The sequence below is a fragment of the Salvia hispanica genome, chromosome 5, assembly GCF_023119035.1.
Source record: "Salvia hispanica cultivar TCC Black 2014 chromosome 5, UniMelb_Shisp_WGS_1.0, whole genome shotgun sequence".
Classification (NCBI taxonomy): Eukaryota; Viridiplantae; Streptophyta; class Magnoliopsida; order Lamiales; family Lamiaceae; genus Salvia; species Salvia hispanica.
The window spans coordinates 4,331,301-4,399,690 of NC_062969.1; the positions used below are offsets into that span (position 1 = coordinate 4,331,301).

Below are 68,390 nucleotides of genomic sequence, written 5' to 3' on the forward strand. Positions count from 1 at the left end.
TAATTCAATTTTTTGGGCCTGATAATTAATTTTAACTGTGGGGACTTATTTATTTAATTTTAGAATACTTCGAAGGGTGAATAATTTTAGCCCAAGTTCGAAATAATTTAATTCGAGGGATCTTTTGTGAGAAATTAACTACGCGCTTAGTAAAATTTTGGAATCTAATCCTACATCGTGGAGGAAAATACGAAGAGTCAAAGGAGGAGTTTATGGGCGCAAGGGCCCAACTAGCGTCGCACACGACACCTTAGGAGGCTGCCGAATAATAAAAATACGCGAAAATCGAGAAACGAGATAAAACATTTTAATTAGGGTGCATGCATTATTAGTAGTTTTTTGCACTAATTGTTGTGTTATTATTTTATTTATCTAAAGGAAATTGTTCCATGAGACTCTAAGTTCAGAACGAGAAATATTCAAGTTGCGAGATCTATTTAAACGCACGAGGTGGGCTTTCTTTTAATTTAAGAAGTACTACCATTCAAGAAATATTTTGGGTTTTCTTCCCCTATGATAATTAAATGTTTTTACGTAAAATGAATGATTGTTATGTCATGTTTTGGATTTTGTGGAATACCTATCTACCTTGGCTTTTTGTTGGTTGCCTGGATTGCTAGATGTTTAATCGAATTCAGGTCTGAGTATGGGCCGCAAACTCTGCTTAGGCTAGTGTACACCATATGGGGACCGTGAGCTACTTGTCTTGTACCGAATGAGTCATGTCTTCACACGTGATATCATTTTGAATAATGTTACTTTTGGTTTTGAGATACATTGAACTCACTACTCTGATTCAAGAAAAAAGGCGTGGTTAATAGATCTCATTATCATTATGTAAGTACTTCCTCCGTCCCTCCGTCCCATAATAGATGTCACATTTTCCTTTTTAGTTTGTCCCACAAAAGATGTCCATTTCCATTTTTAGAAAAAAATTTCTCTCATATTAATATAAAAATTATATTTTCTTTCTCCATCTAACACACAAAACAAAATCTTCAAAAATCTCATGTCGTCTTACAAGTGTGACATCTTTTATGGGACAGAGGGAGTATAATATTTCAAAATATTGTCTTATGGATTCATTTTGCTAGAATCCTTTATTTGCATAGATGATTTATAATATTTCAAAAATACTCTCTCGCGGTGGATTCATTTAGTTAGAATCCCTTATTTACAGAGATCATTACTTTCTAAAACACTAAACTTTATATGACAACCGTGGCAACAAGACAAAGATCGATCTTCTTATGCAGTGCTGATCCAGGCTTAGCATCCAAATCAATATCCTCTTCCTTCATTCCAACCGGCAATTCCCAATTAAATTTGTATACAAAATTTGCTATCGCAAGTTCCACCTCGACCATCGCCATTCCCATTCCCGGACACCCTCTCCGCCCGAATCCAAACGCTACCAACTCCGGAGTCTGACCCTCCAAGAACCTCTCCGGCAAGAATTCATCTGCGTTTTCCCACGCGGCAGGATCTCTTCCAATAGCCCAAAGATTCATATACACCATAGTTTCACCATCTATTTCATAACCATTTACAGTACACTTATTAGTAGTCTTTCTTGGCACTGCTAGCGGACCTGGTGGATACAATCTCAAAGCCTCTTTTATAACTGCCCTCAAATATGGAAGTTTCTCTATGTCTTGTTTATCGATCATATCTTTCTTTCCGGCCAACCGTCTTATCTCCTCTTGCAACTTCTTCATCACCAAAGGCTTTTTCATCAACGCCGTCATTGTCCACACTATAGCATTTCCTACAGTGTCGCTGCCTCCCATTACCATATCCTACGAACAAACTCGTAATTAATCACCTAAGCAATTGTTTCTCAACTTATTATATCAAGATGTAATTTCAATATAAAATTCATTACCACTAGTACACCTTTGATGTGGTTTAATGTAAGAGGAATGGAAGAGGATCCATTTTCTTTAATCTTTAACAAACTATCGATGAAGTCACCTTCCATGGATTTAGGCCTATTTGGATTCATATGCTCTTCAATGACTTCTTGACAAAATGAATCCAGGCTGTGAAAAACCCTATCAAGCGCTGCAGCCATTCCAGAGAGGCTATCAATCCATCGAAACCAAGGCAAGTAATCCTCCACAAAAAAGCCCGAATACATGATCTGAGTTTTCCTAAGAAGATCGTTGAAACGATCACCTCCATGAATCCCAAACACAAGTCTGACCATGATATTACCTATAAGCGACTCCGTCGTCTCACTGAAATTGACGATAGTGGAAGAAGAGGCATCTCTAGCAATCTTCTCCATAATATTTCTCACTTCATCTCTGAAAATGGGGTAAGATGATTGAACTTGCTTCGGGCTGAAGAGATGGAGGGTGGAGATCTTCCTCAACTCCCTCCATGTGTCGTTGTAGTCCGAAAATCCGACGTCTATGCCGTTATACGACAGCTTATTCATGGCGACAGGAATCATATCCGACCTAAATAAACCGAATTACAAATTTACATTCTTTAGTGTTATTATGGCAATTATGAGTAGGTGAAAAGTTGTAAATTCTATATAGATTCATTTAGTATACTTTCTTACCATATTTTCTTAGCTTACCCCTATCATATAGATCTTTGTACTAAAACTTGTTACGATTATATCAAAAACAAGTCCACGGCCATAGCTAAGAGAAAAAAGTAAATATATTGCATAATTTCCATGCCTCTTTGTAATTAATGATAATAATATTTACTATAGAGCTATTAAATAATTACGGCTCCAAATCATACTTGTTAGGCCATTATAATTTTACAAAAGAAACTTAGTCTCATAAAATTATCTAAAAAAACCTTGGTCAATTTATTTGTTTCAATAACATTAAACACAAGTTGCTTGGGGTAGCTAAGATTAAAATAAATGCAAATAGATTTCCCAATTCCCACGTTTCTATAACTAATGATAGTGACAATTAGTATAGAGCTTTTAAATAATTGCGGCTCAAAAATCCACTTCCTTTATCTTATTATAATAATACAATCTGCGAAAATATGTATCCTATTTATGAGAGTTAAACCCATCCTAGACAAAAAAGAGACTTCTTGCATGTACTTAATTTATAATTGAGGACTTGCATTAAATAAAGATTGATAATAGTATAGAAGTTTGATTCACTATTTTTGTCACGCCCGCATTTTCTAAGCATGGAAAATACGGTTGATCGCGACTATGGAAGAGTTAAAGAAGAGGGGAAGAAAAGAGAAAGAACAAAATATACACGACTAAAACAAAAGATTAACCAAAAAACTTAAAACAAACGTCAAATACTGTCTCAACAATACTAACTTCGAATAATAAGACCCAACGATAAAACAGTCAAAGGAATTTAGAATTTTAGCGGAAGCGTCAAGACATGGAAAAATGCCGAGTATGAAGAACCGACAAATCCAACAACTAAATAAGACATAATTTTCCAATGACTCTGCTCAGCATCCATCACATTCATCGCCGCTCAATCTGCACATTAAAAAAACAATATGCAGGGTTGAGTATATGATGCACTCAGTGGACACATGCCAAAATACAGTTTGTCAAGCCATAAACGAGTGATCTTGGGGGTTTTAATTAAAAGAACCCAAGTACACTAAAAATATATTTTCCGTAAAGTTCGGTTGCACAACCATTTTCCATCCACATCCACCATCATCATACCATATCTGAACATACATGACCAGGAACGTGACCACAAACCAAATCACTAGACCGCCCAACTCCAAAGAGATAGCACACGATCTACGGGATGTACACTAGGCCGAGCAGAGTTTGCAGCCCTACTGGTTACCGAATTCGATTAAACATACATGGCATAACCACTTCAGATAGATTCATTCAAACACAAAATATGGCAAGACAAACATTTCCACCTCCTTTCACACAAAAAGTATTTAAGACATAATCCTTATTTAAAAAGAGAGTATACCTCAGTCGCTTAACTCCTCAGTAGAATTATTCTTCGTTAAAACCAATTCATCAATCAAAACACAAAAATCCCAAAGCATACTTTAAAAAAAAAAAACTAATCATCCAGCATTTAATATTATTTAAACCTAAAGGAAAAGTCAATAAAATACTCCCAACCAAAACACACGTACATACACTTAATCCTAAAGGAAAAGTCAATAAAATATACTTCCAACCAAAACACACGTACGGTACATACTCCCTACTCAACTCCATACACCATACTGCCAACCCACTCAAACAATTAAGCTGGCTCACTTCTAAACAAAAGCCCCGTAGGCCTATTAAACAAAAAAAAAATTTAATTAGAGGCCCAAAATTTGTAAGTAAATTAAATGGCCAAGCCATTAAACAAATGAACTAAAATATACTCCCAGCCATCATCAACGTATCTCTCTCCCTTTTCATTTTAAACAAAGCAATAAGGAGGAGGTTCATATGAGCTGGCAGTTAGATAGAGTTAGTTGTTAGTTAGAAGAGAGCTGATCGTGTGTGATCAACTCTCATGCACCGTGTGTAGCTATCTTTCTCAAAAAATAAATAAATAAATAGCTAGCTATCTTTTCTGTAACTTTTCAACTTGCGATAAATGAGAAATATCTTCTCTTGCATTTCTTCTCTATATTGAGAATTGATATCTTTCTTTCATGCTCCTTCCTCCATCCAACATAATTTGACTCAATATTCTATTTTGGATCGTTCCATATAATTTGATACACTTCATTTTTATTATTTTTGGTAGTGGACCACATATTGCACTGACTCATTCCTACTCACATTTTATTATAAAATAATACTTTAAAAGTAGGACCCACATCCCACCAACTTTTTCAACTCACTTTCCATTAGATTTCTTAAAATCTGTGTCGGGTCAAAGTGTCCCAAATTATGTGGAACGGAGGGAGTATATGTTTCCTTTCCATTTTCTATACTCTCTCAGTTCTCCCCTTTCAACAACTGTGATATCAAGAATTTGAATTGTGGGATCAAAAAAATATGGAGGTTCCTATTCATGGAATTGAGGAGAATTTACCTTTGTGTGGAAGAGAAGGAAACTGCACAGAAATTGTGAAACGGCAGATGCTAACCGATGAGTTTGTAGGGACGGATGTATAATGTAGAGATTTGATTTGTTTGTTGGAGAGATTTTTGGGAGTGGAGGTATTGGTGAAGAAACCGTGTAGATATTGGGATTAGGAGAGGAAATTGACTGATAAGATAAATAGGTGAATTAAGAATAAATTGCTAGAATAAGAATAGCTTAATTGAAATACTAGAACAAGATAGATAAAAGTGATAGGCCAAATATTTAACTTAGAGAGTGATTAAATTGTGGTGTTATATTTTAGTACTTTGGTGTTAGGCCCAAGTACTTGTAGACGGACGTCCCAATTTAACCAACAATAAATCAAGCATTCACTATTTTCAAACGCAACCAATTAATAAAGACGGTATTTTACTCAAGGTCTATCATCCGTTCGTACTCAAAATAAAAATCTTAACATAAAAAAGTAATAATAAAGCGGGCATTACAATTTTATTAGCATTACAAATACTTGCAAGTATAACAAGGTAATTGTAGTATAGCCAAAAGATAAGCACACTGTTATCAAAGTGAAGGAAAACTATCACAAATTGGCTATCAAATAGTAAGCTTCTATCACTATTTGGAAACACAAAAGGGTTTGTTGATTTAATCGCCAAACAAAGTACTAGTAAATTTTAGTGCTTAAAGAGAATAGTAAACAATCGTAGTGTATTTGAGAAGACAGATGGAAACAAGGGATGCACTTTCTCAATTATAGTTTACACAAAATGCTGTGACAAAACCTATAACACTGTTCATACTTAATTAGAGCGAGTCACATAAGTATTGCTCATGCAGTACAAAGTAGATTAAACACTAAGGTTGTCGGGCTTAGATTATTAACTCCAAACAGAACTATTGCACCTTCAATAAGTTATCACTCTCAATTAACAATACATTTTTAGGGGAAATTAATTGTAGTGTTAGCTAAATACGTCTAACATGCAAATCCTCCATAAGTAACTTTAAATGCCAAGAGTTCATCATAAAATGTGTCACTCAAACATGAAGCATTATCGAACAATTTAAAATAAAGTAAACAAGAACAAACGGATACCAATAGCAGGAATTATATAAACCAAAATACTACTTCCTCCGTCCACGAAAAATAGTCTGATTTTGCCATTTTTGGATGTCTACAAAAATTAGTCCGATATCTTAAAATGAAAAGTTTCTCTCTCATTTTTTTCCACTTTTTCTCCCACCTATCATACTTTACCTGTTTTTCTCATGTCTCTTTTATCCTACTTTTTCCATTTTTTTATCCCACGTCTCTTTTTCTCCCCTCTTTTTCTCACATCTCTTACTTTACCGATTTTTCATTAAAACTCATGTCGTCAACAAATAGACAAATTTTTATGGACGAGGAAGTAGTTACTAGCACACTACTCACACACAAATATACTAACCTCATAGTTTGTAAAAATATAGAAAATATAAAAATAATAAAGACAAAACCCAAGGAAAGAATCTTGTATCTTTTATCTCCTCTTGAATCCAAGCTTCAAACTCCAAGTGTGGTGGAATGATGTAGACCGATGGAGAGGAACTCTCAAATTATTTCTTAAATATATAAGAATGCAACAAAAGGTTCTTTGATGACGCTTTAGTGGGTATTTATAGTCTTCGAATCGTGCTCCTTCATATGGTATATCTTCTATCCCAACAAGGTAAGTTTCTGAGAGAAAATAAGTTAAATTATGCGCCATCCGATCTTAGGTTACAGTGGGCCGCTGCCAAGTCGCTGATCTCTTGGGACAATGGAAAGTCGTTGGTCGTGTCTTCTTTCAGGCGTGAATTCCGAGGTGGACCGCTGCTTCATTGGTCGTAGATGGGCTCCGCCGTTGGCTGGCTCTTTTTTCCGGACTTCTGGTTTTAACCTTTTTTAGTCTTTTGAGGCTAATTTGCACATTTCTCATAAATCACGTTAAAATACCAAAATATATAAAATGTGCAGTAAACAGACATGCAATGTTTTGACACTCAAAACAGACTAAAGTAATCTTATAACTGTGCAAAATCCGACCATATCAATATTTATGCATTTTTATTCTTATTATTAAACTATATATCCCTTTCAATCTCCAATCTTGACTATATATTTCAGAACTCCCAAATCCCACGCAGCAACTAACTTACTAAAGTTCAAATATTTGCAATTAAACTATACAATGAAAAATCATCACTTGTAACTCAAACATCTCACTAGCCTTGTCCAAAGGCCTCCCCTTTCTGTTAGAACAACAACATCAGGATCCATGAACTCTGCCTCCTCACTTAGCTCCTCAAAGCAGTCCACCACAATCTGCAGCCTCGCCACGAACTCAATCAACAGCGAGGCGAACGTGGCAAGTGACAAGGCGCTCGCGCTCTTACAAGTCTTGGCCTCGCCATCTCCAATCACTACCGCTCCATCACCTTCCAAACAAAATGAGGAAGGCCATGGCACGAGCCTCCTCACATTCCGCGTCAGAGGCTTTTGTATATAAATCGAAGTTTCACTCAAAGACTTTTGGCAAAGATGGTGTTGTGGAAGATCATCAAGTTCTTCTAGATCCTTCCTGTGGCTGCCAACCTCCCAGCTCTCGGAGTTCACTAGAAGGAATGATCTCTGGTCTATCTTCTTCTGCAGCTGCTCAGCCGCCTCGTGCACTTGTTCTAGAATGTTCTTGACTGCTCCTAGCTTCTCCATCTTCTCTATCTTGCTTCCTAACTCGAGCAGAACTCTTGATCCCTCGGCACTCACCTGCTGGAGCTCGCTTAAGAACACCCTCCTTTTATCCGGTGGCGCCTGAGATCATGAAAAATTATAGTAACAGGCTTACAATGTTGAAACATAACAACAAAAGCAACCGAAAAAAGAGTTACATACCTGAATTTCTGACATAATGCATCCATGGAGTGCCATCACAGTGTAAGCACAGTGCCTAACCGCATTGCTCGTCTTCACATACATCCTCCACGGATAGTGAAGCTTTCTGTAGCGGCCATGAGGCGGCTCCCATATTGCAAACCCGAACTGCATATGTTTTGGACTTATGTTACCATCTTGAGACACTAATTCATGAACAAAGTTTTAAAAAAACATAACATTTTTACCAAGCTTTGCTCTCTGCTTGCAGATTCTATGACTGATTTGTAGCCAATCTGATCACTGGATGCTTGAGCCATGAAGCGGCTGCTCGTTCTTTCGTAGTTGACACTCCTCAAGTAGCCATTCACACAACCTGATTAACAGTTCAAATAAAAAGAAAATGTGAACTTTTTGGGAAAGAATGTGTTTTTTTGGTATGAAATAGATATTGACCTTCCAAAGATGTGGCAAGCTCGTTGAAATTATTCACCACGAGGCGATGCAGATCGTCTCCAGACCAGATAGGGTAGACACAGATGTTAATGGTGAAGCAGATGCAAGCACCAAGAGCAATCAGAACCAATCTAGTTAGAATTGCCAACACATAGCCCCTATTTCTGTTCCCAGCCACCATTAAGATACAGAACGTGAGCACAAAAACGCGGTATCCATAGTCGTACGGTGCCATAGTAGGGTAAAGCCTCAAGTACGACCCACAACAGCCTGCAAACCATTATCAAACAGAGTAAAAAACCAGTATTATATGAAACAGTGAAATCTTGATTAATCCCATTTCTTGAAACGAAGTGAAAACCAGTTTCATAAGCCTATTCAAATTCATTTAACAGACAAAACAAAATCTTGATTAATCCCGTTTGTGAAACAGAGTGAAAAGCAGTTTCCTAAACCTATTTAACCTCATTTTAACTCACAAAATGAAATCTTGATTAGTCCCATTTCTTGAAACAGAGTGAAAACCAGTCTCATAAAAATGAAATCTGGACATTTCTTGAAACTGACCAATGATGAAGAAACTTATAACAATCACAATCTTTTCCCCTGGTCCAGCCAAGACTGACAGCCCTGCAAATAAAAAGGCCAGCATTCCCGCGAAAAAGGTGCCTAAACCGCGGTTGAATCCCTTGATGAACGTCGCCCCTACAAAACATAACAAGCATTAGTGTTGGGTTTATCAAACAAGAAAACACGGTGTGGCGTACCTATACTGAACTCGAACATCACAACGACGGTTAGGATAGCCCAGATTGAATACTGGGACGCATCTTTAATAGGCATTTCCCAAAATAAAAGCAATGAAACAAGAGCCAATGCAGAGCCCATCTTGAGAGCATACACCACTTTTCTTGGATCCTTTCGCCCCATCTCCACCGCATTCTTGGCGTAATCGCAAGAATTGCACCACAACTGCTTCAATATGTTGCGCACTGAGGAGAGACATGAGCTGCGGCTAGTCTCCTCATCAATGCTACCTAATGAAAGCAGGCTATCTTTGCTCATGTTTGCTTATCTTTGGAGATTGATTATCATTCTTGAGAGAAACAAGACATTATATAGGGATTTAAACGTCATATTTAATAACTGTGAACTGACTTCTTCACTGTGACTATGACAAATTTTAGGCGTGGGATCAAATGTGGAGCTCTATCATCACTCCAAAGAGTTGCACGATTTAAATTAAAATAAGTCGTAACTTAGGTACCATTTATTTGTAAACGTCATAATTGACTGATAAATCATTAACATTTAATGAATTGTGTCAATATTTCAGGATGAATTTTTTATCATGATTGAAATTTACATGCTGTTTAATCCTAAGTGGACTTAATATAATCTTGGGTGGTTTGTGAGGGTGATGTCAATCAAATAAGCATATGTTTTCGGATTCACAATTATGAATTATTTGTGAAGTGTTCAACTAGCTATTATTCTGCAATTCCAAAAAAACGTTCAGTACAATTAGAGTAAAAATTAAATACAAACCTTGTTGTCATTGAATCGAGTGAAAATTGATCAGTAATTTGATATCTCGAAAAGTGTCATACGTTTATCTTTTAGTGGTTATTATCTTTGTCTCATATTGAACTTCAGAACTTTAGCTTTCACTAAGCAAATCCAATTCTGATTTATTGTTTTTTCAGTACGATGGTGCAAGCACGTGTCGAAAAGTTTTGAACTAGATGCATTATTTTTGCGTTACCGTGGATTTCACATGATTATGTTATGGTCACATATTGCTTCGACAACCTTAAGGTTAATGATTGCAGTGGTATCATCCGATAATTATTAGAAGCCTGTCGGAAAAAATCAATTTTAAAGAGAGGTGGAAGAATGTTTTGCTACCAAAATCAACTTTTTTGAGGAGAGGTGTAATAGTGTTTTGTCTCTATAAATTTTAACAACATCAACTTTGAAGAGAGGTATAAGAATGTTTTTGCTCTATAAATTCTAACAAAATCAACTCTGAAGAAAGGTGTAAGAATGTTTTTTGCTCAATAAATTCTAACAAAATCAACCTCGAATCAAATCACTTTTAAAATTGCTAAAAGGGTACCATATATTCCACCTTATATTTTCGGCGACCCAATTAGAAGCTTTCACGTTTGTTGAATAATTCATTTGCATGAATTATTCACACATGGCCCTTCACTTCAAAGATCACATTTTTTTCAAGTAGCTTTTCATGGATTTGGAGAGGGATAATGAAAGATTTTTCAGCGCAATCTAAGTCATTGTCTGCATTTAGTAAATTACACATGGCAGCTTGGCAACAATCATACAATGTATATTGGTGGACTTAGTTAATATGTGTCATTTTCTTATATTGAGTTCATGAGTCCTTTTGGATGTACGAATTTATTAAATTAGATGATAATTTATTGAGCACAAGAAACAAAACAAAGAACTTGTCACATTTAAGATTCGAGCTCATATAAATTCATTTGTAAGATCAATAAATGATTAGTAATTAGTTACAAGTTACAACAGATTCAAGAATTGCATACGTCTAAGTTCAACAATGAAAAGAACTCATAACAAGGAGACGCTTTGATATCTCTCTCTATATATGTAGTGTATGTAATAATAGGAATATTCAAATAAAAACCCTTGGAATAAAAAGTCTATAATCGGAATGTTCAAATAAAAACCCTTGGAATAAAAAGTCTATAATAGGAATGTTCTAATAAAAACCCTTTTGGAATAAAAAAATCATATTCAGTTTGTCTTACTCCATATCTTTGGTGTCCTTTGCTAGCTTACATAGGAGTATTATTTTATGAAGTCGTTTTGTAAGTTTGTGAGTATGCATGAATTTATATTGACTTGCTCCAGATTTTCGTATGACATCCTGTAATTTATTTATTAAGTTGTTGGCCTAACATTTTATTAGTCAATGGTTAAAATCTGCTTTTCTGCATTAATGTTTGGAATCTTGATATATCAATCTAATATTCCAATCCAAATATGCCTTCCGTTGATACACCGATAGGCAAAAATAAAATTATTCTCTAAAATTAATTCATTTTGTTCACCGAAATTAGTCTACTTCTATTTTTAAAATTATAAATTATCACACATTATACAACTTATATTACTTCAATTATTTTTCTCTTGCTTCTGTATTTTCTCAATTTTATATTATAAACTAGTGAGATATAAAAAAAGAAATATGCATACTCATATAAATGGGAAAGAAAGGCCAAAGCCCACTTATTTATAGTGTTGTGGGCGTAAATCGTAGAAGCCCAATAGTCCTCTCTATCTTCTAAGATTTGTACCTTATCCAAACACACTTGTATTGTGTAGAATGAAGTTTCAGAGCTTAATCAAGAATCTGCTATATCGCCTCCAGTTACTCTACCTCCAGTTGGTCCAGTTTCAACTTAACAGATTGGGCTCTATCAGCCCATGTGCAAGCCTTTTAATACGGCGTCGTTTTTAGAACTGACGCTATAACAATTACTCTGCGAAGCAAGCTTTTCTCCCACGGAAGGTTTTCCCGCTCATACCGATGGCTCCCAAATCGGATAGCGCTGAAGGTCATCATCTGCATACACTTTTCTTATACAATTTCCATTTTCTCTAGTAATTGTTGGATTAATTTGTTTCGTTTTGTCCATACCAGGAATCGTCCTCAACTTCGTCAATGAGGTGAGTTTCCTCCCCTCCCTCTCTACTTCTACCGTCATTTCGGTTTTTGCTTTGTCGTTTCTCGGTATCTCACATTTTAGCTTTTAATTATACGAAATTGCTTCCTGTTCGGAGATTGATAGTTCATTTGGCTCAATTGGTTTTTCTGCTTCCTGGGAAATTCTGTGTTTATGCTTTAACATATGATTCGTGATTTTGATACTACTTTGGAATTTCCCCTGAAGCATCCCTCGCATTTTCTTCATATTTAGTTTCATTTGTGTAGTTAGTGGCTGAGTATGAAAATTGCACTCCATGTGATTGGAAATTTCTGGGTTCTGTGCAGCAAAATAGGCCTTTGAATTCACAAAATGTGGCCGATTCCCTGCAAAAGTTTAATCTCAAAAAGGCTGCCATACAAAAAGCCTTGGATAGCCTTGCAGACGGTGGTAAAATATCATTCAAAGAGTATGGCAAGCAGAAAATATACATGGCTAGGCAAGATCAGTTTGACATCCCAAACAGCGAAGACCTCAACCAGATGAAAGAGCAGAATTCGAAACTCCAAGAACAGCTTGCTGAAAGAAAGAAAGCCATCTCTGAGGTTGAAGCAGGTATAACTATGATTCTCTTATTGAAAATAGTTATGTTTCCTTTTTGAACTGGGGTATTTTGAGCTGGTTATGTACTCCAGTCTTCATCGTTAATCTATGCTCGATAGCAATGTATGTATGCATTGTATGATTTTGAAGGAAATCTAGTAGAATCAAGGTTACTTGAGAGAGTTCATGTTGAATTTGATTTGAAATTGTTCAATGTCAACAATACTCTAATCTGATCTGCCTGTACTAATAAATGGCAGAGGTCAAGGCACTGCAATCAAATTTGACACTCGATCAGATACTAGCCAGGCAGATCCAACTGGGAAACGAGGCAAGTCAGATGTGTTAACAAGCACATAGCTCGGATGTATTGCTTATGAAACCATAGAAATATGCAGGTTAAGCAGATGGAGGATAAGTTGACTAAGCTGAGGCAAGGGGTTACTCTGGTGAGTCCAGAGCAGAGGCAGGTCGTGGAAAAGATGTATATGGAGATGATGAATCAGTGGAGACGACGCAAGAGGATGTTCAAGGATGTATGGAGTGCCATCACAGAAAACTCACCCAAGAACCCTAACGAATTCAAGGTATTTTCATTGTCCGGTTCATTTATGATTCCTTCCAGCAGCACGGGCTCCTTCCTTCACCACATTTGTTCTTGTTGCAAAAGGAGGAACTTGGTCTGGAGTACGACGAGGATTGTGGTGTCAGCTTGCAGTCCTTCGATGAACTAGGGCAGGGCATAAACAAGCGAGCCAAACGCAAATGAGCAATCTAAAAGAGAATTTGACAGAAACGAAGCTATTCTTGGTAACAAAGCAGTGGAAGATTCACGGATAGGATGGCGTTTTATGTATTACACTTTTTCTACTGTTAAAAAATGGAGTAATAGAATAAGCAAGTAAGAGCCCTACTGTATTATTCTGCTGCGCTTGTATTCACTGTTGCGCTTTCATCCTTTTCTTAAAGTAATTTTTCATCTACGTACTTTGCCCAATTCTTTTTATATGATGATGGAATCTATTTTAAGTAAGGATATTGGTCTTAAAATCTTGATTGAATAGGAAAGAGGAGTATGAAAATCCTTGTAATCCAATATATCATGAGGATTGAAAGATACGTCAAAGCCATAAAGCCTAGCTTCACTCAACCTTGGCACCAATTTGCCGGAGATATGAGCTCCCATCACCTTCTCCCTCTGAAACACGACTGGGAACTGTGAAACAGCGCTGACACTGCCAACAATCCTCGACAACTGATACGTATGTCTCCTTCGTTGTGCTCAACATTGATAATGGTCAGATTGACATCGTCACAGTTTAGTTAGAGCTTGACCACATGCCCTTCTCCACAGGCGCCACTAGCTTTCCCAAATTCACAGCACCAGCCATGAATTTCTCTGCCGGATATTTTGTCACTGGACGGGGGAATGGCATATTCACCAGCATAGGGGGAAGCAGATCCAAGATGCTATGCTAGTTCGTGATAATGAGATTCGAAATCTTGACTGAAATTTTGGGCAATTTTATTGTTGTAATATCTATGGATACTTTTATATAGGAGTATGTTACTTTCAACGTGAATAGTTAAAAAATTTGGATATTATGCTAGTTCGTATGATGAGATTTCAAAATCTTGATTGAAATTAGGGCAATGGTGGTGTTGGAAGAACATGATAGATATGACTTGTTTTAATTTTCATTAAATTGTACTCTAAAAACAATCTCATGTAAATTTCAGCATGTCCACATAAATAATTCAACGTGCCACATCTGATTTTAACTAAGCCAGAAATAGAAGAATCAAGTCAGGTTGGTGAAATCCACAATCCAACGAATAAATGAAATTTAGAACTTTGTTGTGAATTTATGGAAAATACTAAATTTTGGCCAAAACTCTTAACAAATATCGCTTTATATAAGTCAAAAATGCATGGGACTAACTACAAGATTTCTTAAGTGTAAATGCAAATACATAGAAACTGAATTAAAAAAATCAACGTTGAGATAACAAGAAGAAAATGCTTCTGGGATTTAATAGTACTTAGACTATAAACAAGTACACATTATCAACTTTTACCAAAATCAACCTATCCCCTTACATTTGCAGTAAGCAAGCAGTAAATGATCACAACGAAAGTAATCTCTACGAGAATGTTAACAAAACCAAAACCAAGAACCTGTCAAGTGTCAACTCCACATCAACAAGCATCCTATAACAATCTGAGCCATAGGCTAGACTTCTTCATAATATTAGGTTTACAGCAGAATTATGTAGATTTATCGCCCATCATAAGTAGCCACTTACCAGCAACTGGAACCAATATAATCACCAGGATACAACATGAACAAAATGTAAAATGAACTTTACAACTCTGCACCATATATCGTCTTACAGCGCGCATTACTCTCTCAACACTTGGCAGAACAACATTAACCAATATATTTTTAAACAGAAAAAGTTTCATTGTTTTTTAGTATAAGAAACACAGTTATAGAAGGAGAAGTGATGCACAGGTAAAACATGTGGCATGGCACTTCAATCTCATTACATTTAAGTACGTTGTGGCATGTTGACAGTTGATCAAGTTAAAAGACATGGAATCACTGCTTCAAGAGACAGATATACCTTTACATTTGCCCATTCCATCCATGTAATAAGAGAATGCTGCTTCACCAATACTGAGCTCTCAGCAAATCTTTCTTTAATTATTTATTTAAGTAAATGGTTTACCTAATCTGAAGGTTATTTCAGTACACATCAAATTCATACAGTATTTATAATTTGTGAACCCACCTTAGCATCATGGCTCTTAACATGGTACATGTGCAAATCATATTTCCATTTAACACAACATCTAAAATTGAAAAAAAATCTCAACCCAAACATTAATGACAGCCTATAGTTTGCGCACACTTGGAAATTGATTATAAGCTTGCATATAATAGTACTTTCAACCATAGACGAAATTCAATCTAGATTTTCTAGTTCAAATATGATCTATTTTCCTTTGTTGGGATGGGGGATAAGAGTTTTTTAAATGAGTTTAATTAAAATTCAGATGTAGAGCCAAGAGTAAGAGCTTCTTACTTTTTGAAAGCCATGAACTGCACGAAAACGGATTTGCGTACTAAACAAGGGTACTATCCATAGCTGGACCAGTAATTTGAAAGTTCGTCAATGAAAAAAGTTGAAACCAACTGGACCAGTAATTTGAAAGGAGTTGAATAGACAGATGAACATGATGCCAGGGATGTCTAAGCATCACAGGCCAGATTTGAAAGGAAAAAAGAAGAGACCAAAAACAGCAGGGAACACAGAGGTCACTCACCAGCGTCAAGGGGAGATGCTCAACCCTACAAACACAACAGATGCAGGTCATAATAAGTTTCGGAATGACTAAATGAATATGGTACATTACCGTACACCCTCCCCCCACCAACAGAGATGAAGATAAAAAAAAAAATAGAATATAATAGAAATATCAAACTGGATTACTTACTTGAGTTATTCCATACTTCAGAGCAGCATCCTAACATCTCCGGGGCATACAGTCCTCCAGAACAACCAAACCATGGATCAGATATGTCAACCTCAAGGTACATAAATTAAAAGTTCTAAAGCAGAAGTAACAAACAAGCACATACTCAAAATCAATTTGAGGCACATATGGTACAACAAAAAGCACAGTAGACCAACAAAGAATTTTCTAGCAAGCATTCATGCAATACCTCACGGCTCTGAGACATTTTGAATATATAAGCATAACTCAGTCAAATTAACAATTCATGAACTGAACTACCCAAACCAATGTGAATAATAAAATTCATTGGAGTAATTCACATTCACATTGGTTAATTCTCAAAGGCACCACATAAACTCCTAAGAGACAAACCAAGGTACCTTCTCCAGAGTGCCTTTAATCATCTAAAGCATTGAACAGTTTCTTCATAGCATAAGAAGAATCCTGAATGAAACATTAGATTAGACTCTCCAGAACAAAAAGGTTATAGCAGAGGAATATGAATAAAATAAAGCAGAGAATAAATAACCTAGAACAACAATAAGCAAATCACCTGGGATAATTATTTTAATAACAGAAAACAAATGGTATCATGACATGCACATGAAAAGACTATGACAACTCTCAGACAAAATTCGCAAAAAGAACCACATTTAAAAAGCACATCACATATATACATATGTATAGGTGGAGGTTATGGTATCCCTTTCTCGATACTGGGGAAACTAATGTCTCCAATGTAAATGATAATACCAGATCCAGAGTAAAAGTAAATCCGAATCATTGAAAACAATGATTTGTAAAACTTTCTTGATTGTCATCATTAAGAATTAGTACAAACAATGGAAACGCCTTCAGTGAGTTTCTTACAATAGAAACAGAAAAGTATCCATGGAAAGAACTCCACGATAACAGCCTTCCCAAAGATCATCTCTTAGAAATCCAACCATGCCCCATTCACTGTCTCCTGAATTCTTGCTCCCAGACAGCAGACAAAGACAGATAAATGTCCAATTAGATAATTCAGTATTGAGACGAGACCATAATGCATAAGTATCTAATGCAACAGCAATTCTGTAGTCAGAAATCAGCATCATGGTTCACTTGCCCGTGATGAAAGGATGGCCTAAGGCCTGTGATACATTCAACCTCTTGTCTGGATCAAGGACAAATATCTTTTCCATAAGATCTCTAAAATTAGCAACCATTTTTGGATCCTCACCAGGAGATCCTGAAATTAATGTGCCAAAGTCTTTTTGCTTGATATTTACAAGCAGCCTCCTTATTGGCTGCGAAAACATAGTAAAAGTTCAACAAACCTTACATTATAACCAATATGAAAGTAGAGCATCATCTGTAGAGATAGCAAAGCAATCCAAAATTAGCATACCAACCTTTTTTGAGACTGGGTCCTCATCTGTCGCAAGAAAATTCAGATCCTGGTCAAAGTGCTGATCCGTAAATGCTCCCTGCGAGCAATCCAATGACCATCAAATGACCACACAATAAATAAGGACCATCGACTTGCCCTAAACTATTAAACTTCATACTTACCTTACGAAGCATCTTTTTAGGGAAAGGACCTTTCAGTTCCATGTGAAGGCGAAGCATGTCATTGTTAGTAGCACCAGGAAATAAGACCTTCCCAGTGTAAAGCTCAAACAAACAGCAACCAACTGACCATATATCCATGGGAAGGTCATATGATAGTCCTAGAACTGAAGCCAGAAATAATAACGATTAATTACGAGAAAAATTAATCAAAAGGAAGCAATATTAAATTGCAAATAGTATCGAACTTACTTATCTCAGGGGCGCGATAAAAACGGCTAACAAGATAGGGTGTGATTTCATTTTTACCGACAAACATGGCATTACCGAAGTCGCAAAGCTTCAATACGTTTTTTGCTTCATTGACCTAGAGAACGAAATCACACTAATCACAATGAAGAAATTCAAAATAGTATACAGAAACTCTAAAACATAACAAGAAAACAAAAGCAGAGGATGCTGCCTGCATACCAGCATATTATCAGGTTTGATATCACAATGGAGAACGCCACAATTTTTCAAATGTTTCAGTGCTATGAATAGTTGCTTAGCATATGCCCTCACAGCTGTAAGCTTCAGACCAATATTACGACCAAATTTCTTCAGAACTTCTCGTAAATTCATATGAAGAGATTCAAAAACTAAGCATAGATGATTCCGGTACTTGAAGATAGAAAGAAAACGAACACAATGGCGCTTGCTCTCAGGATCAGCACCGGCCAACTTCTTTAATATGACCAACTCTTCCATACCTGCCTTATACCTGTATTTAAATACAAAACAAGAATATTAAGATGGTTGCCTTTAGATACTCACATTGTTTCATTATTACGTATAAATTTAATTATTCCAATTATTACAACCATTTAAAGCTAAATAAAAGCAAAATAAGAAAGATACTCACATTGTTTCATTATTACGTATAATTTTAATTGCTACTTCATCAGTGTCCCCAGGCTTTGCCTTTAGATCCTTTGCCCGAACAACAGTTGAAAATACACCTTTTCCATGGGAAGCTATTATCTCATAACGGCCATCAAGTACTTCCCCGAAACGGTAGCCTGGTTGTAAAGAAAGTAATGAGACTACAATTAGAGAATGTCCAACTGAAAAATTAACACATACATAAATAGCACAGATATACAAATAGGCATATACAACATGGTTTGGACACTACTCTTAATCATTTCCAAAATGAGACTTCATCAAACCCAGCTCCACCAAAAACTCCAATTTTTACCCTAGTATGATATGTTTCAAGTTACAAGAGCACACCTTTTACCAGGCAATGGGTATTTAACCAAGTCAAAAAACAAGAAAAATAATATCATGGATTTATATAAATAGATGGATACAGACATAATGCAGTAGAGAATAGAGATATTAGTGGTTAGGCACATACCATAGTAACCTTCGGCATCATCCCAGTTGTCATTTAGTCCACTCTTTTCAACAGCTATACCATCCCCTTTACCCTGAAAAGGTGTATGATTCAAATAAGAGAAGCAGCAAACGGCTACTAACAGAGAAGCACATCAAAAAACGATGACATGGAGTAGATTCAGCAGACCCTGGGCAACATAACTTCAATGAAAAATAAAAAAATCATAAAAACAAAAACAAGAAAACACCCCAAGACTAACCATTTTACGAATTCCAGCAGGTGATTCTCCAAATATATCATCACAAAACATATCATTGGATCTCTCGCTCTGCAACAATTCCAGAAAGAAACCCATCATTCTTTGACATTATATTACAATATAAAGATAAAAACTTGAAACAACCATCAGAAAGTGTCATTTATGATACTGAGACAATATGAACCCCTCCTATGACCTTTTCTATAAGAAACAAGCAACAAGGGAACTTGCATAATGCTGATAGTGAAGATAAAAAGTTTTAAATCAAGGGCAACAAAAGTACCTTGGGGGTACCCTCTCCTAGCCCGCCAGTTCCAGTGGGCATTTCTACAGTTGAAACACCATTTTGCGAAGGAGATTTCCCCACAGCAAAGGACTGTTCAGGGACATAATCATCTACTCCTTCAGTCTGATTGTCAGAGTTTTCAGGTAGAACTTCAGCAGATGCCACTTGTGCTAGTGTATCTACAACTGCATCCACTGCTGGCATGTAAAATGCAAGAATTACAAAAACATATCATTAGCAGAAAAAGAGAAGCACACGTCCAGCAACATGCTTAACATACAGGTGACTATGCTGTCATAAAATGACAAACCATCAGAAAGTTCCAGAGTGTAATGTTAAATTTCAGCATATAAAGAGAAAAGGCTTTAAGATAATTCAGTCATAATCCAGTATAAACAGCATCTATAATTGATAGCAAACACTTCTATTCATAAATCCAACTTTATCTTGCATTCATATATATGATGAACTAGTTAATACCAGATAACTTATGAAATGGCAAAAAGAGGACATAGAAGTGACATAGAATTGAACAAGTGTTGCTCCCAGTGAAACTCAAGCTCAGCTATTTGCCAAACAGCTAGTACATACAAATGTTAGTAAATAACAATAACGGTAAGCACATATTATCATTGAAGATACCTTGTAAATGAGTTTCAGGTTTTTGCTGTTTGTTTTTGTACTTTTCAAGGATAGCTTGCCTTCGCCTCCTACTTTCCTCCTTGATTCTCTCAAGATCATCCTCTTCCTGCTCAGCAAGTTGCACTGCTATCTTTTCTTGATAGTCCTCTTGCCTGTCAAGATCTCTGAGACCACCCAAAGCACAAAACGAACAAGTTTAGCATGTGATGAAGAAAAAGAATAATCACATCAACTAATTTCTTTTAAAGAGAATCAGAGATACACACCTCTCCAACTTCTCATTCCCCTCTTTATCTTTAGATCTCTCATTTTCAAAATCACTTCCTGTATTCTCTGTATGGTAATCTTCATAGTTTCTTCGGTGCCTGGTTTCATTATACCTATCTTTATGAGCATCTTCACCCTTCTCATATTTCTGGCGTCTGCTTAATCGATCTATATCATTATCCCTGCTTCTAGCCCTTCTGTCATCTCTAACCCCTTGTCGATCTCTCTCCCGATCCCTGATATAGTCTTCTCTTACATGATCCCTGTCCCTGTCCCTCTCCCTCTCCCTCTCTTGCACCCTTTCTCCTCGGTATCTGTCTCGAAGCCTGTTTCTTTCTCTTTCTCTTTCTCTTTCTCTATCTCTATCTCTTACGATGTCCTCCTCCTTCCTTCCTTTGTCTCTAATTCTATCTCTATCTCTATCCCAATCCCTGTCCCTGCTGCCCTCCCTGTTAGGGTCCCGAGCCTCCCTGTGTCTTTCTACTCTCTCTGTATACCTGCTGCTAGAGCTACGCTCCCGTTCTTTATCCTTGATGTCCCTGCAGCTGGGTCTGTACAGTTTGGCATCTCTAACAGTCCGTTCATCGTCAGATCCACTCCGATGTTTCCTCTCCCTACAATAGGGGTCTTCCACAGAAGCTTCACGTACGATACTTCGGGACCGGGACCGGGACCGGGACCTTCCCCTAGACAATTCAGGAGACCTCAATAGGTTACTATATGATCTCTCTTTCAGGTGAGTTTCATGAGAGTTGGATCCGGCCCCAGGCACTTTCTCAGAAGATGAAGATTTCCTCAAACCTGTTCGGTCAACTTCATCAGCAAAGTTGTGAATCTGCTTATCATCTCTAGAGAAACGTGTACTATCCACTTCCTGATATTTATGTCCATAACCACCATTTGCGAGACTCACAGAATTAGATAATCTCTCCTGATCTATCTCGGCACTTTCTTTGCTATCTGTTTTGTCCTTCCCCAATTTCTGAAACTTTTTATCAACTGTTTCCAAACTATCTCCATTAAATCCCTGAAAAGAAACAAAATGAAGGGAACACTACTCAACAAGCCAAAATCATACATAACTAACAATGCTTGCAAAATAAGTTCTGTACATGTAACCAAGTCTTACAATCAATTCAAAGCCATCATTTCAGTCTTCTGGAAAGTGGAAACGCCTAAGGGAACTTTGCCTGACACCAAAATGTAATTACGGGGTGCAAGACTCCCCTTTTCATAAAATTTGCCGGATCCATGTAATGCAGCAAGATTATTTGCATGAACGCAGAACATCTTCCTATCACTACTGATTTGATCAGAAACTCATTGCAAAAAACATAGGAGGAAGTATGGGAGCTCATGATATACGAGTTCCAACTTCCAAAATACTAACAAACTCTGGTAACACTTGGCAATGTGGAAAATTTCATATACAAATTGAAAGACGACGTTATAAGAAAACACAAAAACCATATTCATGAAACAAACATATGCAACAGATACCGAAAGAACCTATAAACCCCATGAAGCAATGAATGCTATTATGGATTAACAACTAATGTAGAGAAAGAGTAAGGGGAACTGAACACACCATGTTAAAATCATCACATCCGTTCTTCTTAATTTCCCGAAACTCAACATCAGACTGTGGATTCTTCTTAATATCCCCAAACCCAACATCCTTTTTGAACTTGTCAGAATCATCATTAACAAAATCAACCAAACCATCATCCTCCACAATCTCGCCTTCCTCCATCTCATAATCAAACCCAGAAAAATCATTACGCTTCACCGGAACTTCGCTCAAAGAACCTACACCGTTCTCCGTAGTGCTTTCCAATTTCATTAATTCAACCTCGGTATCATCGATTCTATCACCATCCAATTCTTCCAGCTTGGTCGTTTCTGCTTTTTCTTTGCTACTCCGGTGGCGGTGGCGGTGATGATGGCGATGTTTGCGGCGTTTGGATTGCTCCTCCGCGTCGTCGGGGGAGGAGGATCGGCGGTGCTTGCGGCGCGTTGGTTCAATCGAATCACCGGGCATAGTCGCTGGGTTTAGGGTTAACGAACAGAATTAGGGTAGAGGAGGTACAGCGATGAAATCTTGATTGCGGAAGAGATGCAGATGTAGGGTTAGGGTAAGTTCGCCAAATCTATCGATTCAATATTCCGCGAACAAATAGCCAAACAATTTGTGACTCATACAGATCTTATGGAATTCTTAAGTACCTAAGAAGCATCCGCATCGCGACGGTCTCGTCTCGACGAGACGAGACACATCGAGACAGCGATGTGGACTCCGTCTCGTCTCGACGAGACGAGCTGTCTCGACACTCGACGCGTCCCGGCGAGGCCGGCCTCGAGCTCGCGAGACACGCGCCCGGCGCCACGTGGCGCACGCGGGCGGCTGGCGTGACGCCCACTCGCCGACCCACGAGTGGGCGTCGGAATTATGACGTCATAATTCAATTTTTTTTAAAAAAAAAAAAACAATTTTTCAAAAAAAAAATTAAAATTAAAAAAAAACGGTAATATGACCGTTCAATGGTCATATTTAAATTTTTTTTTTTATTCTATATATACTCTTCTCCATTTTACACAACACAAACACATATTTTTTTGTGTTTAAGTGTGCAATTTGTAATTTCTAATTTTTTAATTATGTCTTTTTTATTTTTTTAGGTATTTAAATTGTAATTTTATTTTATTTAACGAAGTGTGTTTTTTATTAATTGAATTTGTTTGAATTCAAAATAAAAAATAAAATTGAATGAATAGTTTAAGATATGGAGGGATGCAGGTGTTGTCTCTTAGTTAAGAGATGAGCTGAAAAGTACAGCGGGGCCCGTGAATAGTTAAAAGATGAGACGGTTAAGAGACGGATAAGAGACAGCGTTGCGGATGGCCTAAGAATATAAAGAGGGACAATTCAATTACCCCCTAAAGTTTTAATAATTTTTCTTACCAAATTATTCTAATTACTTGAAATTCGATTTCTACTGTAGTTTTAATTCAAAAAATATATCTATACAAAAGAGAAAAAAAGCTACTCCTACCACCTCCTTTGGAAAATAGAAACTTTAGAAGCGTCACAGATTTTAAGTGAAAATTGGTAAAGTAAGAGGGCAGAATATACTAAATAGAAACTTTAAAAACCTAAATGAAAATGGTAAAGTAAGAGGGGAGAATTAGTAAAATAATCCATAAAAAAAGAGAGGAAATGAAAAATAGGTAAAATAAAAAGAAGAAAAGAAAAAAATAGTAAAAATAGTGTTAATAGATTGTGGGATCTACGTCGTAAAATGTAAAGATTCAAAAGTTTTGTTTTTAAAAGGCCGGAGATAGTACGTAACTCCACCATTGAAGTTTATATCTTGAAAATGTTCTATACCATTAAAGTTTACATCTTGAAAATGTTCACATTAAAACTTGAAAAAATCTTGAAACCAACTATGGTAGGACAGGAGGAATTTGCTCAGTGCCGCCATTAGCGTTACTAAGTACTTCAATTTTTAGAATTCGATTCATTTTCTTCCTTTACTTAATGGCTAGATCCGTTGGAACGAATCTTCTACACGCACCATTACCTTGCTCTGTTGCTTATTTACCAAATGTGTTTCTAAATCTTTAAATAAAAAAGGAAATGTTCCAAACATTGTAGTATTGTGACAGAATATTATTTACAAATCTGCACTAGTAAGTAAGTAAATGTGTCTTGATCCTCAAGTACATTAGGTTAGAAGTTAATTGCACGAATAGCGCAAGAGGCGCAACAATAGGGGTGTCTTGCTCCATGAGTTCCGGCTGGCCGGCTTTCCCTCACACGTCAGCGTCACCGTCTTCTCCAATACACTAATCACCACCGACTGAGTTTCCCCTGCTTACCAAAAACGAGCAACTATTTGAATTTAGATGCTAATATGACATTGACACATGTTTTACTTGGATCACCATAACAAAATAAATTTACCAGACATGCAGGGAAAAAGAATAGAAAAATAGCTATCGCGCAAGCTGTGATTCTTTGTCAGTATATTAAAATCTTGGAATTTAGTAGTAGGTGAAAAGACAGTGCGTTAAAACTTAAAATTGGTTTATTATGAGGCAGAGACAACTTCTCCATTCTCCCAACTTTTCCTTCCAACAAAAAAACAAGATTTGGAGTTCAAATTTTGTCCGATCTCCATAAAAAATGGAGTAATAAAAAATAATCACCCACGCAATTAATTCTAGCAAGTTAGCCATCGCTCAAATTATGTAATTAATCAAGAAAACTGAAAATATAATGTAGATGTCACTAGAAAGGAAAAAGTCAATTAGCGAAGAGAATCCTATGGCGGAATTTCACATACCATTCATTTTGGCCATAATCTCCGCCACCCTCCTCTGGCACTTGGGGCACCGGAAATCAGCCAAAAACACCACTTCTTGCACCTGAAATTCAACCAAATTAACACAACAAAAAAACAGCAAAAAAGGTTATAATGAATGTATATAGTGCTCTCACAAGGGGCAGAGCTAGTGATTCCACGGCGGCGAGGGTGGTCTCCGAGAGGCGGCGGCCGTGGAAAGTGGCCATGGACATGCCTTGTAGCTTACTGGAAACACTAATCAAACAAGCCAAAAAGGATCACAAATAAAGGATAGTGGAAAAGCCTATTTTTTTAGTTGGCAACACAAACAACGATGCTATCTAAGGAAGGGAATTTTTCAGATAAAACTCACTCATATAAAGTACTCCATATATAGTACTCCTACTAGATGTTTGCCAAAGTGGTGAAAATGTGATGGAGTTGACAAAAAGAGCTTAAGTTGATCAAGGGCCCCCACACTGGCTTTAATTTAATTCTTCACACATAATAATTATTGGGCTAATGTTGCTTTGAAGATTCAACAATCTCAATTACCTCTCATAATTTGCTGTGAGAAACCAATCAGGTCAATTTTTGATTAGGTAATTATATGGGTAAAAGGATTGTATTTGGGTGGGAGGTCATCCGTCTCAGGTAAAACTAAGTACTCGTTTTCCAGATTCTTGAAAATTGTAATGCTCTTAATAAACATATTTTGACTTGGACAATCAAATTTTTAGTGTTATTTTATGGAGTGATCATTCTCCACACGGCTACGACTTAGACAGAGGATTTCTGGAAATTTATTTTAAAAGACCTTATAAACTGCAAGAAATTGGATATTTTGTTTCATTTTAAGCAACAAATAATATTTACTAAATACTATGTCAGCACATACAAAAAAAAACGTGCTTCCAGAGAGAATTTAGAATAACACACGATTTCATTAGAAGCTGAATGGAACAACTTACACAACTTTGATTTAAAAAGAATAATTACAGTCTACAACGGATTTCAGTAGAAATCCAGATACATCCTAAGTAATTGGGAATCACCTAAAGCTTTTTTGCTACACCAAAACTGCCTAGGATCTGAGAGCAACATGGCACACTCAGGTCACCTAATTTATACACGGGGCAAGCTCTTCAGGGGCTGCGCTTCTCGATTTTCTAAACATCTCTCTACACAAAATTATGGAAATCTACATTCTAAGTCAGGTTGAACAACAGCTGCATATGTACACCAGAAACTGAGGAGCATCACCTTGACACAACCAAGTTTGACATAGGTGGGACGACAGATGAACTGAAACGAGAATCTCTTAAAGATTTACAGTTGTCTGGATCTAACTTCAAGGCTGAGTTAACAAAGAATCCCGCGAATGCTGCCTCCACTCCGGCCTTGACAGGGCTTCGAGAGCGTCTTCTTTTCCCTGATGATCTCCATCGCAGCTGACCAAGCAGACAATCTTTTGTTAGGTCTCTGAAAGCTTGAGACTCAACTACCATTTTACCATCTCGGACTGGCGTTGGATCGCCTGTTTTGATCACTTTCTGATGCAAAGCATCTTCGTTCAAGGAAGCAGCAGCAATTTCTCTGTTATCGAATGAAGGCAACTCATCTTTCTTGGTATCGGATATTTTGTTGCTGCCATAGAGAGCCGATAGAACATCCAGCCTTTGCTTGATATTTTGCCACGTATTGTCGAACCACTCATTTGAATGCCTCAAATCACCAGCATGGAACGTAAACTCTTGCTTTTCGTCTATTGCAATGATCATGTCGATATCAGTATTAGTATATTCAGTTATTTCGGATAACAAATAACGGGGAAGCTAATCATACACACCTGGAAAATAGACATTAAACCTATCCTCAGATTCTTTCTTCACAACAATCCCTTCCCACCATCCATCATGCCGCCAAGCATCAACAACAGTGCCGATAGTTACTGCACAAGATATGTTCCCCTTTTCAGAAGACAGGGTTGGTCTAACAGTGGTCCTTCCAGACAAACGAATACCAAATGCATCTGGTCTAGCGATTCGAGAGGCCAAGATCCACTCCTGCATATAATGAAAGAACAAATTAGTAACTCCAATAAAGAATCCTACTTTAACTACTAAAGCACAAAAACTAACATCATCCTTACCTCTAGATTTTTTGATTCATCAACTGCATCCTTGACATCCCTGTACTGTATTTTGACCTTATCTCTGTGTTTCTTAATAATCAAAGCCCTGAACCAGCAGCCCCTGATGCCACTATCTTGAGAAAGCACCTCAACTTGGGAGCCGACAGCAAAATATTTATCAGACTTGGGTGGTGGAGTATTATCTCGAGCTGACAAAGATATACAGGAGCCATATTCCTTCTTGTTACCTTTTTTTACCCCCACTTTACACTCTAGAGAAGTGCCACTAATGACTTGTAAACTGGTCACACCAGACTCTCCATTGTCAGGGGACTTTGAATATAGCTCACTCTCTTTAGACCAGCGAATTCTCTTGTTGGGTTTTAATCCAACAGACTCGCCAACAGTTCTTTTTGACTTCCTGAATATTTCCTGCTTCCAATAACCTTTAACTCGTGTTATGTCAAAAGGCTTAACATCATTATTCTCAAAGAGTTTAGAGCACACAAAAGGCATCAACAGTGTATTTGTTGCTTCGCTTATGTATTTCTCATAATGTTCTGGACTGAGAACGGTTGCTAATCCATCAATGCATTCTATGCTGAGATCTTGAAGACACAGAGAAAAGAAAATCTCTCTGTCATTATAATCATGAGGTAAAACAAAACCAACCTCATCAATTTTGTGAAACCATCGTACCACAACCATCTTGTTTCCTCTGATGTCTTCGTACATATCATCTAAGTAAGCAACAAGTCTTTTGCCTTCTTCAGCCAATACATACACAAATTCCTGAGCCTGCGAGTCAAGGGAAGATTTTTACTTAAAAAGCATTAGAAGAGGTAATATTAAAGCACAAAAATGATAACACTTGCATGCCATTGCCAGTAAAAGCAGCAAATTTGGGAATTGTGCTTACAGAAATCACAGCTCCATTGTGACAGAACGATTGATAATGACTACGCCTTTTCCGGCACATCCACGAAGAACCTATCCACATAGATTCAGCTTTATACCGACCTAACTTCTGTTTCATAACATCCTAAAAAGATCAAGCAAAATGAGACACATGGACCAATATAATCACTGGCAATGACAGGTTTAACCATAAGCACAAACAGAAACCATGCCACTAACTAACCTCAATAACGTCATCATCCAAATCCCTATCCATACTACTTCCAAATTGTCTAGAACTATTCGGCTGGTCATCTGAAAGCATAGGTACACAAAACAATTAGCATAACAAGAAAGAGCCACCTTCTAGAAGCTTCATTAAAATTTAACAAATTAGTAGAACATGCATTTACATTAGAGACTTAACTGAAAATCAGACTAAAAGCAAACAAACTGTTAAAACTGTCTGTACAAATTGCATATGCTTACACTCTGCATCCAAGTTATGATCACCACAAATCAAACATAGAAAAATTAAGCAAACACAGAGGAAGATAGTATTGACTGTGTGAGAACTTTCAGATGTTCACCAATAAAAGGAAGTTGGGTTCTGAGTCTCTCAACTAGCACTTACAAATCTTTGCGAGCATCACTGGAGTTAAGATGGTTTTTTCAAGATTGAAAAAGAGAAAGGTTAAAAAAAGGATATTCAAAGTAAAATGATTTCTCATAAAACAGTGCAGCCAACCTCCTAAATGCCACAGATATATTAAGCACCATGGAGAATAGGGCTAAAGATATACTTATAATTCAGACAAAAGACAGATCCACCATTCATCCGGGAGACAAGGCTGCGCTAACTTATGGCAAGTAAATATAGAAACTTGTTAATTCAAGCCATTGCTTTACCCAAAACTGTAGCCGCAATAAAAGAAGACACCAGACGGAGAAAAACACCCCAACAACCAGAACCAAAATTTATTTCGTTCATGGAGTATATTTGCTCAAACATAAAAGACGCAGCAAGAATAACAGTTTTTGCACCCATTTCTCACAGATCCCGCCAGAACTTAAACTCAACCTTTTCAATTTAACTCGAAGAATATATAGTACTTAAAAAAACACCAGAAAGTACTCACCCAGTAAATTTGGAGGTAAAGCGGAAAACGTGATACTATTACTCATCCCCATAAATATTTGGAGAAACACACATTGAAAGGTAAAATATGCTCCAGAAAAGAAAACACGAACCAAATCCCCCCCCCCCAAAAAAAAAAAAAAATCTCCCAGATGCAAAAGAGCATATCCAGATTCAAATAATTGGAAAACACAAAACGGTCAAAATCGAGAACAAAACATCGAAACTCAATTCGAAGAAAATCATATGAACAACGTAAAAGAATGAAAATTTTGAACAAAACAAAACTAGGAACTAACTCACCACCACCGAAATGAAACACTTTTACCCCAATAACTCACATTTCATGGTAGAGGATACAAATCAGCCCAGACAATCAACAAAATGAAAATGAATGGAACCTGAAATTATTGATTCCAGCCAGTCGACGACCTCTCGTCTCGACCTCAACTTCACCCCCGAAGCGCCGCTCAAAATCGAGGGCGCCAATTTGTTATCCCTAATCTTGTAATGATACGGCATATTCCTAGCGCTCTTCTCCTTCCCCACAACCACCAGATCTCTGCCGCCGCCGCCGCAGCGTTTGAGATAATAGTGAACCTCCCGCCGCCCCTTCTCCGTCGAAAACAACACCTCCTCCCAACCGGCATACGCCGTCGTCGTATTATTCATCGCCATTTAATTTCGAAATTAGTGGATAAAGTAAGGGGAGAGGATGGGGATAGACTTAGAGAGAAGAAAATGAGTTAGCTTTCCTTTTCCAATTTTTCGATTTTATTATGTGGATTTTTAAAATTGAAATTCGGTTTGAAATCAGTTTATATAGAAGGCGGCCTAGGGTATCGCGGCTGAAACGGGCGGCTGAGATTGTGTTTGGGCGCCGCGATGATACGGAGGAAGGTACGTGCGTTCTACTATTTCATTTGCACAGAGACCCTTCAACTATTCCTTATTCTCGAATGTAGCACCAGCATGTTTTTGATTTTTCATCCGTTTTTCTTTCTCTTGTTATTTACGTTGTCAGCATATGAATCTGATACAACTTCGAAAAATGAAAACTCACAAAAATTATTCCGGAAAATAATCCTATTTTGGGAAAAGGCAATTAAGTTGTTTGTCATTTCATGTATGTGACGTGTTAAATGTATTTATAGACTTCAAACACGAGTATTAGTTATTTCCAACAATTGCATTTTCTTAATTTTTTACAGAAAAATGTTATCCCGATTCGGCAAATGGTTATGAACTTGTTATTACAACAAAATACAGGCAGCAATAAGTATAATACAAAAACAAATAAAATAATGGTGAATATTTTGGACCGAAACAAAAATAAGCTTTGAATATCACTTTTTCTTATTGTCACTTATTAATACTCCCTATTCCATCCGTCCGTCTCAAATTAAACGACACACTTTTTGGTCGGAACGAAATCTTTTTGAAATTAGGAGTGCTACTTAATGTATTATTTTAAGAGAAAAAAGATACTGCATGAGTATTAAATGAACGAGAAAAACAAAGAGTTAAATATTTTAATTGCAAATGAAAAAATTGTTGGATATATTAAATGGAGAGAAAGTTGCTCTATTATTACTAAAAATAGAAATGTTTCATTTTATATGGGACATACTAAAGAAAAATGTGTCATTTTAGATGATCAGAGGAAGTAGTAAATAGTATAGGGTATTTATTTTTGGCAATATTATTATCATTTTCTTTTCCATTTAATTATTTTTATATGGGACTATTGAGCTTAACTATTTTTTCTTTTTCAACTATGCATTATTTTAAAAAAATAGCAAAAATAAGCTTTAAAGAAGGCAGTGATGCACTTAGATTTTGTATGGTTTTAATTATTAAACTTGCATAATTTTGATCATATGCCAAGAAATAACATGATTATATCTTTTATCTTTATTATGTCAGTAGTTTGACTAGTTTGTAAAAGATAAACATAAAATAAAGCTTACATAGGTTAAAAGTGATGAAAGACGGAGTTCAGAACAAACAAGGAAAATATGAACTGCTTGGTTTCAACCCAATGACTTGTTGGTGAGCCTCTGACCTATCGACATTTCTAACGATTAGTTGGGTTTAAGATTCTGTCGAACTCGTCGACTCGCTAAGAAGTGTAATTGTTCCTAGAATATAGCCCTAAGGACAAATGGACCCATGACACGATTTCCAACCACTAACAGCCCCCATATGAGTTTAGAAGGATTTTTGAAAATAATTTAAGCGATAAGGAGAAAAAGAGATATATAATAGGAATAATTCATTCTAAGCGTTGAAGACGATGATTCTATCTTCCATGAACTTGGCATGCGTCAAAACGAAAATAACTAGTCAAAGAGAGGGATATCAGATATCTCCAATCGGCAATCAATCCAAGCGGCCGGCCCACCAACTTTCATGAGGCGGGAAACACTAGTATTCAAATTTTACAATTTCTCTAAATTCATCTCTCTACTGGAAATTGGTCGTGGAGTTTTGGTTACTGGAAATGTGACGTGGCACAGTCACCTACATATGTTACATGGACACATCTATTTAGGTCATCTCTAACCATTTACGTCAATCTCAAACCCATTTTTGAGTATATGTCACACCAAAAAGTATTTTTACTCAAACCATTTACACCATCTTTAAGTTTACACCATTTTTTAGTATTTCTCTAATAAAATTTTAGAATAACATTATATTTGGTATTATTCCATTAAAAAATCCAAAAATGAGTTTGAATTTAATTTATGATTGGAGAAATTATCTGCACCAAAACTCTGTTAATGATTCACAGTAGTTATCCATTAACGATTTGCTATTATTGGCAGTTCATCGCCTAGATATTTATCACAATAATTAATACTACTACTACTACTTTTCTGCTTCAACTTTGGTCAATCAAATTTATGTAGTGATTATGCCGTTTTTGCCCTTCGATGTTTATAATAATTAGGTGCAGTGCTAATTCATTGATTGACAAGTTAACGTGGTTAAATTTCAGGAAAATATTTTTAGGCTATAATATTTAAAAAAATGTCTGGAAATAATCCAATTCTGAAGCTGCTAACTTGCTTGTAGGGTGTATGTGTAGTCCGAGTTAAGCTACATGCATTTGAAATTCGATACTACGTACTACTATCAATTTATCAATTTACAATTTTAAAGTTCGCGACGGATGTTTATTTAAGCTCATAATCTAATTTATGGAATTAAAATGTAGTATTATTGCACTAGTATCTTCATTATATGTCATGCCAAAATATGATATGGTATATTGTATTGTTTCATACAATAATAGTACTGAGTTTTTATTATATGCAATAACAAAATTATATTTATTTTATTCCAATTATATTCCAACTTTAATCAATTTTATCGTCAATATTTCACTCTAATAATGAAATCATGATATAACGTGTATCTTTTAAAAAATAAATTTATTTTATTCTAGAAAATAATTATTTGAAATTGATAGGCTTAACAAGTTGAAAATACATTATGAATTAAAAATGGGTACATTTTATGAATAAGATTGAGAACTAGTAAATTGTCTAGTAAACACGGGTTTAAATCCCTTGTTGTGGCTGATTGCACAACAAGAAATGTTTTCTTACATTCATACTCACTTTATCCCTAAAGAATATATATTTAAATTTAGCACGAGTTTAATGCAAAATTGATTAAATAAGAGAAAGATAGAGAGAGAAACAGTTATTAAAGTATTATTAGTGGATAATGAGTCTTATATCATTTAGAGAAAAAAGAATTTTTAAAATTAAAAAATACTTATTCTAATCGAACGGACTAAAATTAACGAGCGCATGTTTTGTGGTACGGAGGGAGTAATATTTTATAAAAAAAAATAATATTTAAATTTAAAATTTAAAATTTAAAATTAAATTACTATCAGCAACTTGTATGTACGTGGATATTAGTCTTGCTGCAATGAAAAAAAATGAAGACAAAAAACGCCAACTTGGACCCACATTCACGTTGAAATTAATGTGAACGTCTGCAACTTGTCTGCGGATATTTTCGCTGCTTCCAACGGCAAGTAGTAGAATTTCAATACCCATTACTAGAAATTAATTTAAATTAAATAAAAGTTGTGTGTCAGTTTTAAAAATTGATGTGTATTCAATCAAAACATATTCATGAATAGTTATTTACAAGATTTTTCTTTTCGTTTTTCTCAATGATACTATTTCGTTTTGTAATCGGATGATCGAAGGAAATTGTTGAATTCTGTGAGATACTACTCCTATTTCGTTTTGTAAAGGGCTGGAGGCTGGAGCCATTATAGTTCCTCACTATTTAAATGAAATCTCATCATTGATTCCGTTCGAAAAAAGTGGTGGGGTTTGTGTGAAATGAATAGCATGTGCGAAGTTGGAATGGTCCACAAATATCAACTTTGTCAGGATTTTATTTCTCAAGGTGTTGTTCGAGATTCGAATTAAAGTTTAATATTACTATTAGTAGTATATTTTTTTGTCGTCGATATATGTGAAAGCTGAATATCTATACAATATGTAAAAGAGGAGTTTTGGATAAATTTACAAGTGCTATTTAATTTAAAAAATTATATTAAATTAAATATATATAGTTTAAAGGCCATTAAATATGTGATTAAGTGGAGTAAGTGGGAGATTTACTATGTTATGTGTGATTAAGTGGAATGAGTTGGAGGTTTTACTATCTCATTTAAATTTGGTTATTCTCATTCACTTATCTGGCTGAGTATTTGTCAGTTTTTACAAAAGTATATTGCACGAATAGTTGGATTGCAGCATTTAAGGGCTCAGTAAATAACTCACATTGTGGTATTCATCAGTTTTTGAAGAATTTATAATAATTTTATCGATACATACAATTTCAAGGAGGCTTGCTGACAGGAAAGTGGAGAGGTTTGAGAAGAACGTAACAAAGCGAGGTTCCGTCCCTGAGACCACTGCAAAGAAGGGCAACGACTACCCTGTTGGACCTATCTTGCTTGGGTGTTTCGTTTTCGTTGTCATAGGATCATCTAAGTATTTAAATCAAATTATGAATTTTCTTTATATTCGTAACAGAGTATCTTATTCTCCCACTAATCTCCCACATGTGACATTAGATTTATGGTGTATGTTACTCCGCGCTTATTTAAAAAGATCCTTGGCTAAAGTGCATGCCTATTTTAAACTGAAGTAGTTTGTTATATCTTGATAGCGAATGACATTATCTTTTGTTATGGGCAGCACTCTTCCAGATAATCATGACGGCGACGAGCGGAGGTGTTGCTTAAACCTCATGGTCGAGGGAAGGCAGAGGTGATTTTGTGGTTATGCAACATTATGGTTTTAATACATATTGATTATTGATTTTGTGCATTGCAAATTGATTTTGTTCTTATTTTATTGTAGTTTTAGGTGAGGCGGACGGCTTTAAAGATGACAAACGAGTTATTTTACCAATAAGTTCTGTTGAAGAATGACGAATTGTGAAGAATTTAAGGTTTTAGTTTATAATGATCAAGTTTATTTTAATTTTAAAGTTAAGGTAGTGAATAAAGAAGTTTTAAAAATTATGAGTAATTATCCATTTTGTTTAATTTTTTTGACTCCATGATTTAATGTTTAAACATTATATTATGTGATTTGTTTCAAATTTATTATGATTCAATGATGATTTGTATAGATTTTTTATTCTCATATAACTAAAATTGCTACTCATATTGTTCATTGTTAAGATTGATTCTAATTTTATTTAATTAATTTAAAATTGAAAATTAATTTTTTAAAAATATATTAATATGTGCAGAATACTAGTATATTATTAAAATATGAGTATGGATCGATATTTAACTGTATCATACATAAAATTCTGTGCTATATAATTATCCTATGGCTAATTTGTTAGATGTCTCACATTTTTTCCCTATTAACCGTTATCACGCTGTTGCATGCAAAATTATTTATGTACATATGTTAGTAATGATGTAATTTATCTGCACTCTGGTCACATTATCTATTTTATTTGATTTTAAGACCTGTGGCTTGTATTTCAACAATAAATGAATTTAAGTTTAAAAGTCCCTTAAATCTTTAGCCTTAAACATTAACTTCTCTGCCACTCAGTCAACTCACACACAAATATTAAGCCTTTTGGGAATGGAGTTGAATGTTCTATGCAACCAGATTTTGGTTACGATATTTGCTGTTATTCAGTGGATCACGAAACTCATAAAAATTTGAGAAACACATAGTTTTCAACTTAAAGCCCAAAAAATTGATTAGACTGGCCTACATGGGCCATTACTACGACCAACACAAACATGCGGCACTTAACCCATAAACTAGTAATGTTAACCCAGTCCAGCACAAAATAAATAAACTAAAAAGAAGAGGGAACATCTTTTTTGGGTCCACGAACTTTGCCAAAGTATCATTTTAGGTCCGTGAACTTTGAAAATATCATTTCAGGTCTATCAACTATGTGTTAATATCATTTGAAGTACTTTTTTACTATTTCCAAGTTTTTCTAGACAAAAATACCCTTGATACCATAAAGGGTTTATATTTTTAATAAATTTATCCTATACTCATATTTTTTATAAATATCTTTACTATATATTTTTGATTAATTTTCTAAATATATAATTCCTTCAATATTATCACTTAATTTTGTGACATGCAAGAAAATCTTTTTATTTAATTTTTTATTATTAAAGAAAAGTTCTTTATTCAATTTTAAAATTCTGTAATATAAAAAATTGAAGAAGCAATTTTACTTGCATGTCACATAATTAAGTGATAATATTGAAGGTCAAATTATATTTAGAAAATTCGTCAAAAATATATTGTAAAGATATTTATAAAAAAATATGAGTATATGATAAGTTTATTAAAAATATATATCCTTTAAGGTATCGAGGGTATTTTCGTCCAGAAAAACTTGGAAATAGTAAAAAAGTACTTCAAATGATATTAATTCATAGTTGATGGACCTGAAATGATATTTTCAAAGTTCACGGACTTAAAATGATACTTTGACAAAGTTCATGGACTAAAAAAGATGTTCCCTCAAAATAGAAATATAAACCTAGTTTTACTTGTTTAGGGATTTAATAATTCTTTGATAAACCTTCTCCAGGTTTAGATTCCTTCTTGTGGCTTATTGCACAGTAGGGAATAATTTAATCATAAATCAACATATTAAATATTACTCCCTCCGTCCCATATTAGGAGTGCCATTTAGTTATGGCACGGGTTTTAAGAATTTGGTGGAGTATGTAAGGGCATCCGCATCGCGGCTCGATGTCGTCTCGGTCTCGTCTCGACGAGACGAGCTGGCATCGAGACGGCGATGCGGCATGCATCTCGTCCCGAAGAGACGAGCCAGCTCGTCGAGCGCGGAAGAGGCCGGCCTGGAGCTGGCTCGTCACGCGCGCGTGCCACGTGGCCCGCGCTGGCGGATGGCGTGACGCCCACTCGCAGGCCCGCGAGTGGGCGTCGAATTATGATGTCATAAATTTGTTTTTTTTTAAAATCGAAATTTCGAAAAAAATAAAATAAAAATAATTTTAAACGGTCAAATGACCGTTGCAAAGGTCGAATTTTTCAATTTTTTTTATTTTTCTTTTTTCTTTTATTATTCTATAAATACTCCATTCCTCTTCCATTCTCCATTTTGCACATAAACACTACACTCATCTATTCTTTTCTCTCCAATTGCTGAAAAAATGTCCGGCGATGGAAACTCCAGCGGCGGCGGCTTCGGCGGCGGCTCGCGGCGCTCTGGCGGGTTCGACTTGAACTCGTTTGACGATTGGGTGAGCATGTACAACTTTTTGGGTACTCCCGGTTCGTCGCCGGGCACCCAAGTCTCGACGACTCCACCGGCGTACTAAACACCACATTTTGATGTGGATGCATACTATCGTCCCTCCCCCCCAGAGGTACGGGCAATCGCCGGGATTATCCCAAATTCCGGAGAATTTTACGGCAGAACGCACTTTGGAATACCGGCCAAAGGTGGAGGCTCCGCCAGGATCGGCGTCAAAGCCAAGGAGGAAGAGGAGGAAGAGGGCGACCACGAGGTTATGGGGGGCGGCACCGTCATCCATACAGCCAAAAGGAGACGTTGGCTCTGTACGACGCTTGTATCAGCGTCTCGTACGATACTATTGTCGGGAATCAACAATCCCACTTGTGTTTTTGGAAAAAAGACACCGAAGTTTACAACGCACGAAGGCTGAAGAAGACCTTTGCCCGCAACGTGAAGATGCTCCGCAGTCATTGGGACCGATGCGACAAAGGTGTCAAAATTTTTTGCGCGATATACAGGGCAGAAGAGGCGAATTACCAAAGCAGAGCCAGTGGAGCCGACATTCTGAGAGCGGCGTTGCGGGTCTTCAAAGACGACGTTAGTAAAGATTTCAAGCATGTCGATGTTTGGTCGCAAGTCCACCACCTTGAAAGGTGGGCTGGCAGTGTCGAGTCGGGCTCGAAACGCGCGAAGCACACGGCGTATGGCCACTACAAGTCTAGTGATGGCGGCGAAGGCAACACCTCACAAGAGGGCACGCCAACCGATGATGCAGGGGGGTCTTCCGGTTCACGACGGCCCCAAGGGACCAAGGCGGCGAAGGCGGCGAGAGCGAGGGGGAGGGGCCGCGGCGGGCGAGGGCTCGGGCTCCGGCACGGGCACGGGCTCGAACACCCTAATGTCCATGTACCTGGTCGCCACGATGGCTGACACTTCAAAAATGAGTCCTCCCCAATTTGAAGCCCATATGGACGGAATTGCGCATTTGAAAGCTCAACTTGGTATTCGGACTCGATCTAACTTGGGTGCACGCCGACTTCGGGGGATGATTCGCCGGCGGAGTAGTTTTTATAATTTAATTTAGAGTATTTTAATTATTGTATTTTTAATTCTTTTAGGCCTTTAAATTTTAATTTTAATTTTATTTAATGAAGTGTGTTTTTATTAATTGAATTTGTTGGAAATAAAAATAACAAAATGAAATTGAATGAATAGTTAAGGGATGAGATGATTAAGAGATGGAGGGATGCAGGTTTTGTCTCTTAGTTAAGAGATGAGCTGAAAAGTACAGTGGGGCCCATGAATAGTGAAGAGATGAGACGGTTAAGAGATAGGGATGCGGATGACCTAATAAATGGAGTGAGATGATAGAGTGTATAATAAATAAAGTAAGATAATAAATTAAGTGAGTTGGTTGAAGGTGAGTCCCTTTTGACTTTTTTGGTTTTTTATTTTTGTTTTTGTTTATTTTAATGTATATAATGACATTTTGAAGTAATTTTGATGAACAATGGGGTAAAATTGTATGACCAAATATGAAAAATTCTAAATGTGACTCTTAAACTGGGACGGACTTTTATGACAAAATGTGACTCTTAAACTAGGACGGAGGGAGTAATTTTTTTTTTTTTTTATTTCCTCCGTTCGATTGTGGTGGAGTCTTTTTACCATTTTGGTACGTTCTATAATAGTGGAATCATTTTCCATTTTAGTAAAAGTCAACACATTTCTTCTCATTTACTTACTATCTCTTATTTTATTATCTTTTCATCTCTTTACCTTTTTTCATTTCCTATTTTATTCATTTTTTACTTAACTCACTTAACACAATTTTTCTTAAATTACGTGTAAAAAAAACGTCTCCACAGCTATACAACGGAGGGAGCATAAAATATCGTGGATGTGAGAAACAACATTCTTTGTTGTATAATTAGCCAAAATAGGGGATCCAAACCCTCACCTCAAGCGGGTGGAATTTGATACTTAGAATATGAGACTAGACATAATGGAATAAGAACACTTAATAACATTTCATCTCTTGATAATATCGGAGAGGATCTCCAGCTCCACTCCTCATCCACCTCTCACAATCAAATAAAATAATTCACTAACACTTATTAAAATTGTTCATAGTTATAATATTATTTTATTTGATTGTGAGAGGTGGATGAGGAGTGGAACATGAGAAGTGGAGTAGGAGATCCTCTCTGTGATAATATTGCATCCGTCCCTATAAAATATTAGTAGATTATTTTATTATTTTGGAATGTCTCTTAAAATTTATACACCTACAATTTATATTTTAGGAATTTTTCTCTCTCTAATGAGGTGGTTTCATTATCTACTAACAATACTTCAATCTCTTTGATACCCGAATGAGGCTGCTATCAACGGCGAACCCAGGTGGGATCACGTGGGGTCGGTCGACCCCACCGGTGGTCCACCTGAGTGCAGCCGAAAAATGTCATTTCGACCTTTGACACAGCACAGCTCCGCCTCCGACCCCACGAAAGCTTCAACTCCATAAATCTTCTACCTTTTTCCAAATAATAAGAATACAGAGGAACAATATTAGATAAACTTAGAGGAGAGAGGTGGGAATCTGATGTTGGCCAGTCGGCTGATGAAAAAGACGATGATGGTTCCATATTAGTTAGGTTAAATGAAATTTTTTGGGCCTATTTTGCTTATTTGTTAGGCCACCTAAAATGTTAATATCAATTAATTAAATAGGTCGGCTCAAATTTCGTTTCATCAACCACAAGTCATTTTTATTTAATCACTTTTTAAAATTATTATGTGTTAAATATTTGGTGTTAAAGAATTTTGAATTGGTATGGTAACTAATTAGCATTCTCAGATCAAATCTTAGTTATTAGATTAGAAGATCTAGTGGTTGAAATAATGCCATAGATTATATTTTTAATTAAGAAAATTAATAAATAAAATTAAAGGGTATTAATGTCAATTTCCTTTCATTAAAATCATCTTAAAATTTTAAATTTACATAACTCTCTCGATTTAAATTATTTTTTCGCAAAAAATATATTAAATTAAAGATAATTTTATAAGGATTCCAACGAGATCTCAAATTGCATATGTTCCGACGACGTTCGGATGATGAAATTTAATATTTTTTATTTTAGTTTTCGTAAATGTTGATAACCAGATTTTTATCAACAAATACATCAAAAAATTTCAGTATAATGCGTATAAAATCTCAATAAAACCATATAAAAATCTCTATAAATATGTGTTGATATTTTCTTGTGCTAGTGTTGATATTCTTATGTCATAATTATTGATATTTGTATTACACTATGTTGATATAAAAAAACATTCACGAAAATATTATATGATAACATAATGACGAAATTACCCTTTTATTGTTATTTTTATTTTGTCTACTATTTATTGAAATTCGTAAGGTTCAATCTCATCCACTCATTTTAAAATCTAAGGATGTAGATTTGGTCTTAATTTTGGATTATGATGCTATAAGCAATGGAAGATGACCCTGCTATTGTATATACAAATATTCATCTGACTACTTAAAATATAATACTCCCTTCGTTCATAAAGAATATGCATTTTGGGGACGACACAAGTTTTAATGTAAAATTAGTAAAGTAATAGACATGCTGAGAGAAAAAGTAAGTACAACATTGTTAGTGAATAATGAGTCTTACCTAATTAGAGAAAAAAAACTTTCCATAATTAGAAAGTGCATATTTTTGTGGGACGAACTAAAAAGGAAAAAGTGCATATTCTTGTGGGACGGATGAAGTAATATTTAATTTAAAATAATTATTTATATATTATTATATTTATTATTATTTTTAATTATATTCGACCCCCACGGAGATCCACCATTGGCTGCTATGATCGGTGGGGCTGCTCCAGTCGATGGGGAGAAGAATTCCGCGTCTATGGTGTTGGCAGTGCTACTGCGCTAAGGATGGCAGCACTGGCCGCGGCTCTAGTCTGACATTGTAGGGGAAGGAGAAGATGTCGAGAGATGTAGAGATAACATTTTGAGAACTAACATTGGAGTAGTATTTTCACTTGGGTTGTTTTTTAATGCAAATGAAGATAATTCAAATAACTTTGGCTGCATTATCTTTCTTGTTTAATCCATCAAAGGGCTCTTGCTGGTACATGTGTGCTCCCTTATATTACAAATTGTGGTATATTTTTTGTTTAATCTATTAGTTTAATATATTTTTGAATTAATACATGCTGATATTGCCAAAACTGAAGTGTTTATTGGTGGAATCAAGATAGCATGGTAATTATTACTTATATTGCATAAAACAAAGTGTTAATACTAATATTGCATGATTGTGTAATCTGTTTTGCATATGTGTATCTCACTTTTGCATATTGCGAATTATGACATCCAATATTGCATTTTTGAATAAAAGATTTTGCATTTGAAAATTGTTGGAATTCTTCTTATGTTGATAGTGGAATACGAATTACATTGTGTTAGTGTGAATTAAATGATGGTTTTTTTGGGTTACAAACTCTTGAAAATACCCGCATGAATCGTGACTTCCGTAAACATCCTTTCTCGTTTTTATCTCTTTTTTTAGAAAATAATTTTGCATCCATTGCAAATTAATGAAAAATGTAACCCATTTTTTTTTTATAACATCTTTTTTTTTTTTAACATTTCTTTGGCTTTGATGAAGAAGATGAAGGAGAAATCTATCAATTTTGTAATTTGGAATTCCGAAATTTGTTCTGTAAAGTGGTGCTAGAATTAGACCTCTTGAATTTTGAATTTAAGAGAGAAAGAACATCCTTTGGATATGCTTGATTCATTCATTTCCTTTGTATTGTCCTAATAGAAGCTATCATCACTATTTAGCAAATAATTGTTCGCCGCAAGAAAATAATAGAATCAAAGTGACAATTCTCCGTCTCATAAAAAAAAACATAAATAATCCTAGTTTGGAGAGTATTTTGATCTCAAAACAAGCAAAAGTCATTTGTGCAATGTCGTATCAATGTCCAAAAATGTTCTGCTTATGATATATTAAAATATTAAAAATAAAGAATATGTTGAGGAAATAAAAATTGAAATTCTGTGTTTGAAGTTATATCCCATGAAATGAAAATCTGATAATTTACACATTAATAAAATCATAGAATGGAATTGGCAGGCGAACTACTCGAAGCTAACTCAAACTAATTTTCCCCTCGACGCCTCCGCCCCCTTCTCTCTACTTGTACACTACCACTACCACTACCACTGCCGCCACCGCTTTCATCTATCCCAATGGCTTCTCTCTCTTTCTCCTCCTCCGTCTCTACCTCCACCCCCTTCCTCCGCCCCTCCGCATTCCTCCTCAGGCCCCGCTCCGCCCGCCTCCCCCTCGTCCAAGCCAAGATCCGCGAGATCTTCATGCCCGCCCTCAGCTCCACCATGACCGAGGGCAAAATCGTCAGCTGGGTCAAATCCGAGGGCGACGTCCTCTCCAAGGGCGAATCCGTCGTCGTCGTCGAATCCGACAAGGCCGACATGGACGTCGAGACCTTCTACGACGGAATTCTCGCTGCAATCGTCGTCAACGAGGGCGAGACGGCTCCCGTCGGCGCTGCGATTGGCCTTCTAGCCGAGACCGAGGCCGAAATCGCCGAAGCTAGGGCTAAAGCTGCCGCGCAGTCGTCCGCCGCGCCGCCGGCGGCGGCCGAGGAGCCGGCTCCTGTTGCTCCGAAAGCTGAATCTCCAGCTCCAGCTCCGGTGGCTGCTGCGACGCCGGGGAAGCTGGTGGCGACGCCTTTCGCGAAGAAATTAGCGAAGCAGCATAAGGTGGATATCACTAAATTGGTAGGGACGGGGCCGTTCGGTAGAGTTACGCCGGAGGATGTGGAGAAAGCGGCTGGAATCGCGCCGGCGCCGAAGGCAAATGTGGTTGCAGCGGCGGCGCCTGTGGCTCCTGCGGCGGCATCTCCGCCTAAGACTGCAGCGAGTTATCCTGAGATCCCAGGGGCGAAAATAGTGCCGTTTACCACAATGCAGGCGGCGGTATCGAGGAATATGATCGAGAGTCTCTCCGTGCCGACCTTTAGAGTTGGTTATCCCATTGCAACGGATGCGCTCGATGCTCTGTATAAGAAGGTACAAATGCTCAATTCAATCCCAAATTCCCAAATTCAATTGAATAAGTTAGGGTTTCCATAGTTAATTGATGATTCATAACTTTATGAATGAGGGAATTTCATGTTCAATTATTATGCTATGGTATGAGTTGATGAGTTTGTGATGTGATTTAATCCATTGATGCTATGTATACATTTGATTAAAAGGTTACTGAGTTGATCTCAATTTCCCTAGTTAGTTGAACAGATTAGGTCTTCCATAGCCAATAGAAATTCAGAACTTTGTGGTTGAAGGATTTTTATCTCCAGTAATTATGGTGTGTGGTGTGAATTGATGAATTCGGTAGATTAATAATAATAAGTAATGTGAATTATTAAATTGATAATAGGTGAAGGCAAAGGGTGTTACCATGACTGCCTTGTTAGCAAAAGCTGCAGCAATGGCACTGGTTCAACATCCGGTGGTGAATGCAACATGTAAAGATGGGAAAAGCTTTACTTACAACAGCAGTGTAAATATTGCTGTGGCTGTGGCAATGGATGATGGGTTGATCACACCAGTGCTTCAAGATGCTGATAAGGTGCACTGCTACTTGATTCTCTTGTTATTTGGCAACTGTTGTTGCAAGATCATAACTTGGTTGTGTGCTGTTGTTCTAGTTGGATTTATATCTCTTGTCTAAGAAGTGGAAGGAGCTAGTTGAAAAGGCACGAGCGAAGCAACTTCAGCCCCAAGAATACAATTCAGGTAGTGTACTCATAGAGTTGGATCTGTATTAATTTGGAGAACACATATGGCATTGAGACTGAATTACATTACCAATATGTAGGGACTTTCACATTATCTAATTTGGGCATGTTTGGAGTGGATAGATTTGATGCTATACTTCCGCCAGGACAGGTGATGGTTTAAATATAACATTATACGGATTGTAAAGTTATGATTATTTACCAAGTTATTTGTTCAGGGAGCTATAATGGCCGTGGGGGCATCAAAGCCTACCGTTGTAGCTGACAAAGAAGGATTCTTCACCGTTAAAAACCAGATGCTGGTAACTTCACCAAACTGTGTCTTAATTTATATTTCATCATAAACACTACCTACAGGTTTGGAAAAGATGTTAAATTAGAGAGATGGGTGATCTTATATTTGAGAAATGTCCTTTTGGACTTACCAGAAGACGCATATAGCTGTTTGGCTTCAACCACACACCCAATAAAAGGAAGACATAACAATACCTATTTGTGATTGTGAAATAATATTTGAGATAATTTTATTTTGTAGTGACTACTGACTATATATACTTGGGTTATATAAGGAAATGGTAGCTTTTTTACGAGATTGTAAGATATCAAAAGGCCTAAGATTAGGGGAAGTAATGGCTAACCAGTTTTAGAGGTGGAATTTGTGGAACTTATTACGTAGTAGTTAGTAATATGATTCATCTTGCTGAAAACCTAGCTTGTAGATTAGAGCTATTGTTTACTAAGAAATTGTTCAATTTCCTTCTCTTGTTGGCAATATAATGATATCCAAAACCTTCTTTTTTAGGTGAATGTTACAGCTGACCACAGAATCATCTATGGTGCTGACTTAGCTGCCTTCCTCCAAACATTTGCAAAAATCATCCTGAACCCGGAAAGCTTGACAATGTAGAAGTGAAGCAAGGCATTACACTGAATAAAGTAAAGCCAACTGAAGAGTTTAGTGTTTGATTCTTTGCCTCTGATATTTATACTCTTGCAATCAAAATTATTGAAGGCAGTTTTGAATCGTCTATTTGAGGAGGATGATGTCCATTTCCAAAATTTTTTAATGAAATTGATGCAGAAGGTTTTCTTATAATGAAGATTAGCATAACTTACTGATGTTATAAATGGTATGACATTGCATATATACATGTACCATTTGGTCACCTATTAAATGGATACCTCAACTGTTAGTTCTACACATAATATCTCTGACCTAAAAGCACAGAACATCACCCATTTGAACCTCCACAGCAGCCTCACCAATCCAAGCTGATATTCCTTTTAGTATAGAGCTTGTCAATGTATTCTATGATAGGATCCGAGGCTTTGATGAATCTTCTCATCTCCCTCTCTGCCGATTCATCTGTTAAGAAAACCGTCGTTTTAGGGCAAGATCACACTCTGCAGAAATGAAGAAGGGGAATTTGAGAACTCACGAGTTTCGTTTAGTTTGACGAGCAGCTGTTCCCTTGTAGGAAGAGCATACATCCCAGCAGAAGCAGCTGTTCTCACAGCCCAAGTGTGGTAAGGGGCGCACGTTTTGGCATAAGCCGACGAGGCTGCTTCTTTCAAACTCGGATCACTGCGATGTCAAAATGTGATCCGATTAGCCGTGATTATGAATGAATGAATCTTGTTAGTTTGCAGCAAAACATACTCTGAGTTGAGAAAGTTCTTGAACAGAGTTGAGATGAGATCAATGCCCTGTCTCACTCTTCTCAGCTGACGAGTAAGGCTTCCTTGTGTCCTAACCGTGCCTTGTTTTATGTCATAATCTATTATTCTGTTTAATGTTAAGTGTGTTTTGATTGCTCCTTTAAGCCCACCCACCTGAAAACCATGAATTGAGGTTAATTATAGTTTATAGTAGAAAAGATATCGTAATTAATGAGATCGATACCTTAGCACCATATTCTAACTCGGCAAATTTGAAGGCAGTGCCAAGGCAGGTAAAGAGAACAGAGACAAGAGAGCATGCGTCGCAGAAGCTCTTCAAATCGAGATCGCCATCGAAGCTGCCAGCGTTCACCGTGGCGCAGAGGTCCTCGAACGCGTCCGCCACCGCCGACAGCGGCGTAAGCTTAGTATCAACACCATCCTCCTCACGCCTTGACGTTATTGAGCTTTTCACAAAACTTTCTCTCCTTCAAAAATTTGCAAAAAAAATTAAACAAATCAAGCATGGAGAAATTCAAGAAATGGAAGGAGAAGATTGAAAATCTTACCTTTCCTTGAATGAGCCTCCTGATCTTGATAATAGGGAACGCAATTTGGAGGCCATTCCAAAAAAATCAAACAGATAGAAGAGAAAGATGGTTAATGTGAAAAAGTGAGAAAATAAAGTTTATAACTTAATATAGTTAGTAATGGTTTGGGAGGAAAAAATGCAAATTTATGGATAGCACAGTTCTAGAATTAGAAAAAGTCGTTGAATCTACTAATTTGATCGTTCTCTGTTTTTGCTTGTCTGTAGACTATAATGACGACTTATCTACTTCTACAAAATTCTAAGTTGAAATTGGATATCGAATTTTGTTGTCATAATCTAAGAATAGGCATCTAACACGTATGAAGACAATTAGACAAGTGGAATCATTTTATGTAGTTGTATTATATAACAAATCAATTTGTTCTTAAAAAAAAAAAACAAATCAATTTGTTATTTATAGTTTTAGTGGGCATTGGGATGTGTGGTACTGGATTCGTTTCAAACGAGGGATTAACCGTGCAGTAAGTTACAGCTTATACAGTTAATTTTTTTTTAAAATGAGGGTTGTAGAGTCAAACATACATTTAACAAAGTTTGAAATATAGCAATGAACTTATATAATAAAATTATGTCAACACGCACAAAAAGCTATATAGGGAGTAGAATATATTCAAAGTAAAAGTCTTGTTAGTTGGGCCGATTCAGAGTTAAGGATAAGAGCGAATAATAAAACTCCACCCATCCATAAAAAATAATTCATTTTTTCTATTTTAATCCATCCATAAAAGAAATATAAGTCTAATTTATGGTAATTTTATATTTATAATATATTGTGTCCCATGTTAGTGAATAATGCATCAAATATTATTTTCTTTTTTTTTCATTACTTTATGAGTAATTTTTACATAAACATTGTACTTCATTCACTATTAAAGTAGTTTTCATAGATGGAGAAATAAAATTAACTCTTACCTTCCATCTCTTGCAGTATTAAAAAGAGACACACGAACTCATGATAATAAGGAAGGAAACTCATTTGAGAGCTTTTCTTTTTTATAGATAGTACTCTCATCGTATAAAAAAAATAGTACTAGTTCTTTTTGTTTATCTTAGTTCGTCCACTAAATTTAGTTCATATCTCTTTGCGATAAGCATCTATCTCTAATGGCTTGATCCACCTTTTCACGAGTAATTAATCAATATTTTTTCTTTTTATCTCTCTTATTTAAAGGTGTCGAACGGATAAGATCGACTATATTTAATAAGGTCTACGCTAGTTGAGGCCCATACTCACTTGGTAAGTGAACTGCGTTGGGACGGGGTGTGTTGGCAGTGAGGATCACCTAATTCTTTTCATATATCATCCCTGCTCCATCCCTCACAAACGTAAAATATAACGGTGAGTCAATTACTTACAAGTTGATAATAACACAAATTTGTTATACTACTACTCCCTCCGTCCGCGATTAGGAGTCCCGTCCCGGTCACTTTTGCACACCTATTTTATAAAAATAATAAAAATAATAGTTAAAGTGGAGAAATGGTAAAATAAAAAAGAGAATAATGTTGAGAAGACTCTTGTCAACAATATTATCTCTCTTACTTTACCATTTGTCCACTTTAACTATTTTTTATTATTTTTATAAAACGGGTGCGCAAAAGTGACCGGGACTCCTAATCGCGGACATAATATTCCAATTTTTAATTGCGGTAAGTTCAATAAAGTTACTACAGCCTACAAGTTAAAAAATTAGCTAATCTGAATGTTTTTGTCAACTATATGTAAAATTTGGAACTTGAGTACTTGAAAAAGTAATAATCCATACTTGAAAAATTCTAAAATCTTTCAACATCCGACCTTTGATTTTTTGTGCATTGTTTACCAAATTCGATTCATCATTTCATAGTCTTAAAACTTCTTCTTTGATTTGTCATATTCTATAAGTTGTGCATTCGGTAAACTTTATTCAACCAATCCTTCAAGTCAAGAGGATGAAAAGTTGTGACTTTATAGACGGAAGAATAGTGTATAGAAATATGAAATACAACTAGAAGATGTTAGTGCATTATTCATGGGACGTGCTTATTCAAATTTTGTAACGCTATTCAAAGAGCAATTATTATACAGCGAGTGAATAATGGCTTTCCGTGTCCCTTACAATTGACCTAAAATCTAAATTATGTTGACGAGTCGATCTATTCTACAATGTTGTCGATTCTACTAGAATTCACATAAGCAATTGTTGATGAACACATAATTAATTATTTTGGTGGGAAACGGACATTTGATGATGGCGCGTTAACATGTCATATTGCATAATGATAATTCTCTCTGTTTTAGGATTCAGTTTTTCTCTTCTTATTTCTAAACTAGTGTTACCACCCGTGCTATGCACGGGACAAAATATTTTCAAATAAAAAATATAAAGAAAATAATATAAAAATATATTTCTTTTAAGAATATGAATTAATTAAAAATGATATTAATAAGATTATAAATAATTAAAAACATTATAAACAACAATAAATAATCATTTGTAATTCTCTTCACCCATTTTTAATTTTTTAAAGATTTGATGCAGTTACTTGGTAAATTCAATTCAATAATCTTTGAAAAAAAACATGTTTCTTAATCTCCCCCTCTTTATATCTGTGTGTTAAATTCAATATACAGGATCACGATCATTAAGATATGAGCTAAATAAATCAACCATTCAGTGAACTAATCACATCTAGTTATGTGCTTAATTGATTATTAATCTCTGATGCAATAATACTAGAAATTCCATAGATACTTCCTACGTCATGCTGATTCAAATTTTCAATTATATGGAACTATTTTAGATGGTGCTTTGAAATTTTTGAATGGAGGGGGTAAGAGATGGAGTTAATACATTTCTGAGCATCACGCCATATAAATTAACTCCAAAAAAAGATGGGTAATAAAGTTCAGAATATGCACACAATAAGAACTGAGAAAATAGGGTTTTGGAAATAGATAATTGTTATTGACCTCAATGCTAATATTTCATCACTCTTCAAACTCATGTATATGGTCCAACAAGTAGTTTGCAGCCAGCTCCTCATTCTTGTTGCAGGCGAAGAACACTTGAAGAACTATTGCCCGGTCGAACCCCATAGATTCAAGCTGGAAAAACAATACCATACGTTAGCTACAAAACATATTCAAGAAGCTGAAAAGTGTGCATCTGTGGAGAAGGTTCTGTTAGGCGAGAAGTTACTCGTTCTATAGCCTCGCGTTCCTCTGGTGTAACTGTCACGGCCTGAGGCATTGCTGCAGGAAGCTGCCCCTCTACATTGCTGAAATCAACATCACACAAATAAAAAAATTTGAATCAGAACCCCACTTCCAATGACAGGAACATGTTTTTAGTATTATTGCTTTGCAATTAAGAGATACCCTTCATCGCCTTCTATGGGCTCATTGATCAGGCGAAGAAAGTCTGCTTGGTGGTCTTGAATCAGCCTCACTAATTGAGGATTTTGCTTTCCGAGCTCTTGAAGCATGGGCTGCCAAAAAAAGACAAAGCTCGTCAGTCAATGCCTGTTCGACATAGGAATAAGAAGATATGATGAGAAAGAGAGCGAACCTGCAAGATTTGAGGGTTGGCCTGCACCATCTCCCTCAGTGCTTGGAACTGATGCAAAGGATTAAGAAATAATTCAAAAATATTAGAAGCAAATACAAGAGTTCGTTCTTCGTTGAGCTATTTTAAAATCCTCAAAACTACCTGTGGAGTGTTCCGTAGAAACTCTAGGGTGTTTGCACCACCAGCGTTCGGACCCATATTTGGGAGACCCTGTCAAGACATAATCATATCTGCGTCATCAACTATGCATTTTCCATTCGCATGTTATGATCCTCTCTAGAATAACCTGTGGGAAAAGATTTAGTGGATCCGCATTCGGTCCAGAGGCAAGATCAGGTGCTGCTTGCACAGCTTCCTGAGGTTGTGCAGGCACATTGACAGCCGTTCCACCAGGTGCAGCAGGGGCTTCAGCTGATTCAGGTATCCCCTATGATGCATCACAAACAAGAACGCGCCACCAGTGTAATTACTATTATTTGAAGGATTCAAGTTAAACGCGTGATGGAGAAAGCTTGAGAACAGCCAAGATAGAAGTTTCACTCACAGAATATAAATAATCAATCGCTCTCTCTGGGTTATTGAAAGCAGCACGAAGAGCTCGCACAACTGTGTCTCTGTCCCAAATTCCCCCACCCATATCAATAATCTGCTGGATAGTACCCTCAAGGTTATTACCTGATACTAGATTAGATGCAGCTTGTCCGTAAACATCCGACCTGCAATAAAGCCGGATGTGAGAGTCCTGAAAGCCACAATGGCACAATTGCAGGGAAAAAAGAAACAATCTGTATAAAATATCATTAGAAGGATACTCACACAGCATTGGCAGCTGAAACAGGAGCAGGAGAAGGAACAGCAGCAGGAGCTGGAACAGAAACAGGAGCGAGTGAAGGCCTGCAAAATAAATTAATTTTAATCTCTGGCCACTAAATAAATTTAAGATGAATATAAAAATTATATCAATGTGCTACATGCATCCAAGAAAAGTAGGGGGCAGAGAGGGAGGAAGGGAGCACCGAGAATAACAAAGTTCCGAGCACTAAAAGTAAATGGTAACAAAACTCTTACACAGCCACAGGAGGTTGAGGGGTTGTTGATACTGGAGCTGAAGTAGGCTGTGATTCACCTGATCTGGGTGCCTAGAAAACATAAAGCACAGATGATTTACTAAAGTATGCCAAACTTCACGAAAGCCTCTAGAAAGTTGTTTGCAAATGGCATTTTTAATTAATCAATATGAGCAAATTGGTCAACACACATTGGTGTGGGGCATCAAACTATAGGAGTGATAATTGGAGCTGCAACGTTAAATACATGAATCTAATTGATTGTTTACCAGATATAGAAAGTAGAAACATCATTATTAGTGAATCTAGTTTGTTGTTACCTTCACAGTGGGTGCACTTGATGTCGTTGAGCCTTCACCTTGAGAGACCTTGTTCTACAACAACAAAAAGGAAGTCACAACAAAAGGACAACCGATCGGATAATAACCGTAGGTTAAAGTCCAGCTTGGAGAACACATCTGCTTTGTGTCTCCTAATGAATCAAGAATTAGCAACAAATGAAGTCTTACCTTCGACAGCATAATAACAACAAACGCATTTTCAGCAATTTTATTCTCATCAAGTGTTGTGCCATCTTTAAGAACTTTTCCTTGATGGATAAGCATTTGCAGTGCTGCAGGATAAACATCGGCTCCCTGCGTAGTTTCTATGATTCTCTTCACATTCTCAACCTGGACATTAAAGCTTATCAACAAAACAAGCCAAATCCCCAAAACATAATGCTAATCATTTATTCTATATATTCACCAATTTAAATGTGGCATATAAGATACATCGATGTTCATATAAAGTCATCTCGAACACCTGGTGGAATACCCTACGCAACACCAGATGAGAAGCATTACGTCCAGTGGCTAATGTATGATTAGAATGGCAATCTTCTCATACTTATGATACCGTGAAGTGGCGATAATTCCCACAAACGAATCACAATCACCATGATCAACACAATTCAGAGACACTGCTAATATTCTTCTTAATGACTCAAGCACTACAGCAGAAGCTACTAAATCCAGAATCCAACTAAAGGGATTGTCAAGTTTCAAAGTTCAAACACTACATCTACTCATTTGAATAACTTACTTATCTGAAACATCGACCTCTACTATTAAGCTTCATTATCACTTAATTAGGAAATCACAATAGAAGTATTACACCAAAGAATTTTAATCACACAAGTGATTTTCATCATAAATCACACACTAAAACGAGCACACGCCAAATGAATAGTATTGAATAGTTTCTACGCCCCATCCATTGCTCCATGAGTCCATGAGCATAAAAACCAAGTAATTGCTTAAAAGTAACAAATTCAATTGAACAGTTTCTCAATTGAAATGGGAAAAGGAGGATTTCAACATGTAAAATCACAGATATATCATGATACACTAATTCCAATAGCAGATTAAACAACAACATCTTCACAATAAATTAATCAGTAAGTTTCCAAAAACCGCAAAAATTCGAGCGTAAAAATTCATCATCGATTAAAATTCAACACAATTAGGAAAGATCAAAACATAGGAGTTGTAGAAAACCTTGTCTTCGGGTTTCACTTCGATTTCGAAGCTGGTGCCCTTGAGCGTCTTCACGAAAATCTTCATTTTTAATTGTTACAATAATAATTGATACGGATTTTCGAGGATTTAGTTTAGAGTTTTGAGAGAAGAGATGCAGAAGAGCAAGGGCATAATTTCGCCGTGGACTTTAATTTTGCCTTTCAGAGATATTTTTCCACAGTATCTCAGCTCTGAGTGGGAGAGATACACTCGCTCTAACATTCGCGTGGAAGACGGAGGGGAGGGGAGGCAGTATGATTGGTGCGTGGAACTCACGGACGATATGCGAGGTTGGCCTTTGTTGGGGTATAGATAAAAAGTGAGCTTGTTTTGTCTACGATTCCAACAACTGGATGAGACTTACCTCAGGCTTATCTGTATGTTAATAGCTTTTCTGGAATGTTTTTTCTACTAATTTTAATTTATTAATGTATTTTATGTGACGAATGAATAATCCTTTTATTTATGCATGCTTCTCTATGATGCTAAATAAATTTGATTTATTCTTGGGCCTATATGCATCAAATGTGTGGGAACCACGATTATTTATTCTTTTTTATTATTGGACCAATTATATCTATCACCGAACTAATTGATTATTCATTGTGTTGATCTGTAGGTATCTTGAAGGATGAGATAACTGATCTAAATATTTAAGGTTGCTCAATATCTAAAAACAGAAATCTACCCCTGATCATTTAATTAAGGATGGACGAGTCTCATACCACTTGAGTACACTCTTTAGATTTAAGATTATTTATTATTATTAGTTATTACTAATAATATTATGAAAATTTAATTTGTCAAGGGTAATTGGGTCATCTAATTAAATTTGGGCCTAATATGAGAAATTAAACCTTTTGAACAAAAAAGTTGGGCGGCGATATGCCATTATATTTGGGCTGGTTATTGCCAACTATAATTGGGCTAAACTTATTGCAACATAAATTTTCTTAGTATTTAAAAGGTGGATAAAAGTGCACAGTAAATGGGCAAGAAAATGAAATAGGCTTTAAACTTTTAATGCACAATTACTATGATGAAATGGGTTTTAAACTTTTAATGCACAATTACTACGGCAAAAGAGAAATTTAGTAGGTAGGAGAAAAAGAGAAAAAAATGGGTAAAAAAAGAGAAAAGAGGAGTATAAAATATTAGAAGTAGTGTTAATTGATCGTGGGATCCACTTCTATAATAGGAAGTTTAAAAAGTTTTTTAAAAAATTCTATTTTTAAAAAATGGACTAAAATGAAAATAATTTCTATTTTAAGGGCGAAAGTAGTAAAAATATACTAATCATTACCTATTAGTTCCTTATTAATTGAGTCGTTTTTCTATTCCAGAAAGTTCATGATAATTAAGTTATTTTTATTTCGGATAAAAAAACTACTCCCTCCATTCACTTTAGGAGTCTCATTTAATTTCAGTGCGAGGATTAAGAAATGCAAAGAAAAGTTGTGAAAAAAGATACTGATACGGGTGTCCTACTTTATTAATTACTACTCCCTCCGTCCCCGAATACTTGACACGGTTTGACCCGGCACGGGTTTTAAGAAATGTAATGGAAAGTGTGTTGAAAAAGTTGGTGAGATGTGGGTCCTACTTTTAAAGTATTAGTTTTATAATAAATGTGAGTAGGAATGAGTTAGTGGAATATGGGGTCCACTACAAAAAATGGAAAAAGTGAACTGTGTCAAGTATTCGGGGACGGACCGAAATGGCAAACTGTGTCAAGTATTCGGGGACGGAGGGAGTATGTGTTAAAATTTAATATTCATATTCTTATGAAAGGAGTAATATTCAGCCAATCACAAAATCTTCTCTATGCAACTTCAAAAAAAAAACCCAAAACCTCACGTAATATTTTAAATATTAACATGAATTGCCTGAAAAAATAATTTAGCACCAGTTCTTTATAACACATGCTTTGCATAAATTCATTCCCAACAATCTTTGTCCATTGTTTTTCGTAGAACTAATTAAAGGGTAGTAATTCAAGAATTACATCATGTTTCATATCAAAATTATGACCATACATGGTTCATATCAAAACGGAGAGTCTGATTACAAACTCAGTTTCAAGTTCAACTTTCAAGTTTCAACAAATTTCTTCATATCTGAATATGTATGTCGTCACTTTTTTTTTTCCTGTTTTTACCAGTATCAAAACAAATAAAAGTATAATATATTAAAAAATGTACATAAAAAATATTCCTCGATTGACCCTAACAGTAGCATATTTATCGAAACTACTGGGCGGGCAACGTTTCGGGTCTCCAAAAAACATCACCCGACCCGAATCCCATATCCGAATAGTCAAACAAACCGTCCAGCGCCACGTAATCACCGATACTATTTTCATTTTCAACTTCCCCAAACCCCAACCCGAAAGTATCGTAACCCGGAACTTCCCAAAACTCGTCCCGCAACTCAACCGTCACCAACGCAGTGCTCCACTCATTCACCGGAGGAGGAATCCCTAGCTCGTCATCGGATGCCTCCAATAAATACCCTAGATCTTGCTGAGAATCTCCGGGATGCGTCGCCAAATCAACGACTCCGTTATTCGCCGGCGAGGCAGTGATCTCCTCTTCAAAGCTCTTCATGAACGAGTCGAGATCCTGAGTTGAAGTGCTGAAATCAGAGTCGTCGTCAACTCCGTCCAATAGATCCTCCCTCAGCCGCTTCACCGCCGGCGAATCGATATCCGATTCCGCCTCATCCAAATCTTCTCGGAATCGTTTCCTCACCACTTCCTCCATTTAACGAAAAATTAAAAACCTCTTTTATCAATTTATAGATTAGCAGAGCAGAGTTAAATTGAAAGCCAATTGAGAATTGTAGAGAGATAAAATGCGAAATCTGCGATGCTAAAGGATAAAGAGATGATCGGATTTTATAGGTAAGATGGGATGATGAAAGCGACGGAGGAATACTGGGGACCCACATCCGGAACGTCTCGTCAATCGTAAACATCTTTGAAGCAATTGGTTTGACGTGTCTACTCGATTTTTCTGGTGTGGAATTTAGTATTGCGTAATTAACTGGATTTGAATTTTTGTTTGGAGTCCGTCTAAGGGAGTAGGGACCACCCGATATGGCAGTGTCAATCACGGCCGTTAAGTTTGGTTTGGGGTCCGTCCGTACTCTACTCCGTAATAACTGAGTAAAATAGCAATTTTCTTCTTATTTCAATATAAATTCAACATTTTAATCTACCATAGAAAAGTGATTTATTTCTACTTCACATTTTGTGGGCTATTATGCACAGTCGAAATTATTCAAAATCACTTTGAAGGTAAATATAATAAATGTTCTAGAAATAACAACAACAGAACGTGCGTTACAGTTGAATGCAGGATGATTATGCCTTAGAGTTTAACCGGAACAATTCATAAAAATTAATAACTTGGTATCATTAGTATGAATAAAAATTAATGTACATAGTTATACATGTACGTAGTACCTCAATTTGATACCCAGCCTAAATACATAGCATGGTATTAAGTATTAACAGCTCACCACTAATTTTATAAGAATACAATTTGCTTATATTCAATAAAAGGTGGCTCTTTGGCCTTTGCAAAGCGGTTTGTCAATTATTCAACCGCGCATGATACAATAGGCCTGCCTCCATAAATAATGGTCCAAATAGGTCCACTCAAACCACCTAGAATTCTAGACAATTCTAATGTTTGATTTAATTTGATTATACAATTTATTAAGCGTTGCGAACTTGTTCCATTTAACAAACTTCGCCACGTATAACGAATTTCATATACTGTAAAATCGTTCAGTATATAATTATTATAAACAAAATGATGGTAGTACAAAATAAGAAAAATTCTAACCTTAAAAACCACAAATTGCTCTTCTATAATACAATCACAAAATCATTCCAATAATAATATTCTTACACTAACTTAAATTAATAAAATATGGTAGCATGATGTGTGTTACATGCTGCTACCCTTAACTCATGCTCAGATTAAACTTAATAATCTAATTGAATATGTGATGCACACCTGCCAAATAATGGAGAAATATGGATCAGTTAGGAAATGTGAGTATTAACTATTGGTAATATTTGGTATTAGTAGTATACTACTGTTATTCATGTGTATTATGATATATTTAACATGTTGATGGCTTGGTAATAAAAGGATCAAAATTTTGTATGACGATGTTTATTACTCCTATATTTCGTATTGATATTGTTTTTTTTATATAAGCGAAATGCTCCAACTTAAATTATAATCACGGAATGGGTTTTATATCAGGGAAATGCTCCAACTCAGTAAAAACTGTCAAATTTCTTATTCTCTTTTCCTCTTCCATTTACTCTTTCCACTTTAAGAGCATCTCCAATGGGACGGTCATCGCCCTTCCCGACGAACTTTCCAAAAATACCTCCTCCCACAGCACTGCCACGTCATAAGGACATCCCACTGCATAGTGGCGGACATCCCAAGGACTTTCCGCGCGGACTTCCCGCAATAAAAAAAATTCACAAATTCACCAAATTAAAACAATTTTCGGAATTAAAATTTAGACACGAATACGGGGAAAATGCAACGATTTTATTTTTTTAAAAAAAACATACATATGCGTTGAATCTATATAGTTTGCCGTTAGCCGAATGGGGGTCTCGCTGTACATATAGAGTTTGCAACGAGCCGTATATATAGAGTTTTTTTTTTAAAAAAAAAGCATCGGGACGTTCGTCGGTATGCCACAGTGGCGGACGTCCGCCCGCCATTGTGACGGACGTCCCGGGAATGCCGCAGATCTCCCGTGTCCGCATCCCCCCCCCCCCCCCCCCGCCCCGCCTCGCCTAGCCTAATGTCGGATGTCCCGCGTGGACTTCCCGCACGGCGGTCCGACATCCGCCGGGACATCATCCATTGGAGATGCTCTAACTTTTAACGCATTATTTTTAAAATTTTATGCATAAATGAATGTATAACCTACGTGGGGACCCATGGCATTCTATGCTGCAAAATTGGTTCCAAAATACTGCACCGTTAGGTTGGCAAATCATTTATTTCATCAACCCAACCCAAGTGGTAAATTCGTCATTTTGCAGATCTAATAATTATCTCGATGCCCCATCGAGCAATAATTTAGAAATTCCGGCCAGCCCACAAAAATATGCTCTAAATCCGAATAAAACCACAAACTTTAACAATTATAACCACAAATTAATTTTTTGCATTTGCCTTTTTTTTCCACTTAAACAACACCAATTATTCCACATCATGAGAAGACGATACCTTATTTTATGAAGTATACAACCTTGTGGTCCACTCTCACAAAAAAAATATCTAACTAGATACACTAATTAAAAATTTAAAATGTCTGGTGATAATCTCTATATCGAAGCCTGCAATGCAGAATCTATGTGTATTATACACAGTTTTGGGTGTAGTTTATGCACTTATTTTTAATTTTATTTGGTCTTCCATCAATCAGTGTTTCTTTCTTCATACTATGACTTTCTTTTGTCTTTGAATACTACATTGTCTTAATTGGCGTGAAAAATTTCAACTTTTTAATGAGTTAAGATGCTTGCTGTATAAAGTCATAAACTAGGTTCGTGTATAGTAATGGTTACGTTTTCATTAATTATAATTACAAAAAGGGTAACTATTTTAAAGTCACCAACTTTTCATGAATTCCGGTTTTTCCCGCGAATTTTAAAAAGTACGTGTAATGTCACGAACTTTATTATCGGTTGTCATTTTCCCATGTCAGGTTTTCCGGTCTGATTCAAACAGTTCGTTTCCTATTAAGATAATGTCCAAATTCTTTTATCTTACCATCGTTATCTTTGTCTTTGAAATAGCTTCGCGTGGGTACCTTGTACGCCTCAATCGGAACTCGGATGAAGAAGTTATGGCCATTATGATAGTACAAGGTCGCACAAAGGTCGCAGTCTTCATCAAATGACCACAACTTCTTCATCCGAGTTCCGATTGAGGCGTACAAGGTACCCACGCGAAACTATTTCAAAGACGAAGATAACGATAGTAAGATAAAAGAATTTGGACATTGTCTTAATAGAAAACGAATAGTTTGAATCAAACTGAAAAACCTGACATGGGAAAATGGCAACCGACAATAAAGTTCGTGACATTACACGAACTTTTTAAAGTTCGTGGGAAAAACCGGAATTCATGGAAAGTTGGTGACTTTAATAGCAATTACCCCGTTACAAAAAAAGCCCATATATTATATAAAGTAGAACCCTTTTTTTTTGTTATTTGAGCCGTTTAAAAGTTTTATACAATTAATTAAGTCATTTTACGGTAAATCAAGTGAAATTGATCATCAAACAAGTTGAGTTTAGTCTTGTTGAAATAGAGATAGCTGACTATAAGTAAAAAGTTGTTACAATAATTAGTTCCACTAGACCAACATTATTACCACTTTTGATTTAGCATTACTTTGTGGGCATAAATTCTTTCAAGTCAGCTTTCCTATTTATATTCCACCATATATACCCACACCAAAAACACATTCACTATCAAAATTCCTTATTTATTGGGGCAAAAGATTACACAATTTCTCTTTCTTATTGATGACATGGTTTACACTTCATAAATAATGACCCTTTTTTGTAACAACGTTTGGGACGGGGAAAGAAGACTTTTCTCATTGGTTGACATATATTCACATATAAAGCATGATTGTGATATTGCTTTGCTTTCAAGAAAGTGGAGTCATTTGATACTCCACTTTAATTGTTATACTGTATTAACACGACGTGAAAGAAATTAATTACTATTTCTAATCGTGAGAACACTACATTAACATTAGTATTGGAGTATTAATTTTATTACAAGGAATATATACAACATACATATATCTAGTATATAATTGTGTAGTATAGTATATGGAAGAGAAATACAAGCTCAATAAATATGAACTTTGGAATCCATAGATAAATATTCACCAGATATTGCCTAAAATTGCTGTGGGCCACACAATTATCAGAAGGCATCTTTTTTAATTGTTTGGTCCAAATTTTATCACTTCACGAAAAGTATTTGTTATTCTCCTCTCTTTCTTTGTGTATTGTGTGTTTTTTCTTCCTTTTTTTTATGTTTTGTCAAAAGTTGATAACTTCAGCTGTTTGAATAAATGCCAAGGTTTCCAATTTATCACGATAACGTGTGTATATATTATGTAGCACCACGTATAATCTGAAATTCTATCTCTAAAAGTTAGATTTGAGGTGTGCATCCAACTTTGATCAGGTGCCTATTATATATTCAAGAATATTACTCCACGAAAGCTAATAAATTTGATCATGTCACTATAACATAATGAGAGTTAGAGAATTAGAGTCCTTGTTTGAATAAGCAATTTTTTGTACTAATATACAATACCTAGCTAGGTTTTCTGTCAAATGTACAAATTGAATAAAATAATTGAAACTTTGAAACAAGAAATTTTTGACCTTTCATTCTTGTAGGGGGCGGAAGCCATAACATAAGTAATCTAGAATTTGGTCAGTATATTTATTGGCTGCTAAGTCTAACGATGAATCAACCATGGCACACATTATTTTATTTCTTTAATTTTCATACAAGACGTATAATAACATTTATAACAAAATAAATGCACTCAATTATGTTACGCACACGCCACATACAAATTTAAAAAGTGAAAAAATTAAAAATTTAAAACGTAGCACTATTGGTGTTAGGTTTAGAAATGTTGATACGGTAAACTGTTGTATAATTAAGTAGTCGCAGAAATTTTTCCAACCAAAATGAAACTATCAAGATATCAACGTCACGCAGGAGTAGTTGGAGATGTAAAATAATGAAACTTTTATAAATTGAGAGTTTGTTTCTCTAATCTTACATGTTTTTCTAAAATTGGCCTCCAAAACAAGAAAGGAAAAAAAATGATAGGTGTGTTGGTTCGCATGTAGCATTAAAATTAAATGCGTATATATACGGTATACTTACTTTCCAAGTTGGATTTAAATTTCTTAATAAATTTTAAAGTTTTGTCGGTGCATGTAACGAAAGAAAGACTATCCAATTATTCAATCTTCTAAACCAACAAGTACATATAGTAGCACAAGAACGAATTAATCAACCATTCCAGATTAGAAGATGGATCCATTGTATACTCACTCAATAGTACTGTTATTGTAAATATTGGTCAACAATAATAAAAAAAAAAAAATTAATTGATAATTTCAGCCGTTAATTAGATTGTTGGTATACCTTCAAATATAAATATTGCAAAATTGTCGACAATATGCAACATGAAATTAGTACTGGAGTTCTTTTCTTTCTAGTACAACGACGTCTCTGAGCATCCACTATAGGAGAGCCGCGGCTCGTGGCTCGGGCATGGCCCGGCCGTGGCTCCCTATAGTGCAAAACATGGGCGGACGTGGCGGGGGGGTTTGCCCACGAGAGTGCCACACACGTGGCCCGGCCGCGGCTCTTGGGCAGTTGGGCGGGAGCCGCGGCTCTCCTATTGCAGCGGCTACGAGCCGCGGCTCTCCCTATTGTCAATTTTTTTTTTTAATTCTATAAGTATACACATTTTTTTTACCCCATTCCTACACAAATTCTATAAATATACCCATTTTTAATTAATATACATAAAATGAAAAAAATAAATTATTTGGTGGTTTGGGCATGCCCACTATAGTGGAAAACATGAGCGTTGGTGGCCCGACCACGATTTTGTGGCCTGACCATACTTTGTGGCTTGGCCCGACCAACTATAGTGGACACTCTTATAATGGCGACCGTAGCAACAAATTTGAATTATAATAGGGGAAAAAAGTACTTTTAACCACTAGAGTAGTTAAGATTGTGAATTTCAACATTTGATTTATTTATTTAGGAAAAATGATTACAATGAAATTGGTTAGGAAACTCATAAACGAAGAAAATAAGATGTCACGTATGACAAGTGTTAAGTTTTCACAATGGTCCTGCAAGGTAGATCCCCATTAATAACGGAACTTTACCTATAAATTTCTTGGTAGTTTCTCTCATCTTCCAAATGGAAAAAAAGAAATTAATACACCATCTATCCCTTTAAGAAATGAAACATTTTTCTTATTTGGTTGTCCCATTAAAAATGAAACATTTTCTAAAATGAAAATCACTCTATCTTTACTTTTTTCCATCACTCTAACTTTATTATCTCTTCATTAACTCACAAAACAACACTAATAAAATTCAATGCTGATTTCTAAATATTTTATTTTAAGTAGGACGGAGGGAGTATTTCGGCGACACTAGTAATCAGGTAGCTTAACTGGAGAGTATTAATTGATTATAATTTAAAACGTGTTGGGTTCGAAACTAGTGTCATCAATTATTGTGGTTCCTTCACTCCTTGTATGCATCATAATATGCGACTGTTTCTTTAAAAAATAGACTAAAATTTACCTTGATTTACTTCAAAACTGTTGTTGATTTATTAGACTATATATTCAAGACTACAATAACTATGCCTCAATAAATATGAAATAAAGTATTTATTTTTCGTCATAAAATTTTATGTAGTTTTGTTTTATGATTTAATAAAGAGAGAATAAAGTAAAATATGGGGAGACGTAGAAATAATGTTGTTTCATTTTTAACAAGACAACGAAAAATGAAGTAACAAGACAACGAAAAATGAAGTATTTCATTTTTAATGGGACCGAGTCGAGTAGTATATAGAGTCACCCTTCTTATTCCAATGCACGATGTTGATATAATTATTAAAACAAATCTAAACATATTACAAACTTTTCCACTATATATCTTCAAAAATACTCCATTAAATACGGATTATATAATTATATAACAAAAGGACAGAAATACACCAAATATTTTTTTGATTTATTTTAAAGGCTCTATACTGATAATTTCAAACTAGCCAAAATTTGGGCCTTCAAAAAGTTTATTGAACATTACAAGTCAAAAAGGCCCATATATACTGAACCATTTACAAAAGCCAGCGGCAGCCCGTTAAATAAAAATCTCAATTAGACAGATTTCCAGGACCCATTAAATTTTGGAATATTTAATGATGTTGTAAAATTTATCATTTTTATTTGGAGAAGGATTGGTAATGATTTTTTTCAACACTGATGCTGATAAACATTTAAATATAAACAAAACTGTAATTGTAATGAGAAAATATAAACATTTTTCTTATGGAATTAATTTTCGAAAATTGTGACAATTCTACTTATGTTTACTTCACAGAAATAAATTGTGTCAATTCAGGGAAAGAATGAAGGGTTGACTATTGAATCGAAGACCTTTAGAAAATTAGACCCATTATCAAATTTATCAGTTTTTATCTCTGACTTTTTAATTGTGTCAATTCAATCCTTTTTTCCCAACTTATCAAATTCACCTCAATCTGTTCAACATGTATTGCATTTTATTTATAAGGATTCTACGCCAATGATGGAACATGACATGACGCAGCGGGAGATAACATGTTAATTTTCACTCAAAGATATTATTACCAGTTTCCTAAAAATATAAAATTTTATTTTAGATAACTTTTTTTTACTTTATCAATTTTATATTAAAACCCTATTTCTTTCTGTCTTTATTTACTTTACCAATTTTGTATTAAAAACCTACGACGTTTCAAAAGTTTCTATTTTTAAGAAACGGAGGGAGTGTGAGAAGATTAATTTATATTTTTTTAGAAATAATTATTTGCGAAAGATTGATTAATTTTATAATAGTTGAAACTTGAAAGTATTGGATAGTAAGCTGAAAAAATTGAGATGTAATTGATATAATTACGAGTAAGGACTAGCCATAAAATTGATTGTAGAAGAAAAGAGTACAACCTTATTCAATGCAAATATTGTACAGTACTACAGTAGTATATGTGAATGCCTATGCCTGTAGATGTACTACTAATTATTTATGGTTGTTTTTTCACACGTTTATATGAACCAACGAATACAGTTAATTAATTATCTATCAATAATGTAAGGATAAGTAATATTCTATGTCCAAGCACCACAGACCCCAACTCAGATTAAAATATTGTTAGATTAGTGGAGTTTCTCTTATTTCTCATATGCCGTTTTGTAATCTAATTAGAAAGTAATACGTGGGGATGTGTACATAAGAATACTAATAATAAATGTACATCCATTTCACATGATAATATTAGATATTACACAATTACTTTCATTAAAATTGAATTAAAGAATATTGTGTGTTGATGACTGCACATTGTCGAGTCAACTTTATATAATGTCTATGGCACTAACCTGTTTATAGTCAAAAGCCAACCTATGCAGCCTTTCACTATTGACCAATACAACATACTCCATATTATTGTATTAACATTTTCTAAATAGTTTAATACAGCGTATACATTTCTATTCATTGCACATGTGAAACACCTGAAATGTCAAAATTGATTTGCATAACAAAAGCTCCCCCTAAAACAAAATAATGGCATAGTGCAATTATAATATAGTACTAATTCATTTCCTATTTTATCAGCTACAGAACGTCTACGATGACCACTCTATTAACAGTTAGTACTACCTGTTAACTTCGTGACGTTAATAATAATATGTTGTTATAGAAAAATTACAAAAATAAATAAAAATCAACTAATTGTTTCTCTCAAATCGTGGTGGAAATAAGTAAAATCTTACTTATAATTTTTCTTGTTATAAATGACCACTCATAGCTTATAAAAGAGATGGTTATAAAGTAATTTAAAGAGGAGTTAGAATAACTATTTTATTAATGTGGAATAAGAAGGGATTCAATACGGTAACGTGAGGGTAATAGACTATCGAACTTCTAAAAATACTGATAATTGACTTGGGTCCACTCTGCTAGTATTACTATATTAGTAATGAGCCTCTCAATCCTTTTAAAGCTTTTACAAGGAAAATAGTTATCCACTCATTTATAGAGGAATCAGAATCTCGCCATTTTATCAATATGGGACAAGAAATTTCAATACTTGCTCGAGTCACTATTTCGTTAAAGAGGTTACGGGCATGTAGAAATCTAGCACGTAAAATTATATTTTAATTTGATGACAAATATAGAGAAGCTCCTATGGTATTTTCCTGGAACCAGCCTATTTACAAGAAATATGCTATCATAATTGTTTTTAAGAATCTCTTACGTTCGCGATCATAAATTTTCTGAACTTGTCTATCTTTGTTGTAAAATACGAACGATCACTTATTTGGAGTATTAATAGCAATAAATTGATCAATCACAATGATGCATCGTAATCTCGAGTGTCTAGAATTCTCCAATTTTAATTCAGAAATGCTAAACAAATACTAGTAATACACTCAGAAGCATCTTTGTGTTTCTAAGATAATCTCATGGTTTGGAAACATGAGTTAGTTCACAACAATCGAACAAACAATTATTGTTAGCGTTAGAAACAAACAACGCCTTAAAAGTTTAAACGGAATCAGATCCATCCGAAACCGGGTCGGAGTTAAGATCCAGACCCGCGTGAGAGCCTTCCGGGTCCGTCTTAACTCCGTCAAAGTCCTCTCGCTCAAACGTCCACGCAGGCTTCGCCGCCGCACCACCTCTGACGCCGTCACGATTCTTGAAATACTTGAGCGCCACCCGAATTCTCTTCACCATAGCGAAAAACTCCTCCACTTCTTCATCCGGAGGCGGCGCCACCGCCGGCCGTTTGTGCCCGCCGTTATCTTCCCGTGATTTGCCTTCGCCTTGGCGTTTTCTCTTCTCCACTTGGACGGAAGACATGGCGGAATTGAAGCAGAAATTAGGGGATCGACTTTTCTTCTTTTTCTTTGTAAACAAAGTAGACTTAGAAAAATGAATACTACAACGAAAGCAGATGCTCTGTGAACAAGGAGAGAATGGTTTTTGATAGGTGATGGTGTTTAAAGGATGGAAAAAGACTTAAATAAATTTGAAGAGGGCTTCAACGAAGATGACGTTATAAGGTGACGTAACACGTGTGACGAAAATAGACTATTTTAGAAGAGAAAAATCATCATATTCGTTAGGTTGGTGGGTGGGTGCAGTCACCTCACCCCTTTTATTATTTAGTTGGTCGCGTGAACCACGAATTGGAGTGATTATGTAGAAAAAAATGATTCAATTAATGAAATGAAATTATATTTTGTAGATTAGCCCAGGACTGGTACTGAACATATATCAATTTTACAGTTTTGGTCATATATTTTATTTTTTGAATTTTTGCATCCTGAACATTTCAACCCGAGTCACAATTGGTACTAAACTAACAATTTTGTCAATTTTTAAACGATTTTAACCCGATTTTTTAAACGGTTTTAACCAAATCGGTCAAAATCCGATTAAAACCGTTTAAAAATTGACGAAATTGTTAGTGTACGACCAATTGTGATCCGAGTTGAAATGTTCATGATGCAAAAATTCAAAAAGATAAAGTATAAGACCAAAATCATAAAATGAGCATATGATCAGGACCAGTTTTGGCCTTTACTCTATTTTGTATTCAAAATTTTTCAAGATGTTTGCAGATTTAACATTTTCCTCATTGTAATTTTATCTGTCTCAACCTATTCTTAAATAATACTCTCTCCGTCTCATAAAAATACGGGCAATTGATATGACATGAGATTTAAAACAACATTGGTAAGGTAAGAGAGAAGAATATGATAGTTAAAGAGGTTAATGGATAGTGGGACTCATATTATTAGTAGTGTTTAGTGGTGTTATAAGTTGTAAATAAGTTAATATATGAGTAATAAATTGGGATAACTTTATAAAAATAGAATGAACATATTTTTATGGGACAAACGAAAATAAAAAGTGCACATATTTTTATAGGATGGATGGAGTACTTAATAAAATATCACCATTCCTTATTCCATTTTAAAATCCTAATTCCGTCCCCATGCTCAAATGCAATGTTATGAATTAGGATGCACAAATTTAGAATACTCCATATACGGTGGTGATCAATGGCTAACTAATTAGTATTTTAAAATCAAAATCAATTTTAAATTATTAGATGAGAAGATTTAATGGTTAAAATAATGCCAATTGGATTAATATAAATTTAAATAAATTTAAAGAGTATTAATATCAATTCATATGCTCCATATTGTAGTTAAAATTAACTACTTTCTTTCTCTCCAAAATCATATCAAACTTTAAATTTACGTAACTCTCTCGATTTAAATTATTTTTCCACTAAAAAATATCAAATTAAAGATAATTTTATAAGGATTCTAACGAGATCTAATTGCATATGTTCTGACGAAGTGCGGATGTTGAAATTTGATAATTTAAATTTCAGTTTTCGTGTATGTTGATAAACAGATTTTTATCAATAAATGCATCAAAAAGTTTAAATATAATGCCTGTAAAATCTTAATAAAACTGTGTTGATATTTTCATATACTTGTGTTGAAATACTCATATTATTGTGTTGATAATTGTAATATACTATGTTGATATAAAAAAAACTACGACAATTATAATATGATAACTAAATGACGATCTTATCTCTTTGTTGATATTTTTTCTACTATTTATTAAAATTTGAGAAGTTTAATCTCATCCATTTATTTGACAGTCTAAAGACGTAGATTTGATCTTAATTTTAAATTATAATGCTATAAGCATATTAGGACCCCTCAATATATTTCTTAGAATATAGATTTTGTGTTGGTTGAATTTATTCGGCTAAATTCTATAAATGGGGTCTTCTACAATAATCGTTCCACAGGTAAGTCATCCGTAAACTGGCTAACTCATCATGCTTACTACGTTCAGTATTGGAGGAACCGGGGAGAAATAGAACAACAGGTGTATCGAATACTGACTACATGAATTGGTTTCGGAAAATCACTGTGACTTACATTACTAGACCCGGCATCCATGGCCAGCCAGACATCCATGAGACTGCCTCTACACATATGATGATGGTAATATTTTTTTTTGTCGTTTTTATAGTGCATTATCAGTAGAATAATGTCTTTGTTCTGTGCAGTTGGAGACGTTGGTCAATGTGTATCACTGCCTTAGCGGATCTGAGACGGCATATCATCAGGACATCCAACGTGCTCTGAACATGGTGTCGACTTGTATGACAATATGTGCGGAGACTGAACGTCTTGATTTTGTGCCTACCCAGCGATCAGCGATTGACACTACAAGACCAATCATTCACAACGCTAGGCACGAAGGACGGCCAGGTGTCCGTATTGGCGGTCCAGGGTATAGACGGGATGCAGGTTTCTCGCAGATGGGTGGAGGATGCAGTGACCCACCGCGTGCTTCTTGGCATGCTGGATCAAGTTCACAGATGATGGGTGACGAATATTATTCTGATGTTAACCTTGATGAATATTTTGGAGTAAGATTACAAACACAGAGGGAGGTTGAGGCCGATGAGGATGATGATGCTGAGGAGGATGAGGCTGAAGTGAATGATGATGCTGAGGACAATGAGGCACGTGAGACAGCTTGGCGCGAGTCACGCACAAAGGCTCGTCATGAGTCTGGGGTGACTTCTGGGGCAGCTTCTAGTTCTTCACTCTCCACTAGAGGATTGACACGGAATATAACAAGATTCTTTACTAGGAGAACATCCTCGCGTACATCCAAAGGGGTAGCTGCCACCAAGTTTACACCAAGTACTTACAAGTAGTTTGTGGTTGTTTGTTAGACGTAAACATTTGTGATATTCAACTTAACTACATTTTTTTTAATTTTTAATCCATTCTTCCATATTTTTCTACATTTGTTTTGATCTCTACATTTTTCTACATTTACATAGAACACATGCTTAGAAAAAAATCAATTCCATTTTTTAAATCCCAAACAAAAATGAAAGAGTTATTAATCTTAAAAATCATAAAATTTAAGCGAATATTAGTACTACTAGTTTCTGTTCACTCTAATAATGGTTTAATCTTCCACAATTTGCTAAATCAAAATAGTAGTAAATAATGTCCAACTACAAACCAAAATCAAAATAGTAGTAAATAATGTCCAGCTACAAACCAACAACATCAAATAGTAGTAAATAATGTCCAACTACAAACCAAATCAAAATAGTAGTAAATAATGTCCAACTACAAACCAAAATCAAAATAGTAGTATATAATGTCCAACTACAAACCAACAACATCAAATAGTAGTA

The 68,390-nt window shown here is 35.7% G+C and overlaps 12 protein-coding genes and 1 long non-coding RNA gene across 23 annotated transcripts; 3 read left to right on the top strand and 10 right to left on the bottom strand.

Moving 5' to 3' along the window:
* Positions 1-1,052: 1,052 nt before the first annotated feature.
* On the bottom strand, positions 1,053-2,458 carry LOC125189251 (5-OH-xanthotoxin synthase-like). Its single transcript, XM_048086545.1, has 2 exons — positions 1,886-2,458; positions 1,053-1,799 (listed from the first exon to the last, which is right to left on the bottom strand). The coding sequence occupies exons 1-2, from the start codon at positions 2,456-2,458 to the stop codon at positions 1,209-1,211; spliced, it is 1,164 nt and encodes a 387-aa protein (XP_047942502.1). The 3' UTR covers positions 1,053-1,208.
* Positions 2,459-3,253: 795 nt separating this feature from the next.
* LOC125186549 lies at positions 3,254-5,147 on the bottom strand. The gene is made up of 2 exons (XR_007170465.1): positions 5,025-5,147; positions 3,254-3,487 (listed from the first exon to the last, which is right to left on the bottom strand). It is a non-coding gene; the product is annotated as an uncharacterized LOC125186549 (long non-coding RNA).
* Positions 5,148-7,166: 2,019 nt separating this feature from the next.
* On the bottom strand, positions 7,167-9,457 carry LOC125190920 (aluminum-activated malate transporter 9-like). Its single transcript, XM_048088342.1, has 6 exons — positions 9,153-9,457; positions 8,953-9,090; positions 8,386-8,655; positions 8,178-8,305; positions 7,951-8,097; positions 7,167-7,869 (listed from the first exon to the last, which is right to left on the bottom strand). Exons 1-6 carry the CDS (start codon positions 9,448-9,450, stop codon positions 7,261-7,263), a joined length of 1,590 nt encoding a protein of 529 aa, XP_047944299.1. The 5' UTR covers positions 9,451-9,457; the 3' UTR covers positions 7,167-7,260.
* Positions 9,458-11,904: 2,447 nt separating this feature from the next.
* LOC125187428 (homologous-pairing protein 2 homolog) lies at positions 11,905-13,666 on the top strand. The gene is made up of 6 exons (XM_048084020.1): positions 11,905-11,990; positions 12,077-12,102; positions 12,428-12,695; positions 12,944-13,014; positions 13,082-13,270; positions 13,354-13,666. The coding sequence occupies exons 1-6, from the start codon at positions 11,963-11,965 to the stop codon at positions 13,450-13,452; spliced, it is 681 nt and encodes a 226-aa protein (XP_047939977.1). The 5' UTR covers positions 11,905-11,962; the 3' UTR covers positions 13,453-13,666.
* Positions 13,667-14,690: 1,024 nt separating this feature from the next.
* Positions 14,691-22,770, bottom strand: LOC125190388 (serine/threonine-protein kinase prpf4B-like). Of its 5 annotated transcripts, none has more exons than XM_048087687.1 (16): positions 22,184-22,770; positions 20,595-21,622; positions 20,329-20,492; positions 19,684-19,883; positions 19,401-19,469; positions 19,160-19,232; positions 18,662-18,818; positions 18,229-18,520; positions 18,010-18,124; positions 17,761-17,924; positions 17,601-17,675; positions 17,429-17,495; positions 17,077-17,180; positions 16,587-16,650; positions 16,186-16,239; positions 14,691-16,039 (listed from the first exon to the last, which is right to left on the bottom strand). In XM_048087687.1, exons 1-13 carry the CDS (start codon positions 22,634-22,636, stop codon positions 17,164-17,166), a joined length of 2,874 nt encoding a protein of 957 aa, XP_047943644.1. In that variant the 5' UTR covers positions 22,637-22,770; the 3' UTR covers positions 14,691-16,039; positions 16,186-16,239; positions 16,587-16,650; positions 17,077-17,163. The 5 variants fall into 5 exon arrangements, with proteins under 5 accessions (XP_047943644.1, XP_047943643.1, XP_047943640.1 ...); XM_048087686.1 differs by having other exon boundaries at positions 17,077-17,192; XM_048087683.1 differs by having other exon boundaries at positions 17,315-17,495.
* Positions 22,771-24,224: 1,454 nt separating this feature from the next.
* Positions 24,225-25,804, bottom strand: LOC125188381. 2 transcript variants are annotated; one of them, XM_048085185.1, is made up of 4 exons: positions 25,318-25,804; positions 25,100-25,199; positions 24,945-25,026; positions 24,225-24,472 (listed from the first exon to the last, which is right to left on the bottom strand). In XM_048085185.1, the coding sequence occupies exons 2-4, from the start codon at positions 25,175-25,177 to the stop codon at positions 24,336-24,338; spliced, it is 297 nt and encodes a 98-aa protein (XP_047941142.1). In that variant the 5' UTR covers positions 25,178-25,199; positions 25,318-25,804; the 3' UTR covers positions 24,225-24,335. The 2 variants fall into 2 exon arrangements, with proteins under 2 accessions (XP_047941142.1, XP_047941143.1); XM_048085186.1 differs by lacking the exon at positions 25,318-25,804 and having other exon boundaries at positions 24,225-24,469; positions 25,100-25,311.
* Positions 25,805-25,902: 98 nt separating this feature from the next.
* On the bottom strand, positions 25,903-29,909 carry LOC125188379. Of its 6 annotated transcripts, none has more exons than XM_048085182.1 (7): positions 29,515-29,909; positions 28,220-28,290; positions 27,998-28,120; positions 27,097-27,876; positions 26,794-27,010; positions 26,458-26,709; positions 25,903-26,395 (listed from the first exon to the last, which is right to left on the bottom strand). In XM_048085182.1, the coding sequence occupies exons 1-7, from the start codon at positions 29,789-29,791 to the stop codon at positions 26,307-26,309; spliced, it is 1,809 nt and encodes a 602-aa protein (XP_047941139.1). In that variant the 5' UTR covers positions 29,792-29,909; the 3' UTR covers positions 25,903-26,306. The 6 variants fall into 6 exon arrangements, with proteins under 6 accessions (XP_047941139.1, XP_047941140.1, XP_047941137.1 ...); XM_048085183.1 differs by having other exon boundaries at positions 25,903-26,709; positions 27,097-27,510; positions 27,751-27,876; positions 29,515-29,908; XM_048085180.1 differs by having other exon boundaries at positions 25,903-26,709; positions 27,097-27,230; positions 27,327-27,876; positions 29,515-29,908.
* Positions 29,910-32,625: 2,716 nt separating this feature from the next.
* LOC125189252 (stress-associated endoplasmic reticulum protein 2-like) lies at positions 32,626-34,430 on the top strand. The gene is made up of 3 exons (XM_048086546.1): positions 32,626-32,629; positions 33,951-34,142; positions 34,354-34,430. The coding sequence occupies exons 1-3, from the start codon at positions 32,626-32,628 to the stop codon at positions 34,398-34,400; spliced, it is 243 nt and encodes an 80-aa protein (XP_047942503.1). The 3' UTR covers positions 34,401-34,430.
* Positions 34,431-42,063: 7,633 nt separating this feature from the next.
* LOC125188610 (dihydrolipoyllysine-residue acetyltransferase component 4 of pyruvate dehydrogenase complex, chloroplastic-like) lies at positions 42,064-44,876 on the top strand. Its single transcript, XM_048085555.1, has 6 exons — positions 42,064-43,049; positions 43,420-43,611; positions 43,691-43,778; positions 43,861-43,931; positions 43,999-44,082; positions 44,583-44,876. Exons 1-6 carry the CDS (start codon positions 42,207-42,209, stop codon positions 44,685-44,687), a joined length of 1,383 nt encoding a protein of 460 aa, XP_047941512.1. The 5' UTR covers positions 42,064-42,206; the 3' UTR covers positions 44,688-44,876.
* A 6-nt stretch (positions 44,877-44,882) lies between these two features.
* LOC125188611 (ACD11 homolog protein-like) lies at positions 44,883-46,225 on the bottom strand. The gene is made up of 5 exons (XM_048085556.1): positions 46,009-46,225; positions 45,684-45,927; positions 45,441-45,613; positions 45,220-45,365; positions 44,883-45,146 (listed from the first exon to the last, which is right to left on the bottom strand). Exons 1-5 carry the CDS (start codon positions 46,062-46,064, stop codon positions 45,040-45,042), a joined length of 726 nt encoding a protein of 241 aa, XP_047941513.1. The 5' UTR covers positions 46,065-46,225; the 3' UTR covers positions 44,883-45,039.
* Positions 46,226-48,911: 2,686 nt separating this feature from the next.
* LOC125186020 (ubiquitin receptor RAD23d-like) lies at positions 48,912-52,384 on the bottom strand. The gene is made up of 12 exons (XM_048082321.1): positions 52,209-52,384; positions 51,180-51,341; positions 50,991-51,044; positions 50,672-50,742; positions 50,420-50,497; positions 50,148-50,319; positions 49,890-50,030; positions 49,745-49,813; positions 49,604-49,651; positions 49,414-49,523; positions 49,235-49,313; positions 48,912-49,140 (listed from the first exon to the last, which is right to left on the bottom strand). Exons 1-12 carry the CDS (start codon positions 52,272-52,274, stop codon positions 49,024-49,026), a joined length of 1,167 nt encoding a protein of 388 aa, XP_047938278.1. The 5' UTR covers positions 52,275-52,384; the 3' UTR covers positions 48,912-49,023.
* A 2,094-nt stretch (positions 52,385-54,478) lies between these two features.
* LOC125189253 lies at positions 54,479-54,991 on the bottom strand. The gene has a single exon (XM_048086547.1). The coding sequence runs from the start codon at positions 54,989-54,991 to the stop codon at positions 54,479-54,481; it is 513 nt and encodes a 170-aa protein (XP_047942504.1).
* A 9,496-nt stretch (positions 54,992-64,487) lies between these two features.
* Positions 64,488-65,121, bottom strand: LOC125190918. The gene has a single exon (XM_048088341.1). The coding sequence runs from the start codon at positions 64,991-64,993 to the stop codon at positions 64,676-64,678; it is 318 nt and encodes a 105-aa protein (XP_047944298.1). The 5' UTR covers positions 64,994-65,121; the 3' UTR covers positions 64,488-64,675.
* Positions 65,122-68,390: the final 3,269 nt, after the last annotated feature.

Coding starts and splice junctions, on each gene's coding strand:
- LOC125189251 (XM_048086545.1), bottom strand. CDS start 2,458: ATGATTCCTGTCGCCATGAATAAGCTGTCGTATAACGGCATAGACGTC. Junction 1,800..1,885: donor ACATCAAAGGTGTACTAGTG/GTAATGAATTTT, acceptor GTTTGTTCGTAG/GATATGGTAATGGGAGGCAG.
- LOC125190920 (XM_048088342.1), bottom strand. CDS start 9,450: ATGAGCAAAGATAGCCTGCTTTCATTAGGTAGCATTGATGAGGAGACT. Junction 8,306..8,385: donor GCTTGCCACATCTTTGGAAG/GTCAATATCTAT, acceptor ACTGTTAATCAG/GTTGTGTGAATGGCTACTTG. Junction 8,098..8,177: donor CAAGCAGAGAGCAAAGCTTG/GTAAAAATGTTA, acceptor AAACATATGCAG/TTCGGGTTTGCAATATGGGA.
- LOC125187428 (XM_048084020.1), top strand. CDS start 11,963: ATGGCTCCCAAATCGGATAGCGCTGAAG. Junction 12,103..12,427: donor TCCTCAACTTCGTCAATGAG/GTGAGTTTCCTC, acceptor GGTTCTGTGCAG/CAAAATAGGCCTTTGAATTC. Junction 12,696..12,943: donor CATCTCTGAGGTTGAAGCAG/GTATAACTATGA, acceptor AATAAATGGCAG/AGGTCAAGGCACTGCAATCA.
- LOC125190388 (XM_048087683.1), bottom strand. CDS start 22,636: ATGCCCGGTGATTCGATTGAACCAACGCGCCGCAAGCACCGCCGATCC. Junction 19,884..20,328: donor ACCTGAAACTCATTTACAAG/GTATCTTCAATG, acceptor TTTACATGCCAG/CAGTGGATGCAGTTGTAGAT. Junction 17,925..18,009: donor TTATCGCGCCCCTGAGATAA/GTAAGTTCGATA, acceptor TTCTGGCTTCAG/TTCTAGGACTATCATATGAC.
- LOC125188381 (XM_048085185.1), bottom strand. CDS start 25,177: ATGTCCATGGCCACTTTCCACGGCCGCCGCCTCTCGGAGACCACCCTC. Junction 25,027..25,099: donor AATCACTAGCTCTGCCCCTT/GTGAGAGCACTA, acceptor GTTGAATTTCAG/GTGCAAGAAGTGGTGTTTTT. Junction 24,473..24,944: donor GATTATGGCCAAAATGAATG/GTATGTGAAATT, acceptor GTTTTTGGTAAG/CAGGGGAAACTCAGTCGGTG.
- LOC125188379 (XM_048085179.1), bottom strand. CDS start 29,791: ATGGCGATGAATAATACGACGACGGCGTATGCCGGTTGGGAGGAGGTG. Junction 28,291..29,514: donor GCTGGAATCAATAATTTCAG/GTTCCATTCATT, acceptor CTATGCTTTCAG/ATGACCAGCCGAATAGTTCT. Junction 27,011..27,096: donor ATGAATCAAAAAATCTAGAG/GTAAGGATGATG, acceptor CATTATATGCAG/GAGTGGATCTTGGCCTCTCG.
- LOC125189252 (XM_048086546.1), top strand. Junction 34,143..34,353: donor TTTCGTTGTCATAGGATCAT/CTAAGTATTTAA, acceptor TGTTATGGGCAG/CACTCTTCCAGATAATCATG.
- LOC125188610 (XM_048085555.1), top strand. CDS start 42,207: ATGGCTTCTCTCTCTTTCTCCTCCTCCGTCTCTACCTCCACCCCCTTC. Junction 43,612..43,690: donor TGCTTCAAGATGCTGATAAG/GTGCACTGCTAC, acceptor CTGTTGTTCTAG/TTGGATTTATATCTCTTGTC. Junction 43,779..43,860: donor GCCCCAAGAATACAATTCAG/GTAGTGTACTCA, acceptor ACCAATATGTAG/GGACTTTCACATTATCTAAT.
- LOC125188611 (XM_048085556.1), bottom strand. CDS start 46,064: ATGGCCTCCAAATTGCGTTCCCTATTATCAAGATCAGGAGGCTCATTC. Junction 45,614..45,683: donor AGTTAGAATATGGTGCTAAG/GTATCGATCTCA, acceptor CATGGTTTTCAG/GTGGGTGGGCTTAAAGGAGC. Junction 45,366..45,440: donor AAGAACTTTCTCAACTCAGA/GTATGTTTTGCT, acceptor TTGACATCGCAG/TGATCCGAGTTTGAAAGAAG.
- LOC125186020 (XM_048082321.1), bottom strand. CDS start 52,274: ATGAAGATTTTCGTGAAGACGCTCAAGGGCACCAGCTTCGAAATCGAA. Junction 49,814..49,889: donor CACTAAATCTTTTCCCACAG/GTTATTCTAGAG, acceptor ATGTCTTGACAG/GGTCTCCCAAATATGGGTCC. Junction 49,314..49,413: donor CCCATAGAAGGCGATGAAGG/GTATCTCTTAAT, acceptor TGTTGATTTCAG/CAATGTAGAGGGGCAGCTTC.
- LOC125189253 (XM_048086547.1), bottom strand. CDS start 54,991: ATGGAGGAAGTGGTGAGGAAACGATTCCGAGAAGATTTGGATGAGGCG.
- LOC125190918 (XM_048088341.1), bottom strand. CDS start 64,993: ATGTCTTCCGTCCAAGTGGAGAAGAGAAAACGCCAAGGCGAAGGCAAA.